Source organism: Cynocephalus volans, chromosome 2 (genome assembly GCF_027409185.1).
Source record: "Cynocephalus volans isolate mCynVol1 chromosome 2, mCynVol1.pri, whole genome shotgun sequence".
NCBI lineage: Eukaryota > Metazoa > Chordata > Mammalia > Dermoptera > Cynocephalidae > Cynocephalus > Cynocephalus volans.
Genome location: NC_084461.1, coordinates 198,553,807 through 198,625,321, shown reverse-complemented (window position 1 = coordinate 198,625,321; position 71,515 = coordinate 198,553,807). Strand labels below are relative to the sequence as shown.

Sequence of the window (71,515 nt, the reverse complement as noted above, 5' to 3'; positions counted from 1 at the left end):
AGAGCCCAACCTGAGTCTGGCTCCAGAGCCCAACCTCTAAACCAGGGGTTGGCAGACCTGCTTCTGTAAATGGCCAGACAGTAAAGACTTTAGACTTTGTGGGCCACACGGTCTTGGCTGTGACTACTCAGCTCCACCATTATATACAAAAGCACCATAGATGATATATAAACAAACAGGCATGGCTGTGTGCGCCAATAAGATTTTGTTTATAAAAACAGGCAACAAGCTAGATTTGCCCCACAAGCCATAATGTGCCAACCCCTTCCTCATTTTTGCTTTTTTTTTTTTTTTTTTTTTTTGCAGCTGGCAGTACAGGGATCTGACCTTAGGGTAAAGCACCACACTCTAACCAACTGAGCTGAACAGCCAGCCTAACCCCTTCTTTAAATCACTGCATGGTGCTGCTGCTTATCATTTCAAAAGCACATACCTTCTAGGGTCTTCCTGAGTCAAACCCGCTGGGGTTTGTACCACAGAAAAAGCAAATGAATGATAAATAAATTGGACTTGAAGTCAGGAAGCAAAGCTTGCGGTGACCCAGAGATCATGGGACCTTCCCATTCTCAGTATCCTCTGCTGTAAAATGGGAATGACCCCTGCATGATGCACACAGACAGAAAAAACAAACACATACACGCATATGCTACAGGATTATTATGACAGTCCATGAGATAATGCACACAAAAAGGATTTAGAAAATAATCTCCATACATATGCTATTATTGTTACTATTACTATTATTGGGCCTTCTAGTCACTCTTCCAGGAGCCACATAGAATATTAGGCATCACTACTAAGAAACTCTGTCTGCGATTTCTGAGGTTGCAGCTATTCTTGTCACATCACACATGCAAATTGTCATTTGTCCTCTGTTCAGGTTCCAGCTGAGCCTCTTAGCCCCCTTCCCGATGAAAGTCACAAGGGATTTAACACTCTACTGCCAGAGTCATTAAATCCAGACGTATAAAGCGAAATGTTGAACAACTAACTTTTCTGCGGCACCTTGAGGAGCTGTGGCAACGTCATGAGTGAGCACAGCCACAAACCACCCACTTGTTCTCCTCTGGAATTTTGTCTCTGCTGATGCTCTATGTTCAGTTGGAAGAACTCTGGGGGAGAAGAGATCATCACCCCAAGAAACCTGCTAAGAACAGTGAGGGGTAGCCAAAGGGAGGACTTTTATAAGTGGAAGCTATAAGGTTCAATAAGAATCTATTCAGCCCTGAAACAAGGTGAGCTCTTTCTACCTAAGAGAATGTTCCATTCATGACAGAAATACATGGGAGGTTCGTGCTGTGTGCAGGCACTGTACTGGGGTGGAGCTGGGGGAGATCACAATGTTCTGGGGAGGGAGACCCTAGACAAAGAACTCAGTATAAGAGGGACGGATGCTCTGGAAAGAGCAGGGCATCCTGACCACAGGGGGGACACCCTCAGCTAGGGTTGGGGGAGCTCCCCAAAGAAGGAGCTGAGACCTCTAAGATGAGCAGGACTTTGCTCTGTGGAGCAGGGACATGGGAAAGGATACTCCAGGGGAGAGGCCTCTGTACAGCAGCCCTTTGGCGTGGTAACGGCTGGATGGCCCTGCATGTGCATGCTATCCCCGAACTCTCTGCAGACTTCATTGCTATTTGAGGCACATTGTAAGTGTTCACAAGGTATTTCTAGAGATAAATTGGATAATCCAGGCACCCACCTTTTGCTCTTCCCAGAGTCTGAGCTGGGCAAGAGGGCATGAAGCCAGAGGACAAATATCATTTTGGATAATAATAATAATAGCAATGACAACTGCTAAGAGTCACTGAGCACTTGCTACGTACATTAGATTTCTCATCCCCATCACAAGAGGAGAAGGCAGGTCTTATTGTTGTCTCCCTTTGAGAGTAGGGGAAACTGAGGCATAGAGAGGCGATGTCTCTTTTACAAAGCCACAGGGTCAGGAGGTTGTGGAGTTGTTTTGTCATACATCCCATAAGTCGAATCATGTCACTCTTCCAACAACTGCCCCTCGGATTCTGATCAAAGTTGGGCCCTTGCGAGGGGCTTTCAGGGGCCCACGATTTGCCCCACTTGGCCACCTTTCTGATGACATCTCCCACCTGACCCCCTCACTGTCCCTCTCCAGCCACTTGAGCTTCCTTTCCACTTCATAAATACGCCAATGAACTCCCATCTCAGGGCTTTTGCACATGCTGTTCCCTGGCCGTAACACCGTTCCCCCCCAGACACGCACATAACTCATCATCTCAAATAGCAAACCACCTCCACCTTCTTCCTCATTTTTGCCATAGAACTTATCAATCTCATCATCTTATCATCTCTCTCCCACACTAGAAAGTAAGCGCTATGACACAGGGTAGGGTCTCCATGGCTCTTTTTTAAGTGAACAAACCCCATGCAGTGCTCACAACCATCACAAATGCTCTCTCTAAGGGGAACGACATGGTACAACAGAAGGGTGCACTTGGTCAAAGTTTGGCAAAGGTTTTGGGCACCCAGGCAGGAAGCCAAAACCAGAGGGGAAAGGGGATCGGGCGTAAGAGGAGGGACAAGATGAGACAAGCAAGGTGCTGTCCAGCCAAATTACCAAATGGGGCGCCTAGGCTGCCCAGGGTCTGTCACTCGTGTTAAGGGGGACCCAGCCCCAAGGCCAACACCTGGAAAGATGGTCCTAACTTTTCCTCCAGACACAGGGAAGACCACTAAACTATCCGAGCATTGGAATGCCAAAGAAATGCCTCCCATTTTCTGTACTTCTCACCTGGGAGAAACCCACATCTTAATCCCAGACCCAGATGTGCCAGAAATGACCTTAGAATCCCCAAGTCTCAGACCAACCTCCCTCTAAGCCCTCTAATCCTTGCCGCATCTCAACCCTCCCCCAAAGATGACTGTCTGGCCTGGAACTGAAGACCAGAGAGAGTTTGTGGGTCCTGCCCTTCCACCCCCAGCGGAGCTCACCGCAGGGGTTAGGTGCTGCAGGGCAGGGCGGTAGGCTGGGAGGTCTTCACTTTGGGATCTGCAGAACCTTTGGAGAAGCATCAGCTGGCTGCTTTGCCCCCCAATAAATCCTAGGTGCTTCCTGAAGCTTCTCTAAACCAGCACTTCCCAAACTTCACCTGGAGAGCTTTCCAGCCGCACATTCCTTGGGGTAGAAGAGAGGCGGAGGGAGAGACACTCATTCAGAATCTTTTTGCATAGCTCTGGCTCCTAGAGCCATGGAAATGTTTCACATGCCTAGAAAATGAGTAATTAAAATTAACCAAGATGTGAGACGGAAGCATCACGTGAGACCTTGTTGGAAATGCAGAATCTCAGTCTCTGCCCAGAGCTACTGAAACCCAGTCTCTGGGGATTGAGGCCCAAGAATCTGTTATGTTTAAAGACTTTTTATTTTGAAATACTTTAGACTTAAAAATTGAATATATAGAATTTCCCCACCTCCTTCATCCAACTTCCCCTAATGGTTAATATCTTGCATATCAATAGTGTGACTATTCAAACCAGGAAATTAACATTGATGTAATATGATTAACTCATCTACAGACATTCAGATTTCACCAATTTTTCCACTAATGTTCTGTTCTGGTTCAGGATCCAGTCCAGGATCCCACATTGCCTGTAATTCTCCTACAGAACCATAATACAGTCATCAAAATCAGGAAATGAACACTGACATATTACCATTTAATTCTCAGACCCTATTTAGGTTTCACCAATTGTCCCAGTAAAGTCTTTTCTAGTAAAAAGATACAATTTAGAATCAGCCACCCATTTAGTTGTCATATTTTCTCAATGTCCTCCAATGTATAATAGTCCCTTAGTCTTTCCTTGTCTTTTCTGATCTTAACACTTTTGGAAAGTACTGGCCTGATAGTTTGTAGAATTTCAGTCAATTTGGATCTGTCTGATGTTTTCTCGAAATTAGATTGAGTCATTATACACTCAACACCAGAGACGAGCAAGCCGCCAGCTGTATGCTTTGCCAAAATTAGTTGTTTGCTCCCAAACCTGTTTATGCCAGTTGCACTTGCTATTGTAATTACGCATCTTAGTTAAGTAGAATGCAGTAGGATACAATATGAGGGGGAAAGACAGTTGTTTCTATGAAAACTACATGAAGTATTTTGGAAAGCCTTGACAAAAAGCAAGCTTCTAAATAGAAATTGATGAGGAACTAGTTGTAGGGGTAGACAACTGTAAAAGATGGGAAGGAAAGGAAGATTATCAAAACCCGGAAGGGTTCTGTATTCTGCCTTGCAAATGTCTTTAAATTCTCATTACTTCAAAATAATCAAAAGAGGAAATCATGGGATTTGTGCAGGAAAAATAATGTGAGACTTCAATCAATTAACTCATTATTAATGACCAATTAACTCAATATTAAAATTGGTTCTAATTAATTCAATATTAATATTGGAAAATTAATATAAAAAATACAGGTTAATATAAAGAATACTAGTATACCTAAGTTAAAATAAAAGATAAGATAAAATATTCTAGGATATAAAGTTTTCTGTCTCTCTGTTCTAACTTTTCAACTTACCCACCAGACACCAGTCAATGTGCAAACGATATCAGGCTGGTCTCTCAGCTATTCATAAGGACACATTAAAAGTGAGCACTAGGAATATTACCCAGCTTTAAAAAGAAAGGAAATTCTGACATCTGCTACAATATGGGTAAACCTTTGAGGACATTATGCTAAGTGAAATAAGCCAATCACAAAAGGAGAAATACTAGATGATGACTACAGTTATATGAGGGACCCAGAGTAGTCAAACTCATAGAAACAGAAAGCGGAACGGGGGTTGCCAGGGCTAGCGGGAGCAGGGAACAGGGAGCAGTTCCTTAATGGATACACGGTTTCAGTTTTATGATATGAAAAGAGTTCTGGAGATGGGTGGTGGTGGTGGTTGCACAACATTGTGCATGAACTTAACGCCACTGAATTGAACACTTAAAAATGGTTAAGATAGCACATTTTATGTTATGTGTATTTTTGCACAGTTTTAAAAATTGGGGGTAAGTGAGTTGCTACAGTGTTAATCCCATTCTACAGGATGTTCCCACAGAATTTAAAGTAACACACATACCTCACCATCCTTCCTATATTCTCATTGCCTTGGTTTCTGGACAGCCTTATGAGAAAAAAGAGAAAGTCTTCCAAAGGTGTGATTTGGGGGGGGGCTCTATTTTGTTTAACAGCTGCATTTCTTATAAGGCATCTCTCCCATTTCCTTTAAGTCCTTTGCCTAGGATTGCATAAATAACTTTAAAAATTTGGAAAAGCTACCATTTGCTTTGAAAAGAGAAAACACTACTTGCCAAGCTCATAGAGCCAGAGACCAGCAGGATGGTAAATTGAGCCTTGCACATAGTAGGATATCGATATATCTGTCTTAAATTAATCAATGAACAAATGAAAGTTTTATTCCTTGGCTTCAAAAAAGAGAAGGAAAATGCCCCCAAGAAAATGGGGAGAGGGATAACCTGTAAAAGTTGCCTCAGTATACTTAGCAAAATCACCTGTTGATATTGGATGTTCCTTGGGTTGGATGTTGCCTGAGGAAGGCAAAAGTGGTGTTAGCAGGAGTTCCTTCATCCAAGCAGCCCCCATGGCCAATTCAATAGGTCTCAGGACAGGTGATGTGGTGATGGATCTGCAATCAATCCCCCATTCCCAAGCTCTAGCTGGTCCCCCTTTATTTGGTCCTGGTGATGGTGGCCAAGCTCCTTGCTGGTGGGCTCCTGCTTCTCAGGGTGGCAGACAGGGAGCTGATGGGAGCCCTGGTCAAGAGATCCCACTAGGGAGGCTGAGCTGTGCCTGTGTGAGGTCAGAGAAGGAGACCCTTTACCATGCCCTCAGCCAAGGGTCCCCAACACCCTCACAGCATGAAGAGATGCTAGTAAGCAATATCCAAGGCTTGCCACGCAAAACAAGAGAAAGCCCCAGACTGTGGTGCAGGACAGTGTATGAACAAAACATCTAACCCTGCCCTTCAGAATTTAGAACTGGCTAGAAATACTACTCTTGTCTTGCTGCCACAACTAGAGAGAAAATGTTAGTTTGCTTGTGCCTATTCTAGTTTGTGCATTATGTTAACGAATGCAAGCTAACATGATTATGTATTCTCTGCTCACAGCTACTCCAAAAGTGGGTGCTATGGACATTCTGGACCATCAGCTCATCCTTGTAGTCTGTTTTGTTTTTCAAAGACAGAGCACAGATATATCCCCATTCCACATGACCTCTTGCAATGGGATGTTGACATTCTTCTGTCCAAAGGTGAAGGCTGTCTTCTCACCCCTTGAATTCGGAAGGACTTTTACAACTGCCTCAACCAATAAGAATGCAGTGGAATTTCCTCTCTCTCCCTCTCGCTCTCTCTCCCTCTCTCCTTCTGTCTCTCCCTGCCTTGGAAACCCTGAGCCTACCTGCCCTGAAGCCACCATGCTGGGGAGAGACCATGGAAGAGAAGAGATGCCCAGGAGCCCCAGCTCCTTGTTCTAGTCCCTGGTTGTTTGGCTCTTCCCAGTTCAGGCGGCAGACATGTGAGGGGCCTCCAGCAGATCGCAGCTCCCTGCCTTCCAGCTGCCCCAGCTGATGCCATGTGGAGTGGAGCCAAGCTGACCCCACTAAGCCCTGCCCAAATCGCACATTTATTGTTGTTATTTGAAGCCATTAAGTTTTGGGGTGATTTATTATGCATGGAAATGGAAACAACCCGCAAAACAAATGGGGGACTTAATGATATCTTCAAAAATGACTTATCTTGTTCTTCTTGGGCTCTTCCCACCTCCGTAGGTAAAAGAGGTTTGTAAAGACTCAGTGCACACAAGTAGGACACACGCACCTGGGGGCACGTGTGTACACTGTGTTTGTTTCCTAGAGCTGCTGTAACAAAGTGTCATAAACTGGGTAGCTTAGAACAGAAATGTATTGCCTCACTCTTCTGGAGGCCAGAAGCCTGAAATCAAGGTGTGGGCAGGGTTGGTTCCTTCGGGGGACCATGAGGGAGCATCTGTTCCATGCCTCTCTCCTGACTTCTGGGGGCCTCGGGCGTTCCTTGGCTTGCAGATGGCCATATTCTCCCCGGGTCTTCACATAGTCTTCCTTCCGCATGTGTCTGTGTCCAACTTTCCGTTTCTCATAAGGACACAGTTATGCTGGATGAGGGCCCACCCTAATGATTGCATCTTAACTTGATCATCTGCAAAGACCCCATTTCCAAATAAGGTCCCATTTACAGGTCCTGGGGAGTAGGACTTCACCATCTTTTGCGGTGCCACGATTCAGCCCATGACATATATTCATACATAGTAGAGTGCTGCACAGCTCTGACACACACTTCCTTGGTTCAGATCCCAGCTCCACCCCATAGAGGCTGGATGGCCTTTGACAAGTCACTTCACTTCTGTTCCTTCACCTATAAAATGAGTCTCATAACACTACCTACCTCCTGAGGTGTCAGGAGGATTCAACACAGTCATGCATTCGTTCATTCAACCAACACTGATTACCCTCCTATGACCCGCCAGCATCAGGCACTGGGGTTCTAACAGCAAAACACAAATCCCTGCCCCTGTGGAGCTTATGGGGGAAAAGGGCTGCAGAGACAATTTATATAAAAAATAAACAAGTAAAACATCTAGAATAGCAGAGGGTGAAGAGTAAGATTATTTCCATATTGATGTTCCAGTTATTGATGGCTGAAAAATAGAAAAATGACCCAAGTTATAGCTTCAGCAAAACATTTACATGAAGTTAAAGAAGTGGCATTTTAGATAATCCCATAAAGAGAGAGAAAAAAAAAGGGGTCTATACCAATGAGATAATCTTAACTCATGGGACACTTCTAGCACGATGCCTGGCACCTGGTAAGCTTCTGCTATTAGTAATTATAATTCTCCCCAAAAAGGAAGTCATGGGAAGCATGTCAGCTCAGCACCAGTGTGACACCCAGCCAGCCATGCTCCCCAAGGTCCACTTGTCCCACGACAGTCTCTGAGCCCCCAGGAAGGCTTGAGAAGGAACAAATGAGGCCAGGTTGGAGGCCTGGGAGGATTCTGCTCTCTTGCATCTGTCTCAAGCCTGTGGGCTAATTTTGCAGCTGCACCCCAGCCGATGAATTGTTCTAGAAGAGAAAGGAAACACCTTTGCCGGAGAAAATATAGAAAACCTTAAGGGGGCAAGGAATAAAAATGCTGGAAGAAGCCACTCACCAAGGACCACATAGTGTATGATTCCATTTATAGGAAACCTCCAGAATAGAGAAATCTATAGAGACAGAAAGTAGGTAGCCAGGGGCTGAGGGAGGGCTGCGGAGAAACGGGAAATGACTGCTAAACTGTGTGAATGTACTAGAAACCACTGAGTTGTACACTTTAAACGGGTGAATTGTGTGGTATGTGGATTATATCTCAATAAAGCTATTATTAAAAAAAAAAAAAAAAAGCCTCGGCTTTAAACTTATTTCTCCAGTTCCTCTAAGAACTCCAAAGCGCCACCCCAGCTCTCTGCTTAGGGCTGCGTTCATTTCACAGTAATTTTTTAAAGAGCATTTTCTCAACACCGAAATAGACCCTTTGATGTCCGTCCAAAGCCCTCCTAGGAATTCTCATCTATTTAAAAGAGGGGAAGAAGTATTAAAAGCCTGGTTTTCTTGGCTAGACAGGCACCCACGTCAATTTCCATGTATCCATGTTACTATGGCAACAGAGAGCTTCCACCCAAAGCTTTTGGGGTACATCAGAAGGGACTGTGGTCTGGACCCAGGGAGGTCCACAGCCCCTCTGGGCAGCAGCCCCCTAGGGCATGGCAGCCTTGAATTGAGTGAATCCGTAAAATTGAAGAAGGGGAGGTATGCAGTGGCTCCTCTGGGTCCCCACTCCATCCTGACCCAGTGGCCAACCAGGGTCACTGTCCCCGAATAGGAAGAGGAGAAGGTGTTTGTCACAGCTTTTGGAGGCTGTGATCTGAAACAGCATATTGAGCACCTGAGTCGGTCTCCATGTCAACATGACCATATTTTTAAGCAGGAGTAGGAGTCTTCTTGGGCCAGTTAGAGTAGTACAGCCAGAAAGCGCTCACTAAACAGCTGAGGGAAAGGCAGGAAGACACTGGAAAACCACTGTTGGCACGGATGAGTCTCACTCCAGCAAGAGCTCTCTGCCTCAAGGCCCCTGGAGACTCAGCCACAGGAGGCCCAGGGGACCTGAAGTCCATGCTGTCGAGCTGTTTGAAAGAATTGTTGAGACTAAGGAAGGAAGGGGCAGTGGGCATAGGATAGGCAGACTCCAGTATGGCCCTGACGACCCTCATTTCCTGGTGAGCTTTATGTAGCCCCCTCCCACATAGTACCAAGGTTGATCTGCACTGTGGTCCACAGAGTACAGCACAGTGTGACTTCTAAAGATAGTTCATAAAAGACATCACTCTTTTGGACCATTCATGATGGGAGAAGCCAGCCACCATGTTGAGAGGACACTCAAGCAGCCCTATGGATTGACCCACATGGAGAAGAACTAAGCCCCCCACCACCAGCCATGTGAGTGAGCCACCTCGGAAATGAATCCTTCCACCCCAGTCAAGCCTTCGGATGACTGAAGCCCACACAACATCCTGACCAAAATCTTGAGAGACCCCAAGCTAGAACCATCCAGCTAAGCTGCTTTTGGATTCTTTTTTTTTTTTTTTTTTTTGCAGCTGGCCAGTATGGGGATCTGAACCCACGACCTTGGTGTTACAAGGCTGTGCTCTAACCGACTGAGCTAACCAGCCAGACCCTGCTTCTGGATCCTTGATCCCTACAAAATATGTGAGGTAATAAAGGTTTATTGTTGTTTTAAGCTGGAGTTACTTGTTTCACAGTAATGGGTGACAGACATAGAGTGAACACAGATGCCTGTAGGATGGCCAGAAACTGTCTTGAGAAGAAAAGTTGACTTTATTAAGATTTTCCCTCCCTGCTCCTCCCCCTGCCCCCCAAAGCATTTTTACATAAGAAAGTGATATGTTGATGGATAGGGAGTCTAGAGATGTGGATTTGTATCCCAGCTCTATCCTTACCCTTTGTCAGCCTCAGTTTCCCCATCTCTAAAACTTAGGAATTAAAATGTAACCTGCCATCTCTGAAATCCTGGGGTTTCACAGTGGTTAAAACCATAAGTTTGGAGTCAGGAAAACCAGTTGTGAACCCTGGCTTTGCCACCTTGCTTGTTGTATAACCTCAGTCTAATTGCCTGATTTCTCTGAGCCTCAGTTTCACCTTCCATAAAGTGGATTTAATAATATCTACCTCATGACATTGTTACAAAAATTCAATAAAATAATACCTAATGCCTATAAATTACTTAGCATACAGTTAGTGCTCAGCAAATCGTAGTTACCACTACCAGTAATGAGATAGTGTGGAGGGTACAATTACTTTCACTTAAAGCTAAGATACAGGAGGATCAGAGAGGTCAGAAGACTTCATTGGTCTGGAGCAGGGCTGTGGTGTGAGTGTTTATGTAAAAGCTCCTGAGATGATTCTTTTTTCTTTTTTTTCTTTTTTTTTTTTTTTTGGTGCTTTTCTTCTTTTCTCTTTTTTTTTTTTTTTAATTGGTTATGAATACTCATGGATACAAAGTTGATTGTCACCACTCGTGCCCAAGATGTGATGGCCAGATCCATACTGGCAGCATGCCCATTACCACAAATTGCGATTATACCCCATGTCCCCCACCCAATTATCCCTGACCTCCCTCCCCATCCCCCTTTCCCCCACTCCACTTTGTAACCCTAGGTATGTTCTCTCCCTCTGCAAGTCCAACGCATCACTGTGGTCTTTCTTTCCTTCCTTCTTTCCAAGATGATTCTTTGAGAAACTCTGCCCTAGAGAAACTCCCACACACGTGTCCAAAAGTCATACATGCATTTCACTTCAGGACTTCCAATTAAGATGGTAGAATAGACAGTCCCCAGTGTCACCCTCTCCCACAATCGATCAATATACAACTATTAAAAAGCAACAACTGCCAAGCTGGGGCCACTAGAGCTCAGGTAAAGAGGAGAAGAGACCTACGGAGTTCATGAAGTCAGGAGAAGCTGTGATGAGAGAAAGGACCACTCCAACTGTTTCAAGTCCCAACCAACCACTTCAAGGCTGGCCCTGGTAAGCACACGGAGCAGGAGCTGGCAAAAGCCACATCTGTGCCCTTTGTGTGATGTTTCTTGGAATCTGCAGGGGAGAAGAGGGCCTTGGTGGATCCCAGGACAGCAAGACCACTAACAGGGTTCCTGTGGACCCACACAGGAATGAGGGGCCACAGATAACTGAAAAAAAGGGGCCACTCAGAGGCCAGTGAGTTATCGCAAGGAACTGGTGCATGGCCTGTACCATGGGAAGTGTTTGGAGTGCAGGCGGTGGGGGAGACGGGCCCACAGGAGGAACACTGGAGCACAGCATGGACAGCTGATCTGCCCCCCAATCAGTACAGGCCCACTCAGTGTAGACTGGTCAGAAATATAGAACTGCAGGAGAGCAGTTTGCTGAAAAGACTCAGATCCAGACCAGAGTTTCCACACAACCCTGGAGTATAAGACCTCAGAAGACCTGGATGTGCTCAAAAGGTCAACAATTAAAACCTGAGCTGCAAAAAAGCCTTCCCCAGGGAATCAGCAGCAAAGCAGCAATTTAGCTCAACCAACCACAGAGCTCAAGTACTGGTCCCCACAGGAAGTTTCCCCAATTGAGAAGTAAGCAAAGGACAACAAATTAGTTCCACTGTAGAATTTAAGTGATGGGAGTAGCTAATAATCCAACACAGAACTGAAAGAAAAAACAAAGTACCCACAGATCAGAGACATAGTTCTGATATTAATCAGTAAAGGTCTAATACCAGTGAGGAACACCTGGAAAACCTAGAAGAACTTGAAGCCCCCAGACTCCTGAGCTGGGAGGGGAGGGGTTCAAGGACCTCAGCCACACTCCCCCAGCATCCACATCCAGCCCAGTGACAACTGAGCTGCCGCTGGAAGCCCCCCAGGCTCCCGAGTGGGGTGGGTATAGCCAAAGGCCTCAGCCATGCCTACCTGACGTCTGCATCCAGCCCAGCAATGACTGAGTCACCACTGGAAGCCCCCCAGGCTCCCAAGCCAAGGTGGGGGAGGGGCCACAGGCCTCAGCCACACTCCCCTGCCCTCTGCAACCAGGCCAGAGAAGAATCCGGTCCCTTCCCCCTCCTTCCTCCCCCTTCCCCTCCCCCTCCGCTCTTCCCCCTGCTCCGCCTCATCTGCTCTGCAACAACACCTTAGAATGAAAACATAATAATAATTAATTAATTAATTTTTTAAAAAATAATTTCTGCAGTGCTTTTTGTAATAGGGAAAGACTGGAAACAATCCAAATGCCCCTCAGGTAAGTGGAAAATAAATTGTAAATGGAATACTACACAGCAGTATAAAATTAATGAATCAGAGCTATATGTATCAATATGAACGTAAATCTCTAAAATATAATTCTGAACCAAAAAAATGCAGAAGGATACAGTGATGGTTAATTTTTGGCATCAACTTGACTAGATTAAGAAAACCTAGAAATGTGGTGAAGCATTATTTTGGGGTATACCCGTGAAGGTGTTTCCAGAGGAGATTAGCATGAGAGCCTGAGTGGACTGGGTGGGGAAGATCCACCCTCAATATGGGCAGGCACCAGCCAATCTGCCCAGGGCCCAGAGAGAACAAAAACACAAGAAAGGTGAATGTACCTCTCTATCTGCTGGAGCTGGGATACACTCTTCTTCTCTCCTGTCCATGGGCATCAGAGCTCAAGGCTCTTCAACCTTTGGGTTCCAGGACTTACACCAGCGGCACTGCCAGCTCTCAGGCCTTTGGACTCTGACTGCGAATTAGGCCATCAGTTTTCCTGGCTTTCAGACTTGGACTGAGCCACACTACTGGTATCCAGAGTCTCCGGTTTGCAGGCAGCCTATTGTGGGATTTCTTGGCCTTCATAATTGCATAAGCCAATTCCCCTAATAAATCCCCTCTCATATATCAATATACATATCCCATTGGTTCCCTCTCTCTGGAGAATCCTGGCTAATACAGATACATAGAGTGTACATAATGTGGAAAGTCATGCAGAACATTGTTCTATATTATTTAAGAATATATACATACAGATAAAGCCAAAAGCCATACATGGGACAACAGCATCCAATTCAAGATGGTGGTTACCTCTGGGAGGGTGGGAAGGGTGTGTAATGGAGGAAGGGGCCATGGGGCTTCAGTGCTTTCATAACATTGTACCTCTTAAACTGGGTGGCAGGCACCCAGGTACCCATTATATTATCTGTGCCTTTTGGATGTCTGAAATATCTCACCATTTAAAAACAGATGTGGGATGTGGAGAAATGGGAACTCTTATACACTGTTAGTACGAATGTAAACTAGTACAACCATTATGAAAAACAGTATTGACCTTTCTCAGAAAACTACAGATTGAACTACCATATGATCCAGCAGTCCCACTACTCAGTACATATCCAAAGGAAAGGAAATCAGTATGTCGGAGGGCTACCTGCACCCACCATGTTTATTGCAGCTCTATTCACAATAGCCAAGATGTGGAATCAACCTAAGTGCCCATCAACAGATGACTGGATAAAGAAAATGTGGTATATATACACAGTAGAATACTATTCCACCATAAATAAGAATGAAATCCTGTCATTTGCAGCAACATGGATGAGCCTGGAGGATATATGTTAAGCAAAATAAGCCAGGCTCAGAAAGATAAATACAACATGTTCTCGCTCATATGTGGAAGTTAAAAAAAATTTGATCTCACAGAAGTAGACAGTAGAACTGGGAAGGATGGGTGCAGACGAGTTAGGGAGAGGTTGTTTGACAGATACAAAATTACAGCTAGCTAGGCTAAGGAGTAAGTCCTAGTGGTCTATTGCACTGTAGGGTGACTATAGCTAATATCAATTTATTGTATAATTTCAGATATCTAGAAAAAAGGACTTTGAATGTTCCCAACACAAAGAAATGACAAATGTTTGAGATGATGGATATGCTAATTACCTTGATATGATCATTACACATTGTACACATGTCCAAATAATACATTGTACCCCATATATATGTACAATTACTGTGTCCATAAAAAAATTATAAAAATAGATGTGCATAGAAAAATATCTAGTAAAATTGTGATGGGTATTTTGTTTGTGTGTGTGCCTTATATCTATAATGATCTCATCTTGCTTTTAAGAAATGAAATAGTTGGTTATTTAACAAGAAAAAAGCAGTTAAAAGAAGTATGGCTTTCCCAAACAATTTGCTGTGAAAACAACTTATTTGCATGTCCGAGTTCTAAAATATGGATGAGAATCAATTTGACACCGTATGACAAAAGAACCATCCTGAGGCCCAAGCACAAGACATCAGCCCAGGGGCATCCACATGGGGTCCCAAAACCATGTCTCTTGAGGATGCCTAAGAAACTGGGCCTGAGCCCACTGGGTATGTGTAATAAGGACTGATCGATAGCCTGGAGAAAGGCTGCTGAGGTCTCTTCTTCTGCAGCAGCATTAGCTTAGAAGGAGAAAAAAAAAAACCCCAGGCAGACAGGAGGAGGAGAGAAACCCGCAGTGAGTAGGCAAAAACAGGTGTGATGTGTTTTCGTTTCAATGAAGTTGAGTCATTCTGGAGACAGCCCAACACAATATAGCCTCGAGATGGGGAGTTTCGTTTTTCCTAAGCAATAGAATCTGACTCTGCCTGCAAGAAGCGCTTGACTACTGTTCCTTAAAGATGCAGAGGGTTTGTTTTGTTTTCTTTTCTTTTGCATAATGGACACATTTCCCATGCAGCCACTTTCCAGGTTCTTTGTCATGTGTCGAGGTAAGCTTTTAGAAAACTCCTCCGTGGGCCACAGGGAGGCAATTTCCACCTAATACGGAATGCTTAAGATGAAGAAAGCCAACTTTTCAATGTCGCTTCAGGGACCATATTTTGTGCATTCAACACAGCGGAATGCAGACAATGTCGAGAAAGAAAATTGAGTGTAATCGCCTGACAAAGGGATTGAATGCAGGAAGCGATGCCAGGTGAATACTGCCCCCTAGTGTTCACAAACAGTGGCAGGATCATTTGCTGAGAGTCATTTGTGGTGTTTCTTCACTGTGTTCCCTGCCACCTTCCCCTGCCCATCTTAAAAGCCTAAAACAGAGATTACAATCTGGCAGCCCTCTGTAGCCGGCAGGCAGACATGCCAACTGTTTAAAAATCTGGAGATTTTGCTTAAAAATCTAGAATTGACATTTCTTTTGAACAACTGGAAAAATCTGTCAACTTTCAGACTGCATCCTAGCATAATAAACGTGGGCTACAGCTAAGAAGCTGCTGCCCACTTTGGACAAGGCAAGTGTTCTCAAATGTGCCACACTCCCCACCTCTCCCTATTGTATACACCCAGGCAATTTGCTGTGGGCTGAATGTCACTCCAAAACTCATTGAAGCTTGATCCTCATAAGTGTTAAGAGGGTGGGAAATCAGACTATGGTATTTTGGAAGGTGGGGCCTTTGGGAGGTGACTGGATCATGAGGACTCTGTTTTCATGAATGGACTAATCCATTCACAGGTTAATGGTTTAGTGGTTATCAGGGAGTGGTACTCATGGCTTTATAAAGAGAGCAAGTGGGCACGTTCAAATGCTCTTGCCCTCTCGCCATGTGATTGTCTGCATTGCCATGGGACTCTGTAGACTTCCCACAAAGAAGGCCCTCACCAGATGCACCCCCGGTACCGTGGACTTCCCAGACTCCAAAACTGTAAGAAATAAATTCTGTTACTTTACAAATTACCCAGTTTCAGCTATTCTGTTATCAGCAACAGAAAACAGACTAAGACACAGTCTTACTCATTAGTGACTCCTGTGTAGCTTCTGGATTTGCTACCCACGGCCTAAGCTCATTAAAGAGTTTACACTGTGTCCTGAGAAAGAATAGAGAGAGGAGGCTGGCCTTATAGGCTGGTGATTACATCAGTTTATGCCTGGGTGTGACAGAGTCCACAAGCCCAATGGTACCCAGTTCAGTGAGGGGAAGTAGCCTGCTCAAGGTCACCCAGCTAGTGAGTGGTGGGACCTACTGTCTTCTACTATAACTGTCTCCCGTAAACTGTTGCACAGCAGGCCCCTGTGGGGAAGGGTTTTACAATGACATTACTACTTGGGCCATCAGAAATGAAATTCCAAAGACTCTGAGAGAACAATATTCAAGACCTTTGTTCAAAAGATTAGAAACAAGAAGCTGCCAAAATAGCCACCATCCTGATTTTGTTTCTTAAAAAACCTACGGTTTGTCCTGTTTCTAAAAACCCTATGGTGTTTCATACTCAATTCAAGTCAAAAATTTCTTGAGCATCAGCTAAGCGTCACACTCAATGCTGAGGGCTGGGAGTGGAGGAAAATGGGGGCCAGTTACAAAATATAAACAGGGAGCCCAACAGGTAAAGGCCAAAGCTGTTTGGTCCCTCACCTTGCTATGTCCCCCATGGTGTCCTTCGTGACAGCATGCCTCTGGTCATTAGTCCCAACTCTGGCCTGGGCTTGGACACTTGTTTTGTTCTGTGGGTCAACAGTTTCCCTGAACTGGAATCAGAATGAGATCTATACAAGGTGCCATGGGTTTCTCCCCAGTGGTTGGAGCAACCCACAGCTCTGGCACTTTCTTCTGTGAATAACAAAGCAGCAATGACTTAGTGTATTTTCTAGAAATAATCACAACAGCTGATACTTATCAAGCGTTTGCTCTGCACGGACACATAGGATCTCACTTTGCCCTCATACAAAACCCTATGGGTAGGTGCTGCCATCACATGATCCCTGGTTTAGAGAAAAGCAAACAGGGGATCAGCGCGATCAGGTCACCTGCTGAACGTAATTCAGTTTGCAAGTGGCAGAGCTGGGATTTGAACTTGGGGCTGTGTGGCTCCAACAGTGACACCCACAACCACCCCCAACCACCGCCTGGTACTGCCTCCAAGGGGAGTAGGCATTATGGAGGAATTCAGATTTTGAAGCATCAAGCCTTCTGTGAATCCTGAACTTGAGGGCAAAAGCGAGGTAGGCTGTTTGTCCCCATTTTACAGATGGGGAAACTGAGGCTCAGAGTAACTTGCTCAACGTCACACAGACAGTAAATAGCAAAGTCTGAATTTGAGCCCAGGTGTCTCTGACTCAAGAATTTCGCACTGCTAACATCCTAATGCTTAGCGTTTCTGGAGCACGTCCCTAAATGTTTAATTTCAGTATTGGGGGATTAAGATGGAGGTTTCAGCTCTCTGCTTCAAGAAAAAAATCTTTTATCCCTCTGGGAAGCCAAAAGAACCCGCCGGGCCCTTCTCGAGAGGGTGCGAATTAAAAAGTTAGGGAGGAAAAGAGACAAAGAGGAGGACAGAAGGGAAAAGGCAAACCCGACCATAGGGTGGAAGATAACAGGGGCTGTGAAGTCAATATTAGCAGGGTGGAAAGGCGAAAACCATCAGCAGCCTCACTTTACACCCCAGGAGATGCACACGAGAGCGGCCCCGGGTCGAGAAGACCTGAGGAAGGACAGCAGTACCAGGAAGGTGGAAATGCGAGTTTCCAGGCCCACCACCTAGCGCGCCCCAAATCCATCCCACGCGCCGCATTTTCCGCACCCGCTCCTGCCGCCAGCAGCCTAAGCCCCGCCCCTCCGGTTGCTTATTGGGTGCCACAGGCACGAGATCGGCGCAAGAGACAGCCAATGGGAGTGGCCCACGGCGCGTCTTTCCCGGGGAAGCAGACGCAGACGAGAAAACCCGGAAATGCGAGGGACGGACAAGCGGGAAAAGCCAATCCGCCGCGACGAGGGCGGCGGACCGTCCAATGGCGAGTCGCTGAGGGCGGGGCCAGAAGGCCGGCGGCTGAGGAGGTCCCGGGAGCCGGCGGCCGTGGTATCTGCAAGCGGGGGGAAGGCGTCGGGAGGGCTCTGCAGCCGCGCGCGGTGAGGAGGGGGCAAACCCGAGGGGCTCGGGAGCAGCGAGCCGGGGAGGGTGCGGCGGGGCCGTGAGCCTTGGGCGCGGTTCGAAAAGGGGCGGCTCCGCAGTGACCTTAGAACAGTTCCCTCGCCTCTGGGGCCTCAGTTTCCCCCTTTCTAGGAAAATGAGGGGTGAGAGACTCGCACCTCCCGGAACGCACTCCTTCCCCCGCACTCACCCCTGGCAGCGACGGACCCTCCTTGCCTTTGCAGCCCCGTCGAGGAGCCTGACTCGGGAAGCCCGCCCTGACCACCTGGACGAAGCAGTCACCCACAGCCTCCCGTACCCCCATAAGGGTGTCATTTCAGACGTTCTGTGGCAACGAGCTGGGCTGCTCCATTAGACTCTAAGCCCTGAGCGACCAGAAACCTAATCAGTCATTTCTGGGTCAGGAGCAGCCCAGAGCAGTTGCACAGGCCTTGCGGTATAGGTGTGAACCTGAGGACTCTTGACTCAGATGCACTGGGGTATCATTCCTGATGCCTCTGTTTACCCCCTGTGGGTCTTCTGGAATTTAACTTCTCTCTCTGTGTCTTAGTTTCCCTCTGAAATGGAGCTAGGGGTGGCTCTTTCTTCATAGGGTGGAGTGAGGATTAAATGAGGTGCTGCATGGCTAGCACTCAGCTCAGTGCCTAGCACACCGTAGTTGCCCAATAAATGCTTATTGTTAGCATAATGGTACATGCATACCTGGCCCCTCCACTCCCACTGTGTCCCGAAGCACCTGCCGTCTGTTGTCATTGAGAGAGATCAAGCTGTCAACCACTCTGGCCCGCAGCCTAAATGCTTCCTGAGATGCTTGGGATGCTCAACCCCTCGGTGGGCCCCCTGCTGGACCGGCCAGGAAAAGAAGGCTAGAGAGGGGAATGGCATTGTGGGCACTGTGGCTGAATATCAGGGTGAGGGTAGTTAGAAGTGGCCACCCATGTGGCAATACATTAGGCCTCCAAACAGTTGTACTTATCGAAAAATGGGCCTCAGAACTGCCATGGCAGGGCTAGAGGGGAATGGCATTGTGGGCATTGTGGCTGAATATCAGGGTGAGGGTAGTTAGAAGTGGCCACCCATGTGGCAATACATTAGGCCTCCAAACAGTTGTACTTATCAATCAAAAAATGGGCCTCAGAACTGCCATGGCGGGGGGTGGGGTGTGTGTGTGTGTGTTTGTGTGTGTGTGTGTGTGTGTGTCAGAGGCCACAGAAATTTGTGGTGAAGAGGGGACACTAGAGTGAGCCATGGAGCTCCTGAGTTCAGGTCCTAAGAGCTCCTGAGTTCAAGTCCTAAGACTGTCATTTACTTAGTGGGCAACTTTGAGCAAAGGACTTCACCTCTCTGAGCCTCAGTTTCCTCATTTGGAGAGAGGGGTGATAACATTACCTCCTCGGGTTACTGTTGAAGATTGTGGGAGATAATACATGAGAGGTGCTTAGTTCTTAGCCCTGGGCCTAGCACATAGTAAGTGTTCAATAAATGTTGGGCAGTGGTAGCGTTACTTTTCACAGTCACACTGCCCTGGTAGTGGCACCAATCCTCCCAGGCTGGCTCCTCCCCCAGTTACCTCCACTCCTTGCTTTGCCCCCACTCCCTGGTCTCTAGTGAATTCAAGGTGTGGGGGTTCTCCAAGGCCGTCTTCCCAGCTGAAGTCACACCGTACCCTGAACGTTCCATGGCCTGCCTCATCTGCAACTCTTGGTTCCTTGCAGATCCTGCTCTCTCTCAGTTAACTGTGGACATGTGCAAGGGGCCCACCCCTAAGTCCAGATGACACTCATGCCGATGGCTTCAGTGATGGCAGTGACAGAACCAAAATGGGTCTCGGTCTGGGGTCGCCTCCTGTGGGTGACACTGCTGAGCATGGTGCTGGGGTCCCTACTGGCTCTGTTGCTGCCACTGGGGGCCATGGAGGAACAGTGCCTGGCCATGCTCAAAGGCTTCTACCTGCTCAGAAGCACATTGCACAGGGCACAGCATGCCGTCACCAAGTGCACTAGCCCGTCCACAGAGCTCAGTGTCACCTCCAGGGATGCGGCACTGCTGGTGGTCAAGACCAAGGCCTCTCCAGGTAAGACAGACTGGCCATCAACCCTCAACGTTTGTTAATTCGACAGATATTTATAGGGTGCCTGCTGTGTCCTGTGTGCAGGGCTCAGGTAGTATAGTCAGCCCTGAGCTCCCAGGCTAGACAAGCTGACAGGTGACCGAAACAAAGCTTCACAAGAGTGATGATGGGGAAGCACAGAGGGCTGTAGGAGCATACCGGGAAGGCTCTCTGGAGGAAGTGCTGCCTGGGCTGAGACCCGACTGTAAGTAGAAGTGATCCAAGGAGAAGGGCCTGAGGGGAATAGTGCTCTGGCAGAGACCAGAGGGAAGAGAGCCACGGGGCATTCGAGTAACTCGAAGTTGAGTGTGTGTGGCTGACACTCGGCTGGTCCAGATGGAGCTGGAAAGGAGGGCTAGATCCAGAGCAAGCTCTCCCCACCTCCTCCTGAGAGGCTGCTGTGGTGGGTGCTGTCCTGTGCTCTGTCCATGCTGAGCAACATCCCTGGCCTCCACCCACAAGATGTCCCTCACCTCCCAGTGGTAACATTTAAACATGTCTCCAGACATTGCCGCATGTCCCCTGGCAGCAAAATTGAACCACTGGTTTAAAAAAAAAAAATGAAAGAACAATCTAGGAATGGTGAAGTCCCCAAGGACTAGCACAAGGGGTGAGCCATTAACACCTTAGGCCTGAAGGAGGGAGCAGGGACCACCATCACCAGAATGGGACAACCTGGAGAAGATGCAGGAGAGGGCCACCTGTAGGGAGCAGCAGCCACAGAGGAAGACAGCCATCAGGACAGCAGCACAGCAACACAGCAGGGATGGTGGGGGAGGAGAGTACTTCAAAAAGTTTGTGGAAAAATAGAAATAAAAGATAATATGAGTCTTTCCATTAACTTTTTGGAGTACCCTCATCAATGCCCAGACCTTTCCGTGCCCAGTTAGAGGTCAGGGGGCAAGGGAGCCTAGGCTCTAGGGACACACAGATGGTGACCAGCATGCCACTCCATGGGGCTGTGAGGAACAGAGTGGTACTGGGCATGTTGAGCACATAAGGTGTGGCTGGAACGAGCCCCCTAAGGCCAGGGATTCCCCCAGGAGGCCTGCCCAGGTGACAGCTCCCCAGCACATCCTTTGCCATGCCCTGCCCATGACAATGCTTCTTTGGCTGTCTTCTAGCAGGTAAGTTGGAAGCCAAAGCAGCATTGAACCAAGCCCTGGAAATGAAGCGCCAGGGCAAGCGGGAGAAAGCTCACAAGCTCTTCTTGCATGCCCTCAAGATGGACCCGGACTTCGTCGATGCGCTCAACGAGTTTGGCATCTTCTCGGAAGAAGACAAGGACATCATCCAGGCCGATTATTTGTACACCAGAGCGCTGACCATCTCGCCCTCGCACGAGAAAGCGCTGGTCAACCGCGACCGGACGCTGCCGCTCGTGGAGGAGATCGACCAGAGGTATTTCAGTATCATCGACAGCAAAGTGAAAAAGGTCATGTCCATCCCCAAGGGCAACTCTGCACTACGCAGGGTCATGGAGGAGACGTACTACCATCACATCTACCACACGGTCGCGATTGAGGGCAACACTCTCACCCTGTCGGAGATCAGGCACATCCTGGAGACCCGCTACGCCGTGCCAGGGAAAAGCCTGGAGGAGCAGAACGAGGTCATCGGCATGCATGCGGCCATGAAGTACATCAACACAACCCTGGTCTCCCGCATAGGCTCTGTCACCATCAGCGACATGCTGGAGATCCACAGGAGGGTGCTGGGGTATGTGGATCCTGTGGAAGCTGGCAGGTTTCGGATGACACAGGTCCTGGTCGGACACCACATCCCTCCCCATCCTCAGGATGTGGAAAAGCAGATGCAAGAGTTTGTGCAGTGGCTCAACTCTGAGGACGCCATGAACCTGCACCCGGTTGAGTTTGCAGCCTTGGCCCATTATAAACTCGTTTACATCCATCCCTTCATTGATGGCAATGGAAGGACGTCTCGCCTGCTGATGAACCTCATCCTGATGCAGGCAGGCTACCCGCCTATCACCATCCGCAAGGAGCAGAGATCCGAGTATTACCACGTGCTGGAAGTCGCCAATGAAGGCGACGTGAGGCCGTTCATTCGCTTCATCGCCAAGTGTACTGAGACCACCCTGGACACTCTGCTTTTTGCCACAACTGAGTACTCGGTGGCGCTGCCAGAAGCCAAACCCAACCATTCTGGCTTCAAAGAGACGCTTCCTGTGAAGCCCTAACCTTATAAAATATCCCTTGGTGACAAGGGATGTCCGGGGGGGGGGGGGGGGGGGGATCAAAGGAACTTACTATTTCTAGAAACCTAGTCATCTCCCAAAGCTAAAGGTGACCTTAAACATTCTTTACCTCCAAATGTTTTTGTTTTAGTTAAAAAAAAAAAAAAACTAAATTATTGAGCCTTGTCTCTAAGATAATTTATATTTCAGCCAAGTTATTTATTTTCTTCTTTTGAGCAAGCTAGTAATGTGTGGTGTCTGCTGTGTCCATGCTGGTGCCACTGTTCAGATGGTGGTGCCAGCATGCTTTAGGGGCATCAGTGCTCCTGTGTGACCAGAACATAGGTTCTGGAGCAGAATTTGCACTAAGGTGAGGCAGAGAGGCCAGGAGCTGTGGGATAAGGCCCAGAGCCACCAGGTCTTTCTCTGAAACTGGCTGAAAGGTTCTGTGACTTTAAATGGCAAGTTAGCACTCCTGGGGAAAAACCTGGTCTGGGTTTCTCATCCCAGTTTTGAGAAACGATTGAAAGCTTGCTTTCTCAGAGGTTTTTGCTCCCCTACAAAGAGATTAGTGCGTGACTTTGACTGACAGAGCAAAGCTTTGAGAGATGAAATGAATGTTGACCTTTCTAGTAAGATACCTTGCTTATTTGCAGAAATACTCTGAGCCATAGTATGCAAACTTTAGTGCCAGAATCTATTACTTTTTCTTTATCGAAACCATTTTTCTAATTAAGGATAGGGGGGTGGACAGTCTGGTTTTTTGTGTGTCAACATTTCTCTCGCTGTTCATTTGCCGCAACTCAGACCAGGTGTTTCTTTTAGTGTAAAAGGTCTCTGGGTTTGTCACCCAGCAACTGCATCATGCTGCAAACCAAGTAGTATGCAAGTGGGCAAATCTGTCCTCACCCCCTCCTGAGTTTTCTGTAGGTGGGTGTTAAAGAACATCTGAGAAAACAGATGCCACATCAACACCAACCAAACATTTCTGAAAATGAATTAGAGCACCAGTCTCTTCTGAACCAAGTAAAAACCTTTGACCACAGCCAGGGTGTGTTGTGTCCCTTTTGTTATGCAGTTTCATCCACCTCTTGCCCCAACCCCCTCTTCCCACAGCCATTGTACTGTCCCGCTCCCCTGGGGAGGCAGAAGAGATTGCCTCAGAGTAGCCTTATTTTTCTAGCACCTTGTAAAATAATACAATGTTACATGTAATATAGCCAAGTTTCCAAGTCATCTTATGGAAGTAGAATCTTCTCTTTCAGTCATACATGGCACAAGTGCCAACAGGACTGCTGCTATGTAGAGTGAGAATGGCCAGAAATCCTTAGGTTCCTTTGCCAGTGCCAGAGCCCGTGATGCTTAGAACGGGCACTTTGTCAGTATTTGAATGAGGGTGAGTATACTCATACACAAAGTGTTGTCTCTTTGATTTGAAGATTAAGTTCCTCATAGTAATGAGGTCACTATTCTGATGTAGCAAGTGTTCATACACTTATTCACTTGTATAAATAGCACATTCAGAGTTTTCTGAAAGGTTAAGAAAAATAAGTGAAAAGATGTATGACATGGCTTCAAATGAGTTATTCAAACCTTTATAAAAAACGTTCCATACTTTTATGCTGCCATAAGGTATGTCTTAAACCTTAATTCTTCTATTGTTTGGGTTTTATAAGCACACCAAGGAAGTCTGACAGAAGCGCTTGCTTTGTACTATAGAGTGAGAGAATTTGCACTTTAGCTATATGTGAAGGATATTATTTTAACAAATTACTGATTGTAATAAAGTATTTTATCACATAAACATCTGAGACTTTGCTGTCTTATTCAAGAGAGGTTCCCATTTGTCATAAAGATGGGGGGGTGGGATTCTGAACCTTAGCCCTATTCATCCCATTCGGGGAGAAGAGATCCAAGATGATAGTTTCAACAGGCAAATAAGACAGAACTACTTGGATAAATGGCCTACCTAGGTAAATAGAGAAAAATTACTGATTTTTCACTGACTCAGGTAACTGAAATGGCTTTTCATGGTTCTTTTTCACCATCAGTTCTTGACTTTGTGGGGAAAATAGATAAACCGACTTAGACACACATTCCTGGAAATCCATGTCAGAACAGTCAACACCATGAACCTAAATCAGGTCCTGCTCAAGTCTGGAAAGGTTGACCCCTATGATAAGACTGAAAGTTGATATTTGGGAGTACAAAGTAAGGTCAGAGTATTGGCCAAGAGAACCAAACAGTTCATGTGAAGCAGTGAAATGTAAAACCACAGTAACCAGAAGTGTGAGGAAATGCTCATGGGTCTTTGAGTGTCAAGTCCCTGGCCAGCAGGGCTCACTCTAAGCTACCCAAATCATCTCACCAACTGAACAGTCTTCAAAGCAGCCATCACAGAGAACAGCAAAGGAGGAACCAGTGTTACAGCAAAGGTTCTCACTGCTGCCGACTGCTGCTTGAACTTAATTCAGAAGTAATGCCGAGTAGAAAATGTTTTGTGTAAAATAGAAAGAGGAGGGGAACTTACATTTTAAAAGACTTAAGAGGCTTATCAACCAATGATAATTTACAGGGAAAACCAACATTTATTAGACAATGGGAAATTTGAAATTTGGATAGTCAATGACATTAAGGTATTATCACTAATGTTTCCAGGAGTGATGAGAAAACTATGGCCTTTAAGTCCTTATGTTTTAGAGACACATGCTACAATATTAATGGATGGGCCTCAATATAATAGAAGAGGGGAGAAAGATGGGGCAGAGAGAAATGAAGTAGATGGCTGTGAGCTGAGGAATGCTCGAAGCTCAATAGGCACGCAGGAGTTTATTTTACTGTACTTTTTTATCTGTTTAAAATTTTCCATTAAAAAATGTTAAGAAAATGTAGGAAAGCCTGATTCATGCACAAAAACTTTAACAAAACAGATAAATGAGGAACTGATTCCCATTATATATAAAAGGATTCCTTGATGTTCTTCTCCAGAATGCCTTCATTAAGTAAGTTTCCCCTACTGAACTGGCAGTACTGCTTTCAAAGCAGTAAATATTTGATAACAGATGAGAGGCAAAAAAGCTTAAAAGCTAAAGTGTCAAATTGCTGTAAGCCGAAGTTTAAAACTAAAGACACATCACAGCTGAAATAATTTAAACCAAAGTGACAGCAGGATTTGACTTACAAAAGTTCTATTTACACATCTATTAGGTAAAGCAAGGTACACCCATTTCAAAATACAACCATATGTGAATGCACATCTGAGTACCATTCGGCAAGAAGTTTTCAAGAGAACTTCAGTTTAATAAACAAAGCTAAATGGGAAGAATTTAAGTTTGCAGTTGACATGGTATTTAAACAAAACCAAAGGGCTGAAACTCAAATGTTTAAACAAAGAACACAGTTCACTAGTCATTAGGCAAAGAAAATGGTCCACAGCAGGTGGCACACAGAATTCTTATATAAAACAAATGTGAATATTATGCTTTTACAAAACAAAACAGGTTGACGTGTCATTTACAAATACATAATATAAAAATGCACAGCCCCCTTGAACAAAAATTCACCAAATGTTTTTTATGTGACTTCCCCCATCCCCACCCCTTTACTAAATAGGCCATTCTGGTGAATTACTAGCATCTGCCATTTCGTCTATTAAAAATTAAAAAGAGTGACGGGCACATGTGCTGTACAAGGTGTAACAGAAGTGTCTTATAAAAAGGGGCCAGAGCTGGCCAAAAACATCTGCACAAATGGGTCCCTAGAACTGTGTGTTCCAGTTTCTCCTGTTCCTCACTCTTCAAGCCACAAAAGCATCTCAGGACACCACACCTGGGGCCCAACCTGTGGAGTGACTGTTTTCCTCCTATTGCCCTCAATATGAGGGAGCACTGAAAGCCTCTCCACGTAAAACCCCCTTTCCTGTTCTGTCTAAACTGGAGGAAAATCTGTGGTAGCGAGTGGGCGCTGCACCGCCCTTCCGTACCCAGGTGCCACCGTGTGGTGGGTGGTCTGCCTGGCCAGCATCAAGTAAGGCATTTCCCGTCTCTCTCAGTCTCATTCACTTTCGCAGAAGCAACTTGGCAAAGTCGGCATTGGACATCTTGGGTGCCTCGGTGGCCGCTGAGGCAGCAACCACTGGACGTGGGGCCGGGCCATTCTCGGCCTGAGGAGCTGCGGTGCTCGGGCGCTGCAGGGCACGAGGCAGCAGGGAGAGCTGGGTGCGTCCCTTCCCACGCCTGGAAGAGCAAACACTGAATGTCCCCTTTGAAAGCAACAATTTGTGGCCCCTGATTTAATTGTGAAAATAAGACAGGGTGATTTTAAATTACCCAAAGTTAGACAATCCCTTTTCTCTTTAATCCTGTCTATTAAGTAAAAACCACTTCAAGAAAAATTGCCTTATTCACAACTTGGGCAAGGACCACCTCTATGCAACACGCACACTAAGGGTGTGGATAAAAATAACTGTCATTTTTCAGACCTAGCCAAATAACCTTGCGATTTTGCTCTCTCATCCCTAGGAAGCAAAAAGCATAGCTTTCCTATGGATTATAGCTAGAGCCACAGACTGGCAAGGTTTTGTTTTAAACACACAGATTCAACCTGCAAAGGGGACTTTCATCACTGCCTTTAAAAATCTTCCCTTAAATAGATGACAAGTGTAAACGGGCAAACACCAGGCAAGGTCCCACTTCTTGTACTTGCTGTGGACACCCTCCTCCAGTGGAACCACAGTGATCATCACAAGGAACAGCAGGCTTGGGCTTTTTGTCTGAATTCATTGTACTAATAAGAAAACTAATTCGGCCCTGGTTTATCCCTTCATGGTTCATGAACTAGTGCTGGCAGGACACGGTCTGTGCAGGGCCAGCATGAAACACTTACGCTCCATACATCTGTCGTGGCACCATGGGGCCACCTGGTACTTTCCTTGTCTCTGACTTCTCTGGAACTTTCCTCTGAGGGGGATTGCTGATTGCCACTTTGATGACATTCTCTTTGATAGTCATGCCATCCATCTTCATTACAGCCTGCGATGCCTGGGATTCATTTTCATACTCCACATAGGCCAGACCCTGAAAGAGGCAAGATCCAGACCACGTCAGATGCCACAAGACCCAGGATGCGATGTCCTCATGTGGGTTAGGTGGCCTGGCTTCCTCAGGAAAACCAGCAGAGCAGTGCAGAGCAGTCACCCATCAACAGGTCACCTTCTCCACCACTGCCATCCTGTCTGCAGGTTTATTTCCCCTTCCCTACTCTTCTTCCTTGTTTCTGTTATTGATTCTAACTTCAGATAACCTAAGTTCAGTACACCTGTGCTTGCTCCAGAAGAAAAAGAAAGAATGAAACAGACAAGTGGACCAGTATAAATCCTGCAAACTGAGGAAGTGGCGTGGACACAGTGAGCAGCCCAGGTGAGCCCTAATGTCAATGAGCCTTCGGCCCCTCCCTTATTCCATACACTTCCACCCTCGATTTCCCTGGATAAACGGGAGAGTGGAGGATGGGTAGAGTCATCCAAAATCATGCTTAAAACAACACTGCTCAAAATGTGCTGCAAAAAGGACTTAACAAGAGACTAGAGGGGGGCAACAAGAGGGGAAGATGTGATAAGAGGACTGGCTACAGGCCCAATGAAAAGAGGATCTGGGACGGCAGGAGGCAGCTGCAGAGGAGGTACCCCACCCCAAGGCCCCATGCACCTGTGGTCACAATGTTGCCCCCCACAGCCCCCAGCAAGGGGTCCACACTGTGTGGCCCCAGCAAATCCATGACAATTTATTTTCCAAATGCCTTATTCTTTTTTAGTATGATTAGCTACAAACAGGTTAATCTGAATCCAAGTAGAAGTAGATCCAAGTGTGCTTATCTTTCCATTGAACTGTTTGTTTCTTAGCAGATGAACTAGAAACCCACAGTAGAATTAAATAATCTATGAACAGCTGTAGAAACAGGTCCTCCCAAGCCTCAGAAGACCAGGCGCTATGCCCGCTCCAACTCCAACACTGACCTTTGGTTTGCCAGCCCGGTTAGTGACCAGCCTGAGATCCTTCACAGTGCCATGAGCCTTACAAATTTCTTCTAGTTCCTCTTTAGTGCAGGAGAAAGGCAGGCCCGAGATGAACAGCTTGTGTTTCTCCAGGGCAGTGCTGTACCTGAACACCTACAGGAAGAAGGGGGAGAAAACCCATGACTGCAGGCATGACCCAGAGCAATTCACTTCAGTCGCTCCTGCCCCTTCAGAGCAGCATGCCCAGCCAGGCAAACCAGACCAAACGCGGCCTCTGAGACTTACTAACAGGACCACCCAGGGTGAGTCACTTAATTTCTCTAGGCCTCCACATCCTCCTCTGTAAAATGGCAATAATAAAAGTGGCCATTCGCAGTTTGGGTAAGGATTCATTAAGGTAATATTTGAAAGGTTAGTACAGTCTCATGTCACTACTAAGCACTCAACAGGAAGTAGCCATTATCACAACTGCTAATTTTATTATCATTACCAAGTCAACTAATGCAAGCTCTCGTGACCAAACCACGAATCAGACCTCAGTCAACCGGATCAGAATGGACCTTGGTTCATGTGGAAGTTTAGCTGCTAGTATAGTATAAAAATTCTGTATATATTCTAAACATTAGTGCTGCAAGAAAGAAGTGTTTAGTTTAAGGAAACCTCATGTGAAAGGCATTCTTTTTTCTATAAACATACCTTAAAATCAGGGTTTTTGCTCTTATCCACACAGGGGGAAACAAACATTGGCCTCCCTTCTACACTCTTGCGGTCCAGCTCCAGGGCCTGGAGGGCCGACTTCTCTTCTTTAAACTCCACGTAGCAGTAGCCTCGGAAATCCCCACGGTTGCTGAAGATGGGGCGGATCTCGACTACCTCCCCACAGGTCTCAAAGAGAGGCCTGAGCTTGACATCTGGCTCCCCCAAGCTGTAGGGCAGGTTGCTGACAAAGACGGTGATGCTGTCCTTACTGCTGTCGTGGGGCACCTTGGGCACATCCCTCTTCAAGGAGGCTGCCTTCTCCTTCTGCTTGGGTGGGGGGTCAACATCCACAGGAGCACATCTCGCAGTGAGCCCTGTTTCCACTTCCATGTCTTGTGCTTCTGCAGCTGGAGGGATGTTGTTCTCCATTCTTCTGCGTTTTGCAGGCTGCTCTACAGGTTTTCAAAAGAAAAGCAGCAACGGTTAACTGTTTCTTCTCTTTGGTGAGCTTTAAATGGAGGTACGAAGTGAGAGTGCTCTTTAAAAACGGCTAATCTGTAACAGCTGCATGCAATAAACACTCACTAATCTTGCCAGATGTGGAGGGGCAAACACCATGGCCCCGGGAAGTCTCTTGTGCCCCTCTGGGACCTGCTTCATGACTTTCTGGGCCCCATTTAGATTCGAGTAAGTAGGCTAAATCAAGTGGAAGTGACAGCATAACACTCTTAATTATACAAAAGGTCAGAGAGTCTCACGCATCAGGCAACAAATCCCAGGGCCCCTCTCCTACAAAACCCAGGTTGGCGAGGGTGGGATGGGACCTGGGAATCTGTACTGAAATAAGCACCCCAGGACACTGATATACGTGCCCCACAGGCCACACTTTGGAAGGCAGCACAAAAGGTCCGTATTTTCTAAAACATTTTGATGCTGTCTTGCACCCATGCGAGCTCAGCATCAACATTCTACTGCAACCACCCTCACCACTGCCTCCAGAAGGCCAGGACTGAAGCGCCACTGACATCAGCCTCCTGTTCACAGACCTTCCCACCAATGCCCCCACTGCCCTCCCATTAGCGTCTCAGCCCTGAGCACAGCATTCAAGTGCGCCCTTGGGCTGGGCCCGCCCGCCCGACCCACCCACTGCCCAGCCTCCTTGACTGCTGCACCTGTCCCTCTGCCCTGCATCTGAGCTCAAACCCAATTACTTGCTGCTCAAAGAAAATGCCAGGCTGCTCTGTGCCCTGGTGTTTTGCTAACATGGCTCTCTGTCTAGCTACCCCTTGCCTTCTTTTCCACTTGACAGCCACTCACTCTCCCCACTGGATGCCGCATCGCCTCCCCCACAAAGTGTTTCTGGCAGGAAGCCGACTCATGAGTGTCTTCTCTAACCTCCACAAGTTACACCTACGTGTCCCACACCCTGATCACACGTCACTGTAATCACATCACAGTCACCTTATCCCATTAAACTGAGAGCTCTAAGGGAGTGAGCTACCCTCAGTCATTTCTGAAGGCCCAAACAAGAAGAAACATCAATTGATTGACAACTCCACTACCAGTTCTGTCCAGCTGACACATCTGTGCTAGGAAAATACAGGGTCTGCTAACATCTAGAGACAATTCTTTACCTTGACTGACTTTGCTAAAATAAATCTGACCCATACCTTCCCATCCCTGAAATTACACAAGTGATAGTAACACTGGCTGGAAAATTCTACCAAGTCAAAACTGTTAAGTAGGGCCGGTCAAGGCAGGTGTCTGTGTAGGGTGGGGGCTGCAACAGTGGTGCAGGAGACTGAAGCCTGAGTGGGAGGAAGGGGCTGTGCACACATGGGGCAATGACAGGGACCCAGCGTGGAGTATGGGAGCCCAAGTAGGGAGAGGAGGGCACCATGCAGGAGGGCAGTGGTGGTGATGGCCCAGTGTAGGGTATGTAGCCAGACTGGATGGGCAAGTGGTGATGGCCTGGTGTACAGTATGGAGCCAGAGTGGATCCGTGCAGGGCACCCACAAGGAGGGGAGGCAAGGACAGGAAGTTGGCTACATGTACACAGAGGACTGATGAAATAAGTGGACATGCTGAGGATAATGGGAGCCAGGTTTCTCAGTGTCAGAGAAGGCTGCTGCAAGTGTGAAAGGGAGAAAACCATGATGAACCCTGCAGTATTAGACTGGAATTGGATGTGTCAGTGTGAAATCATGGTTTTCAATATACACAGATAGTTACAGAAGTAAATATGGTTGTAAATGTGTGTTTGTGTGTGCATGTGCATACACTAACACACATTGCCTAGCTCTGATCACTCAGGGTCGGAAGCAACAAAAACAGCAGTGGGCACACCCAGAACCTTCTAAGTGCCACTTGCCACTCAAAAGCACCTTGGAGAAATGGTTGACTCTAGAGCCAAGTTACGGAAAGTGCAAGATGACTATGTGGTATTGAGTGCCGGCAAGTAAGAAGGGATCAAAGAATTGGGACACGTCAAAGGGACACAATAGCCTGTTTGAAGGGACTTCTGCTAAACAAATCTGGGATAAGTAGAGCATCGACATAAATAATTATAACAACATATTATAACTACTGAAGAAAGTAGGAACCCATGAATCCACATGATATAAACAGATGAATAATTTTGACGTTTGATGAAGAACAGTATATTCAGTATATTTACTATTCTCAAAGTACTAGGTAAATAACCATCGAAGTATTTATTTACGAAGGGAAAAAGAGTAACTTCACAGTGGAGAAGCCAGATAGGCACTACCTTAGTCATGTGACCACAGTGACCATCACCAGTAATGGAACAAAAGGAAATCACATGCCCCCTGACAGGACTCAACAAGGACACAGCACCACTCGTGTGCTATTCCTGCCAAAGATGCACATGATTAGACCTGAATTTAATCATGAGGGGGCATCAGACAAACCCCTTTTGAGAGACATTTTACAAAGTAACTAGCCTGTCCCCTTCAACAGTGTCCAGGTCATGAGAGTCAAAGAAAGACTGAGGAATGTTCCAGACTGAAGGAGACTCAAGAGACATACAGGACAACTAAACATAACATCTGATCCTGAACTGGATCCTTCTACTACGAAGGACGTTATAGGGACAAATGGCAGACCACAAATGGGGTCTCAGGTTACCTGGTAGTAATGGACCAGTGCTAATCCTGACCTTGATGGCTGGATCGTGTTCATGGAGAAGAATACCCTTCTTTGCAAAACATACACCCCAAAGTAATCAAAGGGTGATGGGCATGATGCTAGCAACTTACCCACAAATGGTTGAGAAAAAAAAAGTTCTTTGTACTGTTTTTACAACTTCTTTGTAAATCTGAAATGTTTCAAAGTAAAATTTCTAAACCGCTTCTTACCTTCTTCATCATCACCCCACTCTTTCTCATCGTCCTCGTCTGCTTTGCTTTTGTCTGCATCTCTGGTCTTTTTCTTCTTTTTCAATGCTTTCTTCTCAGCCCGGGCCTTCTTCCGTTGTTCAGCCTTTTCTTCTTCTTGCTGCAGAAGGGCTGCTTCCTTCTCTGCAGCCTAGAAAATTGGGAATATGGTCATCACCGGATGTAGCAGTTACATTAACCGTACTGACTTGTGATAAGAGATAAAAGGGGCGAGAGAATGGAAATTCATTTCCCAAATGATAGAAGAGACGAGAAAGAAGAGAAGATGTTCACAACATTCCCAATACTGGGGCTTAGTCAGACCTCTTAGCATTCTGAATCCCAAGTCTACAGTATGTTTAGCAATATCCTCAACCACATTCAGTAAAAGGGAGAAAAAAAATCCATAAAACTGGGACCCTAAGTAAGTCGGGGGTGTTCATGTTCCACTCACTAAGCTAAGTGAAACTTTTTTATTCTTTTTCATCTATTCCAGTAAATTTTAGGGCTTAAATTCACCCACTACATGAAAAAGTATTTCTGGTTGGGGCCAAAGTTTTAAATCAGTCTGAAAAGATCATGCAACAAAGGTTTAAATATTGATTCAAATATTTTATAATTAATATTTTCTGGGTAAAACACACTTCTTAGGAAGACCTAAAAGGTTTGACAAAAATATCCATACCAAACAAAACGAAAATAGCCACCAGAGGTTCCGAAGACTTCAAATAAATATCATTACCTTCATTCTCTGCTCATTCACACGAGCTAAACGAGTTTCAGTTTTCTGAACAGCTATATCCCAATCTTCTAAAGTACCTTAATAGAAAGAGAAGCAAAACTTTCACTCTTTACATTTTCCAAAGATATAATAAAAATTTTTCTTATTTTCTCTACACCTCAAGAAATCTCTCCTATCAGAAATAAGAAATGGAGAGTCAACTCCCCATTTTAAGAAAATTTAAAATGTAGGCTTGCAGTTTAGAATTTTAGTTTAGTTTAGAATTCAAATAGCCTTTCTAAGTGTGTGTGAAATGTCCCTTCTCTCAGAAAAAAGACCTGAAAACCAGAATATGATCTATTATGGGCTCTCAATGGCAAAGACTATAAAAACATTTTAATGCAAAAGGTAACGGGACATTTATATTAAGACTTAAGAATTTTAAGAGCTACTTAAATGTTAAGCTATTTTTTCTTATTTTGTTGTTGTTTAGGTATTTGATTCCCATTTGTGAGGGGTTCACACCCAAAATCCAGGCCAGTGCCCATGGATAAATGCACACTGTTTCTGTACTAGTTCTAGTTCCACAGCTTTACATTGAAGGCTCTGAAATTCCACCAGGGATGCCCACATAACCAAAGAGCACACTGAGCTGCTTGCCTCTCTGATTTTCTTCACTGCGCAGACACTGTGCTAGAGCAGTGGTTCTCAACTGGTGGGGGTGGGGGTCAGTGTGAGTCTTTCCCACCAAAGGACATTTGGCAATGCTGGAGACATGTTTGGTTGGGGCAGGGAGGGTCAATACTGGCATCCAGTAGGTAGAGGCCAGAGCTGTGCTAAATGTCATATGATACACAGTCCCCACCACAAAGAATCATGAGACCCCCTGTGCTGGAACTACCTCACAGTGAGGCCTCCTGGTAGACGAGCTGCAGGAGGACTCACTGTCACTGATGAGCATGCAGGACAGTCTAATCATCAAATGCCACTTCAGGAGTGGTCTGTCCTCACAGACAGTAATCAGATGCTCCTACTTGCAACCAAATGGCAAATGGGTCAGACTCCAAGCCAGAAGCACAGAGCTGAGGGCCCTACCTTCTGTCCTCTCCATGGTGAGCAACACTTCACAGACATGCTCTGGGTAGTCACTGGTGCACTGGACGGCCCGGTGCAGAGCCTTCCGGCAGTGCTGGGTGTCACCATGTGCCCTAGGGCAGAAAAGAAAGAGTTGCTGCCACCAGGACACAAAGTGGAAGGCGCATGAATGGAGGGGCTGTCTTTTCACAAGCAGAAGCTCTCCAACGACTCTGGCTTCTGAGGAGACCCCAGCTTTCAGAACTCCCACAATGTTTTCTCCTTCTTCCAAGAGTCTCTACAATCACAAGGGAAGGCTTTGTCTAAACCACTCGATCCCTTAGCCAGGTAGGTGCTACTAAGAAATGCACCCAGGACAGGGGTCTGCACCCAGGTTTTCTGTCTTTACAGCACTGGCATGTACAACATGTTCGGGGGCAAGGGGTGAGGATGGGCCAACAACTATGTGACTTGATAAAGCCCCCAGAGAAACTCTACTCAAGGGGGAAATCACTAATTTCTCAGGGACTGTCAAATTTCATGACTAGAGGCAAATCTTTTTGTACTAACATGGAAAGTTATGCTGCTAATCACAACAGGTATAATACAATTCTATTAATCTGTGGTTACTAGAGGCAGGAAAGGGGAGGGGAGAAGGGGGATAGTAAGAGGCTGGTTAATGGACATAAAATTACAGCTAGATAGGAAAAATAAGCCCTGTTGTTGTGTAGTCAACCCAGGAACCTATAACTAACAATGATTTACTGCACGTTATCAAACAACTAGAAGAGATCAAATGCACACATCACAAAGAAATGATTAAGCTCTGCAATGGTGAATGTGCTAATTACCCTGAATAGACCGAATATGGTATACACATATAGAAATGTAACCCCATATAAATATGTACAATGTTTTAATAAAAATTTTTATTTTAAAAAGTCACAGCAGTTATGAAACAGTGTGTTCTCATTTTTGTTTTTAAAAACTTGTAAATATATATAAATATTGTAAGTACCTATAAGGATACTCAGAAAAAACTCAGAGCAGTGGTTGTCAAAGTACGATTCGTGTACCCCTAAGGGTCTCCGAGACCCTCTCAGGAGGTTTGCAAAGTCAAAACTCCTTTCCTAATAATACTAAAATACTATTGAACTTTTTAAATGTGTTAACATTTGCAAGGACAATGCAAAAGCAATGGTGGCCCTTAGCACGAACCAAAGCAGTGCACATCTTTTTAGTCTTCTGCGTGATGAAATAGGAAGTACATACAAAGCACTTCTTCTGCATGCCCAAGTACAACGGCTGTTGCACGTTATTGAAGAGAAATGTATGTTATTGTTTGAGTTACAAAATGAACTAGTCACTGTTTCATGGAACACCATTTTTACTTGAAAGAACAGGTGAGTGACAAACTATGCTTACTAAGACCTGGGTATTTGGCAGACATTTTCAAACATTAATGAAGTGAGTCCACCACTTCAAGGAAAACCACTGACATTATTTGTTGCAAGTGATAAAATTCAAGCTTTCAAGTGAAAACTTAGAATTTTGGAAAACCTGTATCTGCCACTGTGAGTTTGATAGCTTCCTACTTAAAAGACTTTTCTACTAAGATTATTGCAGATTTGAGCAAATATGTTTTTTTTTGTTTTTACTATGGAATGAACTGTGTCAACACCTGGAAGAGATGCATGACTTAGTGAATCAGGATTTTCCAAATGAACTACGAATGTTGTCAAAGAATTATGGCACCGTGTAAAAAGTAAAAAGCCCATGCTGTAACTGACGTTTAAGAAACTATCGCTTGTTGAGTTTTGCTGTGGTTTGAAAGAAGAATATCTACAATTATCTGAAAAGACTATTAAAATATCCCTTTCTTTTCTAACCTCTTATCTGTGGGAGGCCAAGTTTTCTTCATACTCTTCAATGAAAGCAACACATCACAACAGACTGAATGTAGAAGCAGACATGAGAATTCAGCTCTCTTCCATTAAGCCAGACTAAAGATATTTGCAAAAATATAAAACCATGCCAACTTTTCTCACTAAATTATTTTGGGGCTTGGAAAATATAGTCATTTTTCCACAACCTATGCTATTTATGTTAAATGTAATTAATTTATTATGATTTTTAAATGAATAAAAATATTTTTTCAATTCCTCAGTTTTATTTTCTAATATGATAATTAATAGATATAACCCACATAAACAAAAGCTGTTTGGGCTCTTCAAATTGGAAGAGTGTAAGGGGTCCTGAGATCAAAAAGAACCACTGATCTAGAGGAATATTTAAACAAGCTTTAATTGCGGTCATCTGTGGGAGTGGGGATTATAAGAAACTGGCACTTTCTATCACACATTTTTGTAAATGTTCTCTTTTCATTTGAATATGCATTATTTTTTAAGTAGGAGAAAAAGTATTCAAAAAAGATAAAAGGTAGTGTACAAATATATTTACTGATGTACAATGTTCAAGATATATTAAGTAAAAAAGCTGGTCATATTCTTTATATCTTCCCTATGTTATAAATATTTTGTCATATATGTTATTTAATTCAAATAGTTTTAAAGATTACTTATAACATGTACACTATAATTGAATTTTCATTAAAAAAAAATTTTAAGCACAACTACAATTCCCTGAAGTTGATACGACAAGCAAACAGAAAGGGCCACAATAATCAACCACATTGTATATCTACAAAATAAAATTTTTTTTAAAAAAAATTTTAAGCATAAAAGTCTCTAAGAATATACCCCAAAACATTAACCAACAGCAGTTATGTCTAGGTCAGTGATTCCAAGTAATTTCAGTTTTCTCTTTGCTTTTTAGTATTTTCTATAAAAGCAAATATAACAAAAAATAAATAGCTCCAAAAGTCAAATGAAATATTCATGTCCAAAAATCAAAACTAAACAAAACAAAAAATGTATAGTCATAAGAGTCCCAGGCACAAAATATTATGCTTGGTTCTCCAGCCCTACCCAATAAAAATGCATCCACTCATGAATGAGACAGAATGAAGGAAGGTAGCCCAGTTCTAAGGAACAAGCCCAGGCTGGCAGGAGTCAGCCAGGACTGAAGACAGGTGTATACCTGACAAACCCACCTCCCTCCCCACCTCCAGGTCGGTTACCTTTCCAGGTTGTAATACTCAAGCCACATGTTGGCATACTTGGCGTTTCCTTTGGTCATGATGCTGTCCCAGAGTTCTCGAGCTTTCTGCATGTTATTGCACAGTCGAGCCTAAAATGCATTAGCAGGCTCAGATAGGAAAGGACCCAAACCTTATGACATCAACACCCAACACAAAACACACTTCAAAGAGACATGCAAAAAAAGCCCCTGTTGGTGTAACATAAATCCCTGGACATTCCCCACGCCTCCCTCCAGTGGTAACAAGCCCAGCCCAAACACTTCAGCCTTTCAGCAGTGACAAGCCTCAAATTGTCTGCCTACCCTTCTTATGAACAGAGGGCAGCAGCCCACACACTCACTCAACAGTACTAGATAGTCTTTATCAAGCTTAAATCCAAGTGTTTGAGAGGCAATGGAGAGAAAGATATAGACTTATTTAATTTAGCACTAAATGCCAGCTCTGCTGCTTGCAAACTGACTTGGGCAAATTACTTAACCTCTGAGCCTCAGTTTCCTCATCTGTAAAATGGTCACAATACAAACACCCCATAAGAAACTACCTGACAAATGTTAATTTCTTAGATCTAACTCTCTCACAAAGGATAAATCATGATTAGAATTTTACAATTCTATTAGCTGAGCAAGGGTGGGTCCCATGTCTTACTCACTTGATGTCCCTTGCCCAGTAATGACATTCAACTTATTCTATCCTCTAATTATTTGTCAAATTGTCTATCTCCTATCCTAGATTAAAGTAAAGCCTTACTAGCACAGGGACGTATCTTTCTGACTTCCCCAGCACCTAGCTGAGTGCCAGCAGAAATGCACACTCGGTATGCACTCATGACTGAAGCAAGGAGTGCGGCATGGAAGAAGTAAGCAAGCAAAGCCCTGGCATTCAGGCATTTGTTGCTCAACTTCTAGCTTGGAGCTAATATTTTCACCAAGACGGAAACAAATGTACATCAAGTTAGGTAAATAACACAAATCCTTGCAAAGCCTAGACCATTACCTGGGATTCTGACTCAATTTTAATGAATGTTTAATGGGACACTGTTAAACAAAGGTCCTTCAAAGGTGGATGAAACTGAAAGATTTGTCAAAAGCATTTACCTCAATCCTAGCCCAGTTTTGCATGATCATGCAACTTGGGTCTCCACTCTCATTGAAACCTTCAAGAATGGAATTAGTCAAAATTAGAAAGTAATTCAGACACACACAGCCTTTGGCTGAAAAGAACAGGAAATACAACTGGGTAAAGCAGTAGGTTAGGGCTATACTTACGCTCTTCAACCTCCTGCTTCAAATACTCCAAAGCACGAGTGAATGTGGACCTCAATTCTTCCAGCTCTTTACTGGAGTCTGTTGGAAATTGCAAAAAAAAGACTTTATAAAACCACAGAGCATGTCTTTTTTTTAAAAAAAATCCTACAGCAAACTGCCTGAAACCCAATATCTACCTGGAATCGTGCAGATGACACAGAAATAAAATTGCCAGTACCTGTCCTCATCACATAGTGGGGAAGAAAGAAACCAAAACCGAGTACAGGATGAACAGCACAATGACAAAGCTGAACACAGGGTGCAGTGCGTGGGACCACAGTGGAGGGGGGTCTCCCGCAGCCAGGGTGACGCAAACTACAGCAGTGACTGCAGGCTGCCTGTGTGGGGTAACAGCTGACACGCACATGCAAGTACAAGTTAGGCTTTTTCTGGGGGAAGCAGGGCAAGGAGGGCAGCGGATCCTGCAAGGGTTCAAAGACTTAAAAGAAACACGATAGTCTTATTTAATGAACTCTTTAGGATATATAAAGGAGAGAGAAGAGAGGTGTGAGATGAGATTAAAGAAGCTGACAGACACCAGCATAAAATAAGAACCATTACTCTCTTCCTTCATAGTCCACGGCATTACTCGCTAAAGATATAAATTGCTAAAATTTCTAGCGGGGGAAGTTACCAGTGGCTGGTCTACATCATTTGCCCAATCACAATGTATTTGGGGAACTTGGCCATCTCACCAAAAAATGGTATGAGAAAAAGTTCAGTTCTGAGATGAAACACATGCACTTAAATACCTTGTTTGAAATCAACCCTTCTCCTCAGATAATCAAGGTACGCCTGCCAAATCTCCACATAATCAGTGGCCTGGATGAAGCCAGCATTCAAAGCTTTCTCAAAGGTTCCTAGAATTGGAGAAAGAGTCAGGATTTGTTGCTAATTCAAAAAGAAGCTAATATAAAATTATCAAACTCTATTGACTATATAACACTATATGACTTTAAAAAAATAAGAATAGAATGCAGTGAAATGGGCTAGAGAGAAATGTTCAAAAGAGAAGCTACTAAAGCACTGCACAAACTGTGTTCCATAAAGGATTCACTCCACAAGATGCCCTGCAATAAGAGCAACAGGTAAACTAACTTTGGAGAAAAGACTACAGCTTCTTAGAAAATCACAGTATATATCAGCATGTTTAAAAGGCCTAAGAAGCCAAAAATACAACCAGTTTATCTCCCACTTAGAGCCCTTTAGGCATTAATCCTCAATATCCCAAAGAAAACCCTGGGTAATGCTGATTTAATGGCTTTATCACAGCTCTGTGTTTCACACTTGGGACAAAAAGCTTAGAAATCTTCCCACAAAAACATCCGCACCAGAAATCACTTGATGATCAACTCCATGTCTCTCCATGGCCAAGAGGTAGCGACTCCATAGGGCAACTGTCCAGGGACAGTTTCTAACAGCACGGTTATGTACGGATAAAACCAAATCCTTTACTTTCAGCTGCCGGTCCTATGATAAAGAATTCCAGAATTAGAACGTAAAATATTATTGGTAAGATTTCACCATCAATAAGACATTGCCAGCACAACCAACCGACAATAGAAGTTTCCTTTAAAATGTCTCTTGCAACCTGGTTTCTTCAATAAAGAAATCACTAGGGGGAGTGGAGAAGTGAGGTGGAGGGGGAACCTATAGATTAAAATAGGCTTAAGAGACATCAACCAATTCTAAACGTATGGACCTCATTTCAATCCTTTTATACATAAAAGGGTCTTTTACACATTCATACTGAATACTTTTTATATGTACATACTGACATACTTACCAGTGAAATATGATTTCTGGATTTGCTTCAAAATAACACAGAAGGGGGAAGTGGGTGAGGACATAAGTGAAACTGACTAGAGCCATAACTGGTGATAACTGTTGAAGCTGGGTGATGGCTACATGAAGGTTCAGACTTTTTCCATAATAAAAAGTTAAAATAAAAAATCATTCTGTTAGAGCTGGCCCGTGGCTCACTTGGGAGTGTGGTGCTGATGACACGAAGGCCACGGGTTCAGATCCCTATATAGAGATGGCCAGTTAGCTCACTTGGGAGAGCGTGGTGCTGACAACACCAAGTCAAGGGTTAAGATCCCCTTAATGGTCATCTTTAAAAAAAAAAAAAAAAAAAAAAAATTCAATCTGTTATTAAATCCTCGATAGTAAGACAATAAGCAAGTTTTTTTTTTTTTTTTACAGTTAGTGATCAGTTTAAAATAACTTAAAGTACTAGGAGAACTTCCTAAGCGAGATGGCAAAGAGGAGAAAAGGAGGAAGAAGGGAAAGCGAAAGAAAGTAGGAAGGGGCAACATGCAACTAACCCCTGGCATTGTTATTACTTCCTTTAAATAGATTCTAAAAGTTAGTAAGAAAAAAATAAAATCAAAACAGTTATCTTACTAGGTACTGACTGTAACGGATCCACAAGTCTGGGACAAGGCAGTTCTCAACCAGGGCACGCTCGAAGATCAACTGAATGCGGGCGGGATCGCCAATTTTCATCTCAAACTCGATATATGCTTGGTATTCTGCTAGCCTTGGTGCCTCTGCTTGCAACTGGAGCACAGGAAAATAGCATTGAAGTTGAATTCAGTTACTTGGCACTGTCAGGAAGCACAACACATCTTCAAATAAAATAAATTCTGTTAAGACTGGCTTCACCGAGGTAAGAATCACCTAATCCTCACTCTCAGAACTATTCCACAACTGGATCTACAATCTGATGAGCAGAATAAGTCCTCCTGTCTGATCTAAAGTGCCTCTTCATGGCAATAGACAGGTCCATAAGCCCTTTTCTAAATCCATTCCTAGACTATAGGGAATCTAAATTGCCCATCAATCAAGAACTGAATGAAAGAGCAATACCTATGCTAATGACCACTGCTAACCACCCTTCCAAAACACAAGTCACTTTTCTTGGCCTACCAAGTGGAGTGAACGCAACCAAACTAGAAAAACCTAGTGCCCTGTGCTATTTCAGGTTTATCATTCCCAATACCAGTTCCTGCAAGAGCACAGACACATGCAGAAGACAGAGGAGGCTGTGCTGAATGTTTACTGATACCAAGGCACACAATCAAATTCTTTTTAAACAAAATCCTCTTTTTCAACTTGTCTTCTCTTCAGCCACTCTCTGCTGATGGCCAGAACAAAACTGAACTGGTTGAGGACGTCATCAACGAGGCTTTCCAAAAAACAAGCACACACAAATCACTTACATGTGAAAAAGAAAGGGAGAGGGAGCCTGCGCAGGCCAACAAGAGAGCACACGTGCTCTGTGAATAGAAAGACGATGTTTTAGAACCTCGGTTTCCAGTCATGACGGTGAATTAGTTACCCAGACACTGTGCCACTGAAAATGACTAAAACTTCTGAGTTAAATATATTTTGAAAAATCTTCTTAAAAATCAACAAACTGGCAAAGAAACAAGAAATACTAAGAACAAAATCTAAGTGAAAGTTGGTAAGCTAAGTAAAGGTTAAGCTTTTGCTGGCTTAACACAGATCAAGAATTTGATCTTCACAACAATCCTATAAGGCAGGTCTCATTACTACCCCCACCCTACATTTGGGGAAACTGAGACACAGGGAGGTAAGTGCTAGCCCAGAGTAAGAGACCTAGTAAGTGGCAGAGCTAGAATTCAAACTAGAGGCAGCCTTACTCTCAAAGTCTGTGCTCATACTCACTATGCCAAGAGAGATCCCAAAAAACCTTAGGACCCTACCTGGACCTACTGTAATGAAATTACAGGACATCAGACCAAACCAATGTGATCTTAAAATCAGTCAGAGAAAAAAAAAAAAAAAACAATGATTACCTTGGAAGAAGCAAGAGTAAGACAAACAGCTGACTTCTCAATGGCAATAATAGAAGCCAGGAGACAGAAAGATACATTCAACTGCTGAGAGAATCTGTCAGTCTAGAATTTTATATCCTAAAAAAGTAACTTTCAAGAGGAGAGCAAAGACCTTTTAAAACAGAAAATCTGTTACCAGCAAATCTCCATCCAATACAGGAGACTCTAAAGAATTTACTTCAAGCAAAAGAAAAGTGATTCCAGGTGAAAAATCCTAGATACAGGAAAAAGGGAAGAGCAAAGAAAGCAGCAGGAAATGCATATAATAAATGTAAACAAACTGTGATAGAATGCAGTATTAACAGTGATGTCTGGTGGGACAAACAAAAAGACAAGATAAACATAAGAAAACCAGAGCAGAAGGCTGAGGTGTGGTAAATGAAGTTAAAAGACTTCTAATAAGAAAGGAAAAAAATGCCATTTATAAATAGTATTGTCAACACAGAAAATCCAAAAGATCCTATAAATTATTAATAAGAATTTAGCAAGTCTGATAGAAAATTAATATAAAACACCAGTTACATTTTATATACCAGGAACACCCAGAAAATACAATCTATAAAAAGATACCATTCATGCAAACATCAAAAACAACTTAGAAATACATCTAAAAAGTACATGTTCAAGACATTGGATAAATGTATAAAAATATTATAAAGCTCTACAGAAGGACAAGGCGTAAACAGAGATCTATACTCTGTTCATAGATTGGAAGACTCGATATTTTAAAGACATAAATTCTTCCCCAAATTGCTCTCAGACACAATGCAATTCCAATAAAAAAAACTCAACAGTTGTTTTTTTTAAATAAAACTTGAAACACTGATTCTAAATTTGATGGGAGCACTAACGGCTAAAGAAAGTCAAGCCCCTCTTGCAAAGGAACAAAGTGGACCGGACTCATCATATCCAAGGTCAAAACGTATCATGAAACTATCATCATCACAACAGTGTAAACCAGAATAAGAGCCACACATAAATTGACAGCTCATCTATGACAGACGTAGCACAGCACAGCAGTGAGGAGAGGATGGAATTATCAAAGCAAGTGCTACGACAACAGCTTCTCCATATGGAGAAGTGACCCTGCATCATGCCACACACAAAAATCAATTCCAGGTGGATGAAGACCTAAAAGTGAAATTAAAAACTATAAAATTTTTAGAAGAAAAAGAGCTAAATATATTAAAGACCTCAGAGTAAGGGAGATTTCTTAAATAAGCACAACAAAAGTACAAACCATAAGAGAAAGAATTTTAATCTAATTGGATGTAACATTAAGAACTGTTCATCAAAAGACTCCATTTAAAAAAATAAAAAGACAAGCAACATACTAGGGGTAAATGTGCAATACAGAGAACCAAAAATAAGGAGTAAGAACCAGGACTCCCACAAATCAATTAGAAAAAAAGACAAACCAAAAGAAAAATAGGTCAGACTTTAACAGGAACTTCACATAAAAGAAAATCCAAATGGCCAATTAACATGAAAAGATGCTCAACATCATTAGTAATCGGGTAAATCCATATTAAAACTACAATTTCAAACTCATCAGACTGGCTAAAATTTAAGCATGTCGATATCCAAGATTGGCAGGGGCAATGAGAACTCTCAGATACTACTGGCAGGAGTACAAACCGATGACATGAAAAACACTTTAGCATTATCCTACGATCCAGCAATTTCATTCCTAATTATATATTCTAGAAAAACTTTCTTTCGTGTGTACCAATGCTGCTCCTAGCAAAAAACTGGAAATGACCCAACTATCCAACAACCTGGGTAAATAAATTGTGTACACACACAACTTCATAGCAGTGAAAACAAATGCAGTGTAACTGCACTCATCAACATGAATAAAACCCAAAAACATGTTGAAAGAAAAGAAAATATACAGTACAATTCCATTATATAAAAGTTCAAAAACAAACAAAATTAAACAACATGTTAATTAAGGATACGTTAAAGGTTGTAAAACTATAAAGAAAAGCAAGGGAATGATTATCACAAAAGTCAGGAAAGTGATTACCTCTCGGGAGAGGGAGGAGGAGGCAATCGGAGAGGGGCACATAGGAGACTTCTAAGGTACTGGCAATGTTCTATTTCTTAACCTGGGTGGTGGGTACATGGATGTTCACTTTATTATTAGTATGTAAACTGTATATATACATTTATATACTCTATATATTTCACAATAAAACAAATATTAAGATATTGTTTAACTTGCAACTATTGTTCAGGGAAATGTCTGTAGAGAGAAGGTTACTATAAAAGAAGCCAACACTTACCAGTGCTTCTTCATAGGGTTTATATTTCTCCAACTGCTGCAGCGCTTTGTTATAGTTCTGAATTACCGATTCTGGTACTGGGTCTTCTGACCATTCTTCATACTCTGCAAATGTGGCCTCCATATCTATTGAAAGATGGATTCAGCCCCGTGGGTCTCACCATTGGGTTTTATCAACCCAAACATATAATAAGCCATGAGAGTCAGGTGCCACTGGCCTCTCCCGCATCTGTGGCCATGGCAGCACTTACTGATCAAATTCTTCTGCTAAGCCCAGACTTGGCCTTAGATATCTGTCTCAAAATGATGTCCCAGGCAACCTTACCAGCTGATTAATCAGAGTCAATGAAACTATCAGCAACGCTTTAACAACATGCACCTAGTGCTTCCTATGTTCTAGCACTTCACACAACTCATTAGATCCTCACAACTCTACCAGGTAGACTCTATTGTGATCCTCATTTTGCAGTTGAGGAAATTGAAGCAGAAGGTTAAGTCATTTGTCTACAGTTAAAGTGAGAGCAGGTCTTTGAACCCAGGCAGTGTGGCTCAAGTTCACACTCTGATCACTACGCTAGGCTGTCTCAAGTTAGTATGTGAGAAGAAATTGACAAATCAGCTCGATTTGAGCCTTTTCTGTATATCACTGCACAATTCGATTGGACAGCAACATTATAATTTGTCAAAACAAACCCAAAGAAACCATGAAGTAAAAAGAGAAATAACACCTGGGGTCAGGTAAAGCTGTCCAGAGGTTCTGAGTGTGTGCAATGCATAACCATGTCTAGGAGACAAACAAGGTGGCAGTGCCACACTCCTCCCAGGCTCTAAAAAATCCTTCCAGTGCTATACATGCTCACAGCTCCAGAGCCACACAGGCCTGGTTTGCCAAAATATACTGACCCAAAAAGGATCCTCTTTACCAAATCCCAAAAAATTTGGATATGAATACTTCCAATCAACTATTTCTGAACCAAATCACCCCCACAAAGGAATGATATAAGCCCACATAAAATTGCCACTCTTATGAAACAGGTTACTACTGGAAAGAAAATGCTTGTAATGGAACTCTTATTCAATAAAGTCTCCCCAGAAAATACAGGGTGTCAGTTTGCCTGTTCCTTTCAGAGACCCTATGTCTGCCTTTCCAATGATGCCTTCAAGTAGGAAAGAGATCTCAAGTGAGAGTCAGAGAGTATAGCTTCTAGCCCTGCTTCTGACCCTTTCAACCCCCTTGAGCATTGACAATTTAAGATATATTTTTCCCAAGGACTTCGTCCAGAGTGACACTGTCCAATAAGAATAAGAACACCAGCCCTACTTGCCTCATAGGATGCTGAAAATGGTCTAATTACATGACATACCCCGAAGCATTTTAAAAACCACAAAGGGCTTCCTGTTGACATGTCAGTTTCTCTTACCATACAGTGGGATCGCCAGCTGTCGCCGGAAGAGACTGTGGACTTTCTCAAGCTGTGAATCAAAGGTTTGTTCCCGGTCAAAAGGGGAAAGGAAGCCAGCTATGGGCTAAAGAAGCAAATTAGTAGTAAATGACAAACTCTGGTTCTTCCTACTTCAAAAAATATTTCAACAAACTTTCAGTTCCAATTAAAAAAACTTACACAACCTCATACATACATGAGGTGTCACGCCAAATGCTGGAAGGGGTACAAAAATGTTATCTTTGCCCCTAAGTGTTTATGACGACGGGGAGAGCAAAAAGCAATAAGAAATGTATCCAAATGACTACAGTGAGGCTGAACATAAGAATCATGAAAGTGAAGTATCATAAGTATGAACGTAGCGCTATCGTGTAGCCTGCTTCACACTGGTCTTTAAGGGTGAGCTGTTGTTATGAAAGGAGGAAATCAGGAAAGACTAGAGGAGCTGGCATCTGGAATGTATCTCCAGGCTCCCCAGAGGTAGCAAGAGAAGGAAACTGACTCCTGGTTAAAGGAATAGCATGAGTAAAAGTACAGCAGCAAGAAAGTGCAAGAATGTTCAGGGGACCATGGGAACAGAGTCCATGCAGGGATTATGTCTGACACTACAGTGAGCCACAAATGTCAAACAAAAGCATTAGTCCTGATGCCTTATTCAGGGTAAGTTGAAGGCACCACTGAAGATTTTTGAACAGGGATGTAATCGAGAAGTGACTGGGGCTACTTTAATAACAATGATGTACTGATTAGAAGGCTCCACTATGAGTCAACAAGAACTTTCTGGGCACACACATAACCATAGTGGAGAGGGGACACTACCATAAAATTTTATAAATCATAGTCTAAAGAACGCAATCAGGACAGACTCAGATTTCCTCTCTGTTTCAATTGGATTTTTTTTTTTTTAGTACCATGGTTATTCTTGTACATTCACCACGTAACTAAAGAAACCACGCAACTAAAGCAGTCGTACTTTGTAATAGCAGAAAAAAATTGTGGTCACCTGCTTCTTCCCCCAACAAATCATTCTTGCTGTTCCACAAAGACTACTGATTTTATTTATTTTACTGCTCACCCATTAAGGGATTAGTAAAGCCCATATGGTTAATTCTGTTAACTGTAAGACTCAGACTTATCTTGGACAGCTGTTCCAAAATAATACTTCCAAGAAGCCTTATAAAGACTGCCCCGGCCCGTTCAGAGGCAAGCAGGGGATCACTCACCCGAGCAGCTTCCACAATTGCACTTTCAAACTCTCGGTAAGCTTCCCAGATGGCGAGTCCTTTGGTCATATGTAAACCGACGGACGAGAGAGCCCTTTCAAACACAGAGCGAACTTTCTCAAGGCCACCTTTCTGACCAATCCCACCAACTGAGTACTGGCCATACTCAAGCCAAATGTTAGGACCTGAAAATAAGACGTATTCTATTAGTTCAGGATATAAAACATCCAAATATCTAAACTGATGTATAACAAAAGAATGCATAACAAGACAACTTTATTGGTGCTCACCAAAGAAGTGCTCATTCATGCAAAAAAGCTAAGAGCATCATCAACAAGCATCCCAATTTACCTGTACTAATACTGTAGCCTGAAAAAAAATATCTTAAACAATGTTCCTACTAAATACACTAATTGAGATTTTATTGCATAAACAGTATATGCCAAGTGGAAATATGTAATAAGATCGTGACTATAAAGTTTATTTATTAAAACTGAAGGAACCCAGTAATGGATTTCCATACAAATAGTTATGAATCTAGCGAACCTTCCCAAAGATTTCAAAGTCTAGAATTTTTTGACTTTTGAATCTTGATTCATTTCTAAGCCTTCTTGTAGAAGTTAAAGAACAAAGTTAAAAGTACTAATCCTGTTACTAAAAATCTATATTGTAAATCTCTACTTTTAATGATATTTAAGCAAAGAGACCTGTTTACCTGTTTCTTTCACTTTCTTTTTTAATCTTTTTATTCACTCCTGAGGCTTTAAGACCAGACTAATGAGTTAAAACTCTACAAATGCACCAATTTTCCTTGTACCCACTTTGCCTATTAAGTCACTTTTCAGCAATCTGAAAGATCTAGAGACCTATACACTAACCTTTTAATATAAAAATACTAAAAAATAAAAAAGCCAATTTGAGAATTAATGCCTAAGTTTTCCTGAGGCTTACTTGCTTTTTCATTGAGAAACCCATTGCAAAGAACTTAGGCAAAGTCTGTTAGCTACTCTGTTTTCCCTTACCAACACAGAGCTGCCATATGGGGCTATAAAATAGAAGTAGAAATGACCTAGCTGCTGGATCTGAGGTTCGTAGCTATGTGAGTCTACTTCTGGGCTCTCTATTCTGTTCCACTTATCTACTGGTCTATTTTTCACCAATAACCACACTGTTCTGATTACTGTAGCTCTCTAGTAAGTCTTTAAGTAAGGCAGTGTCAGTCCTCTGACTTTGTTCTTCTCCTTCAATATTGAGTTGGCTGTTCTAGGTCTTTTGCCTCTGGATATAAACTTTAGAATCAGTTTATCGATATCTATAAAATAAACTGCTGGGATTTTGATTAACATTGCAATGAATGTATAGAACAAGTTGGGAAGAATTGACATCTTGACAATATTGAGTCTTCCTATCCATGAACATGGAATCCTTCCCCATTTATTTAGTTCGTCTTTGATTTCTTTCATCAGAGTTTTGTACTTTTCCTCATACAAATCTTATACATATTTTGTTAGATTTATACCCAAATATTTCATTTTTGGGGCGCTTATATAAATGGTAATGTGTTTTTAATTTCAATTTTCACTTGTCCTTTGCTGGTATATAGGAAAGCAACTGACTCAACTGTGTCTCTTATACAATGTGGATCCATGCACACCTTTGCTATAATGACTTATTGGTTCCAGGAGTTTTTTTGATTCTTTTGGATTTTCTACATAGATAAACATGCCATCTGTGAACAAAGACAGTTTTACTTCCTCCTTCCCAATCTGCACACCTTTATTTCCTTTTCCTATCTTATTGAGTTATCTTATCTAAGACTGCCAGTATAATGTTGAAAAGCTGTGGTGAAAAGGGACATCCTTGTCTTGTTCCTGAACAAATAGTATTTAAACTTAGGAAACCCAAAGGTGCAGAGTCCATAGTGACTATAAAAGACAAACAAAGGAATGTGACACAAGATGCCAGGCTCCAAAATAGGCACACAACCTCTGCATGAGGCTCCTCCTCTGAAAACCAAGAAAACTAATTTTCAAAATCTTCAAAGAGTCAAAGGGCCATAGCCATATCCTATTAATGGCCCAAAAAGACCTCTCGGACAGTCTGAAAATCACTACTGAGACCATGCTGAGAAATAGAGGTCTATGCCTGGCATTTTCAAATGTCCACAACACAGCTAAAAACTAAGAAGCAGGCAAAAGTGGCTTCTGAACATTTGAAACAAGTGACACAATTTCCAAGCACTCTATCTCCTGAAAATAACACTTGAGTCCCTCAGGCCCTCATTCAAAACTACTTATGAGGCATAATCTAAGCTTGGTTATCTGTCTTCCTGACCCACAGCAGACCTGAAGCCTGGTGGAAAGGGAAGGCACACTGATATCAGCACTAGTGACAGTGAAGGCCTGACAGCAGAGACAACGCAAAAACATAAAAGACCAAAAAACATTACAGTCTAAGGAGGGTCACAGATCCTCAAGAGAAAGATAACTGGTGCTGTTAACGATGACAGAGATATCATGAAACGGATAACAGCATCATCAGAAAACAAAGGAACATTATGTATTGCTAACTCTTTCAGTGATTCTAAAAGATGACCCATGGGTAGCATCAGAGCAGGGACACAAATATAGCTTTTAAAAACACATTTAACATAATTTTATATTTGTAAAATGCCTATTAATTTCATTACCCGGATTATAAAGAGTAGAAAATTGTAAATTCTTCTTGGTTGGAAAGGTACACAAAAAATTCTCTACCTCAGGACAGTCTACCTTTTAAGTATCAATGCTTCTCACAAAGGGAAATGCCCACAGTGGGATATTAGGATAATCAGAAAAGGGAAGACAATGATTAAAAAGGGGAAACTTTTAAATGCTTTTTTTTTTATAGCATTTTGTCCACAGCATTGTCTGATGTGGTCCTCAATGCACATAAATACTGTGAACAGGGGAAGGTAAAGCAGCGGTGGTTACACGAATCTACACGTTATAAAATGTAACGGAACTATACACACACATTGTACCAAGGTCAATTTCTTGGTTTTGATTTTGTACCACAGTTATAAACTACTGAGGGGAAACTGAGTGGAGTACACAGAATTTGTCTGTACTATTTTTGCAACTTCTTATGAATCCGTAGTTATTTCAAAATAAAAAAAAAATTTTAACATTTTAATATTTTTTAAAAAGTATTCTGTCCAAAACCTCTAACAACATATTCAATGTGTAAAAAGGTAACCTTTAATTACCTGGAAACACTATTTAAGTTCTCACTGCCAGACAAATGCTAGTTATGAGTATATTCATTCCCCTACTACAAATATTTCTTCCTCTTTTATTTTAAAACCAAATTTCTCAACTGAGGACTGAAGAATTTGACTGAACGTGAATCTTTCTCTTTTTTTTTGTTTTTTTTGTTGATGGCCAGCACAGAGATCCAAACCCTTGACCTTGGTGTTACCAGCACCACACTCTAACCAAGTGAGCCAATCAGCCAGCCCTGAACTTAAATCTTTCTAATTGCTAAACAAATGCTCTCTTTTCTGGGAAGCACCATCTCACGAAACAATCCACGACAGCAGAGACTGATCCAGATGACATCACCAGACCCCCTGAAAAAGCCCCCAGGAACTTACAAATGTAGTCCTTCACAGCTTTCTCAAAGAGGTCATACACGTGCTCGCGGTCCAGGCCATCCAGGGCCATGCTGATCTCGTCATGTAGCCACTCCAGCCAGAGCTCTATGAGACAAGAACACCTCGGGCATTACCACCTCCCTCACCAAAGGTCAAGCTGAAAGTGGGGACTTTACCAAGAGTCATCAGCACACAAACATTTCATCTGTCTCACACAACCTGGCATCGTGCACAGAAATTTAGTTCTTAAAACATGAACCAAGCACATAGGCTTTATGCTTCCAAATAAGATCAAATCACTAAAATCATAATATCCTACCCCTGTTGGGCAGTTCATATTTTGCCAAGTACTTACGTACATATTTTCTCACTCAATCTTTATCACAATCCTGTAAGGTAGGTGATAGTAACATTAACAATAAAGGTGTCTTATCTAAGGACTTACAACATCTGATTTCAGTGTCCACACTTTATCTTAGCCAAAAGACTGAGAAGTGACTGATTTCAGTGTCTATACTCAGCAGTTATGCTTTGCAGGAGGAAGAGCTGGATCTAGGACCAGAGTTTTCCGACTCCTGTCCCAAAGACAGCTTATTAATATTCATGAAGATTTAACCACAAAGTTGTTCAGTGCAATTATATTTCTCATAAGCAAATCAACAGAAATAACCTAAATGCCCAACTAGTATAGACCAATTAAGGTATGAAACATTTACATTAAAAATAGTTTATAAAAATTCAAATATAATATATTTACAATTTTCTGGTTCTGAGAGAATGGGTTAAATATATAAATAATGGAATGAAAAAGAGACAGACAACAGAGTAAACATTTAACTAAATAGAAAATTTTTGTTATGTTAGGGTAAAGAAATCAGGATTCAAAATGTGAATCAGTGTTGTATGATCACTACATTTTGCAAAAAACTACAAGATAGTAACTAAAAATAGCTGACTTTGAATGATAGGCTTTCTTTTCTCTACTATGCTATACATCCCGAATTTTCTATAAGGAGCATGTCCCACTTTCAGCACTGAAAAAAATGTATACTCCTTGATTCTGTGTTTCTAAAAGCAGCTGGACTGCTGAAGGGTTACCTTCAGTCAAGGGAAAGATCTCACTCATCTTCTGGCGGGCCATCCTCACTTTGGTAAGCTCCCCTTCCAGCCGCAGCAGCCTGATCAGGTCCACGTGGCAGTTGTAGTCATAGACATTGATAGACAGCTAAAAGGAAGAGTAACAGAAGCTGAAATTTAAAATGCCATCCTCAAAATAATTTAGCTTTTGTCACCACTGGTGACAATGTGCATATCAGCCACACATAAAATAAATGTGCTATCTGGGCGAGCTGCCGAAACAGCAATGCAACATTTACCCTCAGGAAGAGGAAAACAGAAGGATGAAAAAAGACTTTTAATAAACACAAAACTCCCTCAAATCTGTTACAACTCCTGTTAGAAGACACCTGTGTCCCTTTGAAATAAAGACGACATTCTAATGAGACAAAAAGTGTGTGACCTTAGGCAAGTTATTAACTTTCCTAAGCCTCCACTTCATCTAGAAAATGGAGATACTACTAGTTTCTAGCTCCTAAGGTTCTGGTGAGGATTTTAAAAGGTAATTTAATAATGTCCTTTAGCACACGTCAGGTGCACTGTAGAAAGAGCTCTTTTCTTTTACTAAACAAAACAGATGAAAATTCCTACTGCAGAAACAAGAAAGGCAAAAGGTTGGTATCTGTTGAAGCTGAGTGACAGGTACATAAGTGTTTATTAAACACTTGAAACTTTCTAAACTAAAAGTTAAAGCAAATTAAAATAACTTTTTAAAAAGCTATCATCTGAGACAAAGGAAAACTAAAAGAATATCACTAGCAGACCTACCCCTTGAAGAACAGTTAAAGTAGGTCTTCAAACAGAAAGGAAACGATAAAAGAAAGAATCTTGGAGCATCTTGAAAAAGAAGAATAAAGTGGGAGAAATAAGTCTACCTGATACTAAAAGCTACTATGTAGCTACAATGATCAAAACTGGCTGAAACACACACAGATCAACAGAAGAAAAAAGAAGCCAGTAACAGACCCACACAAATATGCCCAAATAATTTTTGACAAAGATGCAAAAGCTGTTCAATGGAGGAAAAAGGGCCTCATTTCAACAAATGATGCTGAAGCAACTTGATATCATAGGCAAAAAATAAACCTTGATGTAAACCTCACACCTTATACAAAAATTAGCTCAAATGGATCACAGATTTAAATGTAAAACATTTAGAAAAACACACAGGAGGGCCGAGCCCATGGCGCACTCGGGAGAGTGCGGCGCTGGGAGCACCGCGACGTTCCCGCCGCGGGTTCGGATCCTACATAGGCATGGCCGGTGCACTCACTGGCTGAGTGCCGGTCACAAAAAAGACAAAAAAAAAAAAAAAATTCAAGAAAAACACACAGGAGAAAATCTTCAGGATCCAAGGCCACACAAAGAGCTCCTAGATTTGATACCAAAAGTATGATCCATGAAAGGAAAAACTGATAAATTAGACCTCATCAAAATTAATTTTTGCTCTACAAAAGGCCCTGTTAAGAGGATGAAAAGACAAGCTACAGCCTGGAAAAATATATTTGCAAGCCACACATCCAACAAAGCACTAATATCTAAAAGATTTAATTCCAAACTCAACAGTAAATAACCGAACAATCTAATAAGAAAATGGGAAAAGGCATGAACCAACATTTCACCAAAAAGCACATACAGATGGCAAATAAGCGCGCGTGCATAGGTATTGACAAAAAGGCAATGGGAAGGATCCTTCTGGTGACAGAACTGACCTATATCATTTTTTGTTTTGTTTTGTTTTAAAGATGACCGGTAAAGGGATCTTAACCCTGACTTGGTGTTATCAGCACCACATTGTCCCAAGTGAGCCACGGGCCGGCCCTGTTCTATATCTTGACTGTATCAACGTCAATATCCAGACTGTGATATTATACCATAATTATGCAAAACGTTACCACTGAGGGAAACTGGGTAAAAGGTACACAGGGTCTCTCTGTATTATTTTCTACAACTGCATGGAAATCTACAATTATCTCAAATAAAAAGTTTAATTTTAAAAAAGAGCTTTCCTACAAGTTGGGATATGGGGTTACATAGTCTGTACATGAAGACTAGATTAGTATCTACCCTTCCAACACCTGCCACATCATTTCAGCAATAAATATTCCCTCTTCAGAAATAGCTGATTACCTATACTTCATTCAAACGACACTCTGCCATCTGACAATGTACTCCAATAATCCAGATGCTAGCTATTTCAGTAAAATACATAAAGAGGGCCAATAAATTGATTACTTGAACTTCAGAATAAAAAATTAACTTGCCAGTGAACGTTTAAATGCAGGAGGAGGGGTAAAAAGGGGAACAACCCATCTGCAGAATACAAATACCAAGGATTATAGGGTTTTGTTCAATTATTCAGATTTTAAACAAGAATCCATTATCTTTCTGTATTAATTATAATAGTAAAAGCCCTCCATGACTTCCCAGTGTCTCTGGAACAATGTGCAAATCCCTGCCTTGTAGAAAGACCAGCACGTCTCGGCTCATCTCTCCAACTACATCTCAAACCACTGGCCTCTCAACCACACATCCAGCTCCTGTAACTGAAACACACCAAGGTTTCTCCAACCTTGTTGGGGACTTGGCACCTGCTGCTCCTTCAGCCCAGAAGGCTCTCTCCCTGGCTCTTTGAACAGGCACTCCTTCTCATCTTTCAGTTATCTCATTAAACTTCCCTGGCCACCTTTTCTAATAGCCCCCTACTTGCTGCAAGCTGCTTTCCATTTCAATATCCTGTTTATTTCCATCATCATCTAAAGGCTCTTTGGGATAAGCACCTCATATGTTTTACATCTTGCTCATAGCTAGATTCTCTTTACCTACCTGGCACACAGAATTTAATCAATTACAGCCTGATCTCACTCAAGAGCACTGATACTAAAACCCTAAATAAACTATTAACAAACCAGAAATGCACATACAAAATAATACATAATGAACAAATAGGGTCTATACCAAGAAAAGTTAATTTTCTAAACTAACAGATTCAAGGGGAAAAAAAATCATCTCAATGAAGAAAAGGCATTTGATAAAAATGCTCATTCATGATTAAGAATAAAAACTTAGCAAACTAGGAATAGAAAGGTCCTTCTTTAATCTGATAAAAGTATCTACAAAAATCTACAATAAAATTGGCTACTACTGGTTAAACTTTAGAAGTTCTTTTTAAAAATACCACAGATTCCCAATATCACCTTCTATTTAACCCTGTACTTGAGGTCTGTGGCTGAAATAATCAGATAAGAAAAACAAATTACTGACATAAAAAGAGGAAAGAATGAGGGCGTGGCTCACTTGGGAGAGGGTGGTGTTGTTAACACCAAAGCCACGGGTTTGGATCCCATATAGGGAGGGCCAATTAGCTCACTGCAGAGAGCGTGGTGCTGACAACACCAAGTCAAGGGTTAAGATCCCCTTACCAGTCATCTTAAAAAAAAGAGACAGAAAAGAATGAAAATGGTAATTACTCTCAGACAATACATCATATATATCACATCACTATAATGCCTGCATAGTAAACCAAGACTAATCTACAAATAAGACATAATAAACAAGATTAACAAGGTGATGAACAATAAGAACAATGTATAAAAATCAATTGCACACAAAATGACAAATACTCTATGATTCCACTTATATGAGATATCTAAAGTAGTCAAATTCATAAAGACAGAAAAGTAGAATGGTGGTTATCAGGGGTTGAGGGAAGGGGATGGGGGAGTTGTTTAATGAGCAAAGAGTTGCAGATTTGCAAGATGAAAAAGTTGTGAAGATTTGTTTCACAACATGAATATACCTGACACTAGAACTGTACACTTAAGAATGATTAAGATGGCAAAGTTTATGTTATGTGTTCTTTACCACAATAAAAAAAATTACAATTCTATAAATCAGCAAGTTTTAAAATGTGATTTTAAATAGGATAGCATAGACAATAAACATTACAAAATACCTGGGAATACACCTAACAAAAGGTGTGTGAAACCCATATGGAGAAATGTTTTCAAACTTCATTGAACAATATTAAAGACCTAGATAAATGGCGTTATACATCATACTCCTGGATAGAAGAATCATTATGGCAAAGATGTCAATTCTCCCCTAAATGATCCATAAATTCAATGCAATTCTAATCTAAAACCCAAAAGGGTTCTTCATAGACCTTGACAAAATAATCCTAAAATTTATATGAAAGAGCCAAAACACACCTATGAAAAAAAAAATCAGGTAGGAGGATTTGTCTGGTCCAGATAGCAAGCCTCAGCAATAAGTTAGACAACGGAATTGGCAAAGGATAGACAAACTAACCAGAAGAGAGAGCCCAAAAACAGACCCATGCAACAGAAAATATATCACACAGGTGGCAATGGATGTATTAGCCGAAATGAATTCATGGCCTATCACTGTGGCACGCAGTTTGAAAAACAAATGTTTTTGGCTGGCCAGTACATGGATCAAACCCTAGACCTTGGTGTTATCAGAACCACACTCTAACCAACTGAGCTAACTGGCCAGCCCAGTTTGAAAAATATTGACTTATTGAAACTCTTATACATGACTTGAACTACTTTGTATTTATCAAATTACATGCAAAAAGAAAATAATAATCAATTACAGATAAGAACATTATTATAATTTCAAAAAAAAAATCTTAAGACTTTTAGCAATGTTCTCCTGCTCATGATTTACAAAACTTGAGAAGTTGAACCCCATCCTGTGACAGGCTTAAAAAGTACTGGACTAGATCAAGACACAAGTGTTCTGTTCCCCTCTGGTTTTTGTTTCTTCATTTGTACAATGAAGGAGCTGGAGCAAAGCTCTGGTTATTAAACAGGCTATCACCATACACTGTTTCAAAACCATCTGTCAAGTGAGCCACACAAAGTAACAGCAGTTAAAGTGAACCTGAGAAAGGTATATGTTCTTCTTTAAAGAACATTCAAGGTTCTCCCTGTCACACCACCATTCACAACTCACTCGAGTCTGAGTGTGCTTTTTGAGCATTACAGGAGAGGGAGAGTTCTTCCTAGTTAGTATCAGGAATGTCTATGCAAGTGCCCTTCACATGAAAACCACGTGTAAGTCAGCAGAAGGAAAAGGTACAGAAGTCGCTAAAATAGAAACTGCCTCTTAAGTGGCATTTGTTCTAAACTTCTAATTTTTAAGCCAACGTAATGAAGATACTATATATGGAGAAGTGCTTTGAAAGTATGTATATTAAATGCACACTGAAATGCATTTCGAAGAGACACATTTCCACATGTTTCAATCAATACTGACAAATGAGTACTGGCCAATTACACTGGTCTATTCTGGTCTCAGAACATCACTAAAGACATAAGCAGCTTTAAAAAAAGAGGAGGCTTAGCCAATGCACAAAATGATCTGCTAACTGATTTCCTAACTCTCTAGCAGTGTGAAGAAGGTGCCACACCTCCCTGTCCCCAGAATGCGGGTGACAACAGAGAGACCTGGTGAAAGAAAAACAACTGGTGCAATCACAGGCATAGCAAGGAAGGAAGAACAGAGCAGGCTTTAGATCCCACTTTTAGTTTCAGCACACAAACACAAATAATAGGAAATCTTTGCTTTTGTTACATGGATAGATACCACAGCAAATCGCCAGCTTTCATAAAATACACTCAAGGATGAGAGCCAAACTCGCAAATATAGCAAGGCCGAGTTTTTCACAGGCCTACTTGGAAGTTACTCATCATTATGCTCCACCTGATACAAGCAGTCACAGTAGGAACAAGAGGTTGTGGGATTAGGATGAGGCAGGAGGGAGGTTTGGAAAAATTGGAAAAGTCCATTTTGAGACCCCAGGACAAAAAGGATAAGGCCAGAGGCTCTTCAACTCACCAGGACTTGCCAGGTCCCATTCTGTGTGGTCACCTTCTGAGGTCCATCCCACCCCTGGTGACCTGAGGTGGGGCAGGCAACTGCAGAACACCAGTAGACAAGAGACCTCTGCTCTGACCCAAGCTCCTCCCTAGTAAGCTGTGTACCCTCATCAAGGACTTAACCTCCCTGGTTTCAAGCCTCCCTTTCCTACGAAAACAGATGCTCTTTATTTCCCCAGGGCTAGCAGTCTGAATAAACGATTTCAATAATGGCAGAGACATAGTTCAGCACCCCATCTCACACTGTACATGGATACTTCAAAAAGTTCATGGAAAGATTCCTGTTATCTTTGAATCCTACGTTCCCACAAACTTTCTGAAGAACCTCATTTGCTGAATTAATAAAACTAAATTAGCTTCAGCACATTTATTTATAAAAAGTAGAACGGTAACCACCTGCCTATCCCAACAGGTTTCTTTGACAATCAGCTGTGATAACAAGAGGGACAAGCAATACCAATGAAGGATAATCACTATTTCAAAACTAACAAAAACGTCAGTGTCAGATGAGGCATTATAAGGAAAGTGATACCCGGCAAGTTAAGTGAGTAAAGCAACTCATTTCATTTTGTTTTGAGCCTCTGTTCCTTCATCTGTAAGAAGAGAACGTGAACGATCTCTTCTGTTTGCCCCTCCCAATTCACTCCACCCTCTCCTTCCTGTCCTGTGCCCCCCCAGTGTAGACCACATTTACAAGCCTCCTGGCTGTCTGGCTTCAGCTGGGTTTGCCCAACAGAAGGCACCAGCAGAAGTTTGGAGGGAGGAAAAGAGAGAAGCCAGGGTATTTCTTCCCCCATCCCAAACCCTGACGGGAAACTGGGGCTGCACCTCTTGACCAAAGTTCTCAGTGGCTCTCAGGTGTCCTCTCCACACAACTGTTTGGGTAACAAATCACTCCCTTCACCCATTCAGGTCTAAAGGTGGACACAAGGTCCTGCTGATACGAGCCATGGGTTCCTAAACCTTCGCTCCTGATTTCCCTGCCCACACCTTTATAAAAACAGTTGTCCCTTTATTAACTTTTTCTCAAATTATCCTAATTTGAATGGGCCATCTATTTCCTGATGGGACCCGGGATTATACAGGAGATATCCCACCTCATAAGATTACAAATTAGAGATCACGTTACTACTAGGTGCCAGCCACTGGATTATAATTACTGTTAAGACAATTACAGGACGCAGGAATTGCTGCTCTCAATCTACAAATGAGAAAACCGAGGCTCAGAGAAGTTAAGGGATTCACCCAATGTCACACAGGAGTGGAACAGAACTGGAGCTTTAGTCTCCAAACATGGAAACCTCTACCTTTCCATTTTTATTACCACCGTCACGGTCAATACTTTCTCCTACTCCATCCAATTTCATCACCGTCGTCATTCCTAGGAATAAGGTTTTCTTTCCACCGTGGTGTGTTAAAAGTGGGAGCTCTGGAGTCGGTTGAAAATACAAGGCCTGACTCGCCACTGGCAGGAAGCGTTATCTTGAGCAAGAAAATTTCCTCCGCTATCCTCAGTTTCCTACCGTAAACGGCGATAACCCTACTTCTTGCATGGGGTTGTGGCGAGCATTCGATGGGATAATGTCCGCAAAGCACCGGGCACGCAATAAGCGCTCAAATGACAGGAGCTCCGGTGCTCAATAGCGGTTTCGAGGCTTTGGCGGCTTTATTACCCTCGAGGATCGGGGAGGCGGGCGGGGGCCTGGGCACCCGACGGAAGGAGCCCCCTGTCCACCCCCGGGCCCACCTGCTCCTCCAGCCGCTCGATCTCCAACTGGTTCTTCTCCTCCTCTTCGTCGTACTCCCACTCGTACTCCCCGGGGGAGCTCTCCGCGGAGGAAGCCATGGCGTACTCCTCACCCCCATCGCTGTCGCTCACGCCTTCCTCCTGCTGATCCCACTCTGGCCCCATGGTCTTGTACGTCGCAGCGGCCACAGCTCGCGACAACACCTTCCTCCTCGTCCGAGCCGCCTTAACTTCATCCTCCTCTCCCTCAGTCTTGGGGCCGGACTTGGGCTCGGCCTCCGGTTCCGAAGCCGAGGTTGCAGACGCCGTCGCCATCTTGCGCTTCCAGTGACTCTCGGGTCTTCCCGAGGCCGCCGAAGACCGGCTGAAGTCGAAGCTGCCCGCGGCGCGCGCCTGATCAAAACCCCGCTTTCTTGCAACCGAAATTGGAGCTGGGAGCCTCGGATGACGGGAAAATAGCGACATACACACAGTTCATATTGTGTTTATATACCTGTAAAAGGTCCCGTCAGAGAAAAAGCACATTAACATGGTATGTGTTCCGTCACCACTTCGGACAGAAGTTGGGTCTTTGGACAGGAAGTAGAGGCCATAGAGGAAGTCAGGGAATGAGCGTGATGTCTGTAGTTAAGGGTTTGGCGCCATCTTGGGAAGGTCAAAGTGATTCTTGAAATGAAGCTTACCTAACGCGGCGTCTGACCTGGCGCGTGGTTCAATCTCCCCAGCAACTGAGCCTCAAACGCAGAGAAAACTCCAAGTCCTCGGGGAAGGATCGATTGCATCACTCAGGAGAAAAATATGTTTCCCAAAGAGATTTCTCCCCTTTATGTAATGCCTGGTACCTAGTAGGCGTTACTTACATGTGTGAATTTTCCTGTTTTATAAGATCATACTCTGCAAACCATTAATAAATTACATTAATAAGCATTTCTTTAGAAACGCTTAATTGCCAGGCATTGTCACATAAAGTGTAACAGTTTGCTGTTGACTCACAGAAAAATAGTTATAAACAGTATAGATATATATATATATATTTTTTTTTTTTAAATCAGGACATGATGTTCGTTTCCTTCTTAAGCTTCTCATTTTTGAGGTAGTAAAGCATTGATGTGTTTCTCTATTGCCTTTCTCCCTCATTAGCAACCTTAATGGAGCAGGAATTTTGTCTGTTTTGCTTTCCATTGGATCCCCAGAGTCTACTATAGTGCCTTGACACGTAGTACGGACTCAACACAGTTGCTCCATGAATGAAAAAACTGTCCTTGAATTAGTATAAAAGAGAAGATCGAGGCTTAGTGAACCAATTTTATTCGTCCAGGGTCAGACAGCCAGGAAAAAGCAGAACCAGGTTTCTAACTCAGGATTATCCAAGTTCGAATCCCAACTCTCTCAGCGACCTGCTCTAAACCTCAGCTTCCTTAGCTACAAAATAGAGTTAGAAAAGGTGGACTGGGTTGTCCTCTGCACGGCATTCCGGCAGTGTGCTTTTAGAACGCGAACTTGGGACCCGTGTTCCAGCATCCTCACGTCCCCTCCCATCCAGAATCCCACACACAAGACAATCCCCCCTAAGACTTCAGACCTTCCGCTCCCCGCCCTCCCCGAGGGGCGTGGTCAAGGAGGAGCCCAAACGCGGACACGTGCTCAGAGCGGGAGGGCGCAGGCGCGAAGCCTCGGTGACGTCAGAGGGAGTGCGCTCTCAGCTCGGAGCCGACTCGCGGGCGCGCCCCTCCCCTCGGTGTCACTGGGGCCGGCGCAGGCGCAAGCCGGCAAAATGGCGGCTGCTGGAGCGGGCCGTTTGAGGCGGGCGGCGTCGGCCCTGCTGCTCCGGAGCCCGCGCCTGCCCGTCCGGGAGCTGTCAGCTCCAGCCCGGCTTTATCACAAGAAGGTAGGGACGGGAAAGGGTGTTCGCGAGGTCCGCACCACCTGGGGGGCGGGAGCGCAGACCGCCGAGGGGCCCCAGGCGTCCGGGCGCCCGGCAGAGACCCGGGCTGGGAGGGGCGGCGTCCGGCCTGGACGGAGGGACCGTCCCCTCCCACGTCTCTGCCTCGACTCACTTTCCCTCGCTGCTCAATAACTAATTGCAACGGAAATACAAATAGCGGCCGCTGATCGAGCGGCGACTTCGTGCCTCCCACCTTTAAGCTTATCCACAGCCCAGGAGGGGGGGTTCTGTCATGACTTGCCATTCTGAGTCCAGGGACACACACACTCACCCCAGAGCCCTGCTCCCGCTTCAACCAGGCCACTACCCCGGCTAAGTGACCCTGGGCAAGCCCCTCGCTGAATCTGTTTCCCAAGGTGTAAAATGGGGGTCTCAGCAGTCTCCTACAAGAGGTAAAGCGTGTGGGGTCCTCGGCATGGTGCCTGGCACATAGGCTTAACGTATGCAGACCATTTATGGTGCTGTCACTGGGGAGCGTATAATCTCGAAGGGGAGTCAGGCACGTATCCCACAAGCGTAATGTTTTTGTTTCGTTCTTTGGCGGGGGTGTGGGGGGAGGAGGGATAGATGCGTACTTTGCAGCCCCTTATCTTCTAGGGCCTAAAATTCCCTGGACATAGGACTCACTCTGGAAACAACTAAAGAATGCCGTAAAACAACATGGCGTAAAAAGTCCACACTGGGTATTATCTTGTGGGTCCTTGGGCTTGAAGTCAAAATCCATAGTCGATGACGAGGGAGGAGACTGGAAGATTGGGGTACTTACTGCTAACTGGTAAACCTCAAGGTTGTTAAAGCGTTCTGTGTCCCAGTTCGAATGCATGTTTATTCTGTTCTGGCTTCAGCTCTTTTACCAAGGGCTTCACTCCTCCCCCACCGCGGGTGTGTTTTTTGTTGACAATCCATGCTGAAGGAACTTTGGGCCGGTAGCTTTTCAGCCACCAGGGTGCGCTGCTGCCCCAGGATGATTTCAGGGCCCTGAAATACACAATGGCACTGCTTTTATTTTAATAGACACAGACGGACGTATTCCATAGCATTGCTCCTTCTGTTAACAGTTACCTTGAGGCTTCTGAGAAAGCCTTTCATTCCTGGGCCATAATCACTTTTTAGAATTTTTAAGTAGTAATCCTTATCCTTTAAGAATGGCTATTTGAGGGCATCCTGAAACAGTCTTGCTATCACTAGGGACAGGGAATATAGTTTACTATAGAGATAGGTGATAGGTAGACAAATATATACTTTATTAATATCTATAGGTAGATATATATATAGTTTACTAAAGAGATAGATGGTAGGTAGATACATACATTTATACAGGATCCAGAACCAGTCTGCCCGAGTTTAAACTGCAGTACTGTCATTTCTAACTTGTGACCTTAAACTACTTAACGTCTCTGTGTCTCAACTTTCTAACCTTTACTATATGTAAATAATAAAAGCTGCTTACTCATAGGGTTAAAGTAGAGATTAAGTGAATTTATAATTCTAAAGTATTTAAAACAATGCCTAACGGTAAGCATTTAATACTTATATGTTGTTAATATAATCATTAACACCATTGCATCTTTTAATTTTACCAACTTTGTTTACCTTTAAACATACTGCAGATAAATTAGGAAGATGTTCAAGAAAATAATAGGAGGTTTGTGCAATTTTAGAACAAACATATACCTGCTGTTTTCTCAACAGGCCATACCCCTTTATTCTTATCCCTGAAAATGATCTGTCAGGAACATGACCCTTAAATGGAATAAACTGATTATTAAGGATAAAAAACCTTTGTATCTATTTCCCAACCCTTGTAAGTTCAGACATCTCTTTAACCCAGGATCACAACCCACATGTACGTTAATAAAGAAAAACACAAGCTGTTCATTTGAAAATTGACTTTTATTTTAAAAAAGTAAAAAGAGAATGGTTATTTTCAAATAAACAAAAGTGCAGTTTGAGCCCAAATCTGGTGACTTGGGTGGGTAAAAGTCAAGTAATTGTGGGTGATTAAAAACTCTATGGATATAAAACATGATTTTGCTGATTTTTGTTTCCAGTGTCTCAAATCTCTGAAGGTAGGTAGCAAGGAGATATGAAAGGAGTTTGGATCACAAATGGTTCTCACTGACATGAGTGTAGACCTTCCTTCTCGGGTGAAATTTGGTATTTAGCAATCACCTGCCAGGTTCAGGTTGCTGCCTTCAAGGGGCTTACCATCAAGTCAGTGATCATGATTTCTCTTAATCTTCTCATTTCAGGTTGTTGATCATTATGAAAATCCTAGGAATGTGGGGTCCCTTGACAAGACATCTAAAAATGTTGGAACTGGATTGGTGGGAGCTCCAGCATGTGGTGATGTAATGAAGTTACAGGTACTGGCTGATTTTCATCTTTAATGGTAATAATAATCCCTTTGCTTACACAGTGCTTCAAAGTTTGCAAAACATTTGCACGTACAGCATTTCATTTGGTATCCATCTTTATTCCTGTGAGATGGGGTGGGTCGATGTTATAAATGATTGGAGCAGGGACTCGATCTTAGTTCTCCTGCTAGTATATTATTCTGACCTTTCTGAAATGGGAAACTCATCTCACTTTTCTACTCACCGTATCACCTTAAATTCTAATTTCAGCCAAGTAAAAGGTTTTGTGAATTTTACCCATCAAAGGAAAACCCCAATGACCTAGCAATCCCCAATAAGACAAGAAAAGCAATAAATCAAGCCTCTCTCCAAATTGGAAGCAACGTGATGGTAATGGCTGGCACTTTGGGTAAACCATAGCTTTATCCACAATCTACTTCTTCATGTTGAGTGGGCAGCTTGCCAGAGGACTTCATACCTATCTTGGAAAACAGAAATAAGGCAGGAAGGAACCACTAAATACAATTTGGTGCCCAAGAAAAAAGTATTAACCAGAGACTTTTTTTTGCAGACTCACCCAGTGTTTAAAAAGGCAGATTGCCCCAGCAGCTGTGAGCAGAGGACTTCATATCCAAAAACCAGGCTAGGGTTGCAAAAACAAAAACAAAACTGGGGTGGAGGGTCATATTTTCCAGCTGATCTTTACCAGCTAGGTCTGTGTAGTTGTTGCTGAGTTTCACTTTTCATCACTGAGCTCTTTGAAACAAAGCAAAGTTAACAATTCATGCCATAACTTACGGTGTGGCTAGCAAGCCCAAAGCACCTAGGGAAGGCCCCAGTGGGTTACCACGTTCTAGAGGGCAGCCCCAGAAACCACTGCTTCACTCTTGTCTCTTTTCTAGATTCAAGTGGATGAAAAGGGGAAGATTGTGGATGCCAGGTTTAAAACATTTGGCTGCGGCTCTGCAATTGCTTCTAGCTCGTTAGCCACTGAATGGGTGAAAGGGAAGACGGTAGGTTGCTCACACATTTCACAGAATTAAATCACATTCCCTGCAAACCTGGGTCTCGAAAGGTCTAGTGAGTCAAAAAAAAAAAATAAAGTAACCATGATTTTTTCAAAATGCTACTTTAAAAATTTTTTTTTTAATTTCTCTTATCCAGGTGTTGATTAAATTATTCTCTACATTGGGAATTATGGGTCATTTTGTTAGGTGTTCGGGTTTTTTTGTGGTTGATCACTTTTATTATTTGGGGGGTTTGAGTGTTTTGTTTTGTTAATTACATAGAAAAAAAGATTTTCACCTGCGCCTCTAACAAAGTAGAATAGAAAGTAAATTTTTGGCTTTCTCTAAGGTTGCTGATGTTCTTATAATTTCTTAGGAGTCTAAGTCAGGTTGGGTATGTTGTATGGTGGTTATTTTCTTGTTTATTTTCCCGCATCATATTTCAGGAAGGATTCCAGGTGATTTACAAAGATTGGTGAAATAAACTAGCCTGTGTTAAAAAAGGTATCAAAGAATCAAAAAACAACAAATGTGGGGCAAAATGAACAAACAAATCAGAACTATGATCCAGATGGCTGGTTGGCAGGCCCTCTGAGGGTGGAGACAAGGGCCGAAAGGACTGGCCGGTTAACACAGTTACAGGTCACAGGTTCGGATCCCCATACTGGCCAGCTACAAAAAAAAAAAAAAAGGCTGGAACATCTTTTCCACCCTTTTCTCTATCAAAACCTCCTTCCCCAGCAGAAGCAGAAGGTCTCAAACTCAGTGAAGAGCTGTACCTTCTAAAATCAAGCCATTAAAACCTCTCAGAAAAGCCAACCTGCAGGGTACTCATCCTTGCAGCCCCAAGGGACCCGGTTCAGGGAGCTGAGTCATGAAGGAGCTTGTTTGGGGAGCTGGCAAACTCCCATGGGCCAATGAAGCACAGACCTAACCTGTCCTGGCAGGAGGTGGCTCTAAAGTGACTTGTCAGGAACTATCCTCAGGAAAAGGGGAAATGAAACAAGTACCTGTGCTTCCAGGACCTGGCCTTTAGGGGGCTATGAGTTGTAATCAGAAAGTGGGTTAAGAAGGCCTTTCTTTAACCTCGAGATCCTTCCATCTGAGTTTCCAAGAGCAGAACTTGAATCATAATCAAGTGGCGTTAGCAGAACTGGGAGATCAGGGGACAGTCAGATGTAGTCAGGGAGTCTGGCTGTTGGGAAATCTGGCTTTCCTTAAGGCAGTGGGGCTCTGTTCCACATGGATAAGGACCTCCCTGCCTCACATTATTCCCCAACCCTCAGCCAGACTCCAGGCATCCTCTTCAGTCTGTCTGGAGGAGATTCTTCTTTATGCAGAGGATGAGCCTAAAGAAAGCTCTCAGTCTGAGACCTGGCTGTGCCTCTGTCATAGTACTGGAGTGCCACTGGCTTGTTGACATCTTCCGACCTTGCTGATGCCATTCAGCACTTCTAGTCAAAAGTTTATTCTAAATATTTGGTATAAGGACACCAGAGAAACTGATACAAAGACAGCATAGGAAATCACTCCTTTTTTTTTTTTTTTTTTTTTTAAAAAGGCTCCTGTTGCTGCCCTCAAGCAGATCCCTAAGAGACTTCTCACAGGTTCTGCTCCTGGCTTGTAGAAATGCCTTGGCCATCCTTGCTTGCCCCAGCCAAGCAGCATAAGTGTGTATACCTCATACTTGAGAATCCCAGCTGCAACTTTGACATGCAAGTAGGAGTCCTAAGAAGGCCCTTAGCATTTTGTTTTGAGTTATTATACAGAGATCATCCCCCCTGACCTGTCCTGGGGGCCTCTTTGTCATTCCTTTTTCATCATCTGGCCCTTACAAGACACAGCTTTGCTAAAGGTACTCGTCTTTTGCTTATGCCTCTCAGGTGGAGGAAGCCTTGACCATCAAAAATACAGATATTGCCAAGGAGCTCTGCCTCCCTCCTGTGAAACTGCACTGCTCCAGTAAGTCTCTGCTCTCCAAAATGCCAACCAGCTGGGACACTTGGCAGTGATTTCAATTTGCATTTGTGACAGAGTAATGACAGAGTCCTTTTAGATCATGAAGTCCCTCTTTATCACCCTCAGAGAACTAGAGGTCATGGGTCTATCTTTATAATTCCGGGAGGGCTGAGCTTGTGGAGTCTGTCCTTGTAACCTTCAGAGGGCTAAAGCCCCCGTGGTCTCATAGCCATTTCTACAAGGGTCATGCCAGGAGGTGCTGTCCACAGATGGCATACTGAGCACCTGATGGCCATCATTTCTAAACCTCAGAAACATCCTTGAGTCCACAGTAGGTGTCGTTACTGCCCTCTTACAGATGAGGAAGCTGGTACTCAGGCAAAGGCCCACGCAGCTCAGAAGTGGGAGAGCCAGAATTTAATACCCTATCTTTGATTCCAAAATCTGTGCGTTCCCACCACACTGTAGCAGAGGAGAAAACTTGGCTCTCACCATAATCCTGTTCATTGTGTATTTCATTGCTTCCTGTCTAGGTGCTGTTGCTCTGGGGATCTGCATCTGCCTATATGCAATGACTAAGCCTGGTTGTACAATATCCCCCTCTGCACCATCCTAAGAGAAAGCCCAGATGCCCTAAGACTTATACTTGGCTTTCCAGTTTAGTCTCTATTTAATCTAATGCTTTTTCCATCCTCTCTTAACCTTCTCAGGGAATGAGAAACAATAGCCTTAACATATTGATGGAAGTTTACTAATAACCAAATTAGTTAAAAATCAACAGAGAGCCAGGCCTCTTGCCAGGGTAAGGCTCACAGGAAAAGAACCAGGTGCTGGTTTAGGGACATACTAACGGAGTCTTCAGGAAGCTGCTAAGACCTGAGTTCTTTCCACTTGAGCTGGAATTTTATGTACCCATGAAGAAAGGTCATAGCTTATAAACATTTTCACAATTTCAGAAAAACCCCAGTCTTTTCATGAGGCCTTTTTAGGTACTGAAACCTTGAGCTAATGTTCTCTGTGCTGTTTGCATGCTTTCTGCTGTCATTCCAGCTCTCTCTCTTTTTATTTTCCTCCATAGCCTCACCTTTAATATCGACTCCAAATAAAACTTTTCAAACTTGGGATCACCAGAGGGTGATGTGGCAGATGCCATCCCATCAACAGGTTGACGTGACCTAAGTTATGCTAGCTAGCTTAACCAGCATCTACATTTATTCCAGATTTTCAGGGGAGTAGGGAAGAACTAGCATTTGTTGTGTCCCTATTACATGTCAGACATTTTCTGTGAGTCCCCACACTGTCCCAGCAAGGAAAGCATGATTATCCCAGTTTTACAGAAGAGAAAGTGGATTCCAAGAGGTTAAGGAACTATCCAGGTTTTTAGATCTAAATAGTCTGTGTCTCCACAGCCACCTACAAGAGTAATCCAGTTCAGGAAGCAGCTGACTGACTTTCCAGGCTTGCTCCTCAACCCAGCACCCTGGCTCGGTCACTCTTAAAGCCTCTCCCAGCACCATTGACCTCCAGCTCTCAAAGATCCTATTCCTAAGACCATTTCTTCAGAGTCTAGAAACTTAGACTCTCTTTCCTTCCATTACTTCTAGTGCTGGCTGAAGATGCAATCAAGGCTGCCCTGGCTGATTACAAACTGAAACAAGAACCCAAGAAAGGAGAGGCAGAGAAGTGAGCCTATGATGAAGCCTCCAGCAGGTCACATCATCTCTTGGCCCACCCGTCATGCAGTCACCTTAGATGTTCAGAAGCCCCTCGCACTGCATAGAAGAGCTACAAGATACGCACAGTATTTGCTATTCACATTGTGACTCTAATGCAAGCAAAATACAAAGTTTAATTGTTCTGAATCCTGTGGTTTCTTTCAGCTCACTTTTATCGCCTTAACCTAGTTAATGTATATTTTGATTGTGTATATGATCTCAGAATGGAAATTAATAATGAAGTCTCAAGTTTTGATAGCCCATGAAATGCATAAATATCTAATTTTACCTGGAGTGATTTGGGGGAAGATTACCAATAAAATGCCTTGGTCTGATTATTTGATAGAAATAGTTATTGTACATAAAACAGATCTGCATATATATATATATAAAATAATAAATAAAATAATATAAGACAATGGTTTTCTATAGTAAGCCTTGTTTCTTGGATCCCTCACTCACCCAAAGTGCTACCCAAAACCCTTTGGGGCTCCCAACAGCTGGACCATGATGACATACGCACCTTCTGAGCAAACTGGACAATAAAGGCCATGTACAAGCAAGTGCACAGAATGCTTTATGAAACGGGTGAAAGGAGACAGTTGTTGCTTTTCATTGCTCTTTGCAAAGTAATAGATTGAGATTGAAGATTCTTTTTGTAATTTCACTGGTTTGTAAAATCCTGAAATCTGAGAAACATTGGCTGAGACAACACCCTAAAGCTGTGCACCAAATATGTAAAGAGCACCTGGGGATGAGCTTAAAAGGCATGTTTCTAGGCCAGGCTTCTGACTTCCGTCTGGCCAGATGATTCCAGTGCTCCTGACTTTTGAGATGCTTGTGGGTTTTGTGTGGTGGTCAATGAGCGAAGCCAGAGGGAAGAAATATCCATCAATTTTCTGTTCTGCACAGGCGTGATATTTCTGGTTCATTCTGAACTGTCTGTACATGTACAGTGCACCTAAAGTTGTTTTAAAAACATTCATCCCTGGCTCAGGCATGGATAACAGACATTCTAATCACTGTCCCTCCTACCGTGATTTCCCCCCATTCTGAGCTACTCACATGCGGATCTCAATGAAGGAGGCCCAATTTCCAAGTGAAAACATGATACTGAAATATTGACTACTATAGTCGCAAATCTTCAGCTTCAAAAGTAAGATGTGTTTGTTTTTTCTGATGATAGTTTTTTTGTTTAGACATAGGCAGGCTGCCTTTTCTCTTAAAATACCCCCTTTGTTAAAAACAAAAAATGCTCTGAGTTCTGCTGTGGGCACAGAACTTCAAAGGCTGTTCCCTCCATAGTCTGTGGAAAAGGCCACAGACCAGGGCCTTTATAAGAATCTCAAATTAGAACCCTGGGTGGAACCATGTAAAATTGTCCTGTGTGGCATGTTCTATTTAATTCACAGTCCTAGGCTGAGTTTGTCTCCCTTCTTTATTACATGTGGCAACACTGCAATTCCCCACCACTTTTCCTTGTGATTTTTAAAATGAGACATTTCTGTCCCAGTTAACATCCTCTGAGAGTTGAAACTGAATGCTGCACATCAGATGGGCTCATAAACAGTTGAAGTAATATCACCAAAACAGCCTAAACCTCAAAACACGTGGTTATGTAGCTAAAAGAAATGAATATTTAATTTCCAGTAAAGACACCCCTTTGCCCAGACAAATCTAGTTTTAGCCACACGAGGGCATTGTGTGCCCTTCAATGAGCTCAAGTCTAGGGATTTTTCGCAGTCTTCAAGTGGGTCTTGGCATCTCTAAGTAAACCTTTCCGTGGGAAATGTTGACAGAGAAGTTAAAATGGTCTATCAAGCACCCTCACTCCAAGGCAGGCCCTAACATTTGCAATCCTGTTAATTCTCATGACAACCCTATGAACTGGAAATTTTTTCAAAAAGGACACTGACTCAAGAGACCAACTGATTGAAGTCAGCTGGCTTGGGCTGAGTGACCCAAAGCCCATGCTTCTGCCTTGTTCCCTCCTGGCAGAACACACCAAGGATTCTAACCACACATCCAAGGTCACCCATGCCTTGAACATTCACATGACAAAGGTCAACCAATACAGGATGAGCCCGATGCACTCATTTGGCCAACTTGCTGCCAAGCACTGTGGCCCTCACCCCGACCCTGGCTGCACATCACAGTCATCCAGGAGCCCAATTAAGTCCTGATGCCTAAATAAATCCAATGCCCTGGAGGTGGGGCCTAGTCACTGGGATCACCCGATGGGCTGGGTGGGTTTGTGGGTGGATGGACACATAGAAGAGTAGAGAGAGAATGGATGGATAGACAGATAGATAGATGGACAGATGGATGGATGGACAGATGGGGAAACAGAGGCTCAGAGGTGAAATGACTTGCCCCAGGCACACAGCTAGGAAGTGGTAGATTAGAGTTCCGGCTGAGGTCCCCTGCCTGCCTCCTACCCCCTTCAAAGCACCACAACACAGCTATGACCCCATCTCTAAATTTACCTTTCTCAACTTGTTAATACCTGGATTCGGGCCACTTGGGACCACATCAAAATGCACAGTTTTAGAACCTCACACTAAGTGTTGTCCTATAAAAACTA

General features: G+C 43.3%; 3 protein-coding genes across 4 annotated transcripts; 2 read left to right on the top strand and 1 right to left on the bottom strand.

Annotated features, from left to right (window-relative positions):
• The first annotated feature begins 17,952 nt into the window (after positions 1 to 17,952).
• Positions 17,953 to 22,363, top strand: FICD (FIC domain protein adenylyltransferase). Its single transcript, XM_063087525.1, has 3 exons — positions 17,953 to 18,031; positions 19,769 to 20,127; positions 21,288 to 22,363. Exons 2-3 carry the CDS (start codon positions 19,827 to 19,829, stop codon positions 22,361 to 22,363), a joined length of 1,377 nt encoding a protein of 458 aa, XP_062943595.1. The 5' UTR covers positions 17,953 to 18,031; positions 19,769 to 19,826.
• A 2,604-nt stretch (positions 22,364 to 24,967) lies between these two features.
• SART3 (spliceosome associated factor 3, U4/U6 recycling protein) lies at positions 24,968 to 60,278 on the bottom strand. Of its 2 annotated transcripts, none has more exons than XM_063087267.1 (19): positions 59,949 to 60,278; positions 52,278 to 52,404; positions 51,180 to 51,284; positions 47,546 to 47,730; positions 46,302 to 46,407; positions 44,882 to 45,006; positions 41,137 to 41,292; positions 40,062 to 40,200; positions 39,483 to 39,590; positions 38,692 to 38,769; positions 38,521 to 38,579; positions 37,406 to 37,515; positions 34,288 to 34,400; positions 33,214 to 33,290; positions 32,454 to 32,622; positions 29,070 to 29,524; positions 28,374 to 28,526; positions 27,245 to 27,435; positions 24,968 to 26,595 (listed from the first exon to the last, which is right to left on the bottom strand). In XM_063087267.1, exons 1-19 carry the CDS (start codon positions 60,261 to 60,263, stop codon positions 26,418 to 26,420), a joined length of 2,949 nt encoding a protein of 982 aa, XP_062943337.1. In that variant the 5' UTR covers positions 60,264 to 60,278; the 3' UTR covers positions 24,968 to 26,417. The 2 variants fall into 2 exon arrangements, with proteins under 2 accessions (XP_062943337.1, XP_062943338.1); XM_063087268.1 differs by having other exon boundaries at positions 46,302 to 46,353.
• Positions 60,279 to 61,668: 1,390 nt separating this feature from the next.
• Positions 61,669 to 69,358, top strand: ISCU (iron-sulfur cluster assembly enzyme). Its single transcript, XM_063087151.1, has 5 exons — positions 61,669 to 61,836; positions 64,146 to 64,259; positions 65,153 to 65,263; positions 67,141 to 67,219; positions 68,821 to 69,358. The coding sequence occupies exons 1-5, from the start codon at positions 61,723 to 61,725 to the stop codon at positions 68,901 to 68,903; spliced, it is 501 nt and encodes a 166-aa protein (XP_062943221.1). The 5' UTR covers positions 61,669 to 61,722; the 3' UTR covers positions 68,904 to 69,358.
• The last annotated feature ends 2,157 nt before the right edge of the window (positions 69,359 to 71,515 follow it).

Excerpts from the sequence above, each read along its gene's own strand:
- ISCU (XM_063087151.1), top strand. The coding sequence starts at position 61,723 with ATGGCGGCTGCTGGAGCGGGCCGTTTGAGGCGGGCGGCGTCGGCCCTG. Across the intron at positions 61,837-64,145 it reads CCCGGCTTTATCACAAGAAG|GTTGTTGATCATTATGAAAA; the intron begins GTAGGGACGGGA and ends TTCTCATTTCAG. Across the intron at positions 64,260-65,152 it reads GTGATGTAATGAAGTTACAG|ATTCAAGTGGATGAAAAGGG; the intron begins GTACTGGCTGAT and ends TCTCTTTTCTAG.
- FICD (XM_063087525.1), top strand. The coding sequence starts at position 19,827 with ATGACACTCATGCCGATGGCTTCAGTGATGGCAGTGACAGAACCAAAA. Across the intron at positions 20,128-21,287 it reads CAAGACCAAGGCCTCTCCAG|CAGGTAAGTTGGAAGCCAAA; the intron begins GTAAGACAGACT and ends GCTGTCTTCTAG.
- SART3 (XM_063087267.1), bottom strand. The coding sequence starts at position 60,263 with ATGGCGACGGCGTCTGCAACCTCGGCTTCGGAACCGGAGGCCGAGCCC. Across the intron at positions 41,293-44,881 it reads AACCCTATGAAGAAGCACTG|TTGCAAGCAGAGGCACCAAG; the intron begins GTAAGTGTTGGC and ends CCTGTGCTCCAG. Across the intron at positions 28,527-29,069 it reads GCAAAAACCCTGATTTTAAG|GTGTTCAGGTACAGCACTGC; the intron begins GTATGTTTATAG and ends TTCTTCCTGTAG.